Source organism: Mauremys mutica, chromosome 2, assembly GCF_020497125.1.
Source record: "Mauremys mutica isolate MM-2020 ecotype Southern chromosome 2, ASM2049712v1, whole genome shotgun sequence".
Classification (NCBI taxonomy): domain Eukaryota; kingdom Metazoa; phylum Chordata; order Testudines; family Geoemydidae; genus Mauremys; species Mauremys mutica.
The window spans coordinates 147,274,887-147,343,953 of NC_059073.1; the positions used below are offsets into that span (position 1 = coordinate 147,274,887).

Below are 69,067 nucleotides of genomic sequence, written 5' to 3' on the forward strand. Positions count from 1 at the left end.
GGGACAGCAGCCGAAGTGCCTCTCCAGATCCCAGGGGGAAGGAAGAGCTGCTGACGTGTGTGACAAACTGGGAATGTTCTTAATGTTTTCTCTGAATACTGTCTTGGTGCCTCAGTGTCCCCTATGCAGTTCTTAAGTATCTAGGTGGTGGGAGACGGGTGTGTGATTGCTGCAGAGGAAGGGGTCAGTGCACCTAAATGCCTGACACTCTGTCTCCTAGCAACTGATGGCCTGGGCCCCTCCTCTGCAAAGGTGCCAACTGAAGGTGTTGGAGACAAAGAGGTCAGGTGACCTCCTGGCCCCAGAAAGGAGCTGAGCAGAGAGGAGGGGCTGGAGGGGGTTGTTAGTCTGGAGCTGGCTGGGGATGGGGAGTGAGGGCAGATGTGGGGGTCTGGCTCATTGCCCCCCAGAACGGACCCGGCCGAGGGGTCCGGTTCGCTGTATCTACAAGCTCTGTTTTAGACCCTGTTCCTGTCATCGAATAAACCTCTGTTTTACTGGCTGGCTGAGAGTCACGTCTGACTGCAAAGTGGGGGTGCAGGACCCTGTGGCTTCCCCAGGACCCCGCTGGGGCGGACTCACTGTGGGAAGCGCACAGAGGGGCAGAGGATGCTGAATGCTCCAAGGAGAGACCCAGGAGGTGAAGCCGAGTGAGCTTCTTGCCCTGAAGACAGTCTGCTCCAAGGGAGAGGAGGCTCCCCAAAGGCCTGACTGGCTTGGTGGGGAGCAGTTCCAGAGCATCGCTCGGTGACTCCGTGACAGCGTGTGCAGCGCTCACCGGGCCCATGGCAGCAGTCGGATGAAATCACATGCCAGGGGTCAGCATTGCATAGCGGCAAGGGCACCAGGCTGGCGCTTAGGGGAGCGGGGCCCATTCCTAGCTCTGCTGGGTGAGTTGGGCCAGGCTGATAAGACTCATCCATTTCAGGCTAGAACACCCCCAGGGCGCGGCCCCAGTGATCCCCATCCAGGCAGGGGTCGCACAGGAATGCTCGTTACTACACACCCCAGTTCTGTTTTGTCAGGATGTTTATTGGTGCCGCGAGCACAGGGCCCTGCGGTCCTGGTGCCGAGAGCTCCCTGGGGCAGGCCTGGCTGGCCATGGCACTGGAGCACGGGGCTCATTCATTTCTCCAGCGCCCCGGGGCCAACGGGCACTAGAGCTGAGACGCCTGACGCAGCCCGGCGCCGAGGGGGCAGTTTCACCATGCGTGTAGGGCAGACCCAATGGGGTTCGGCCGGTTCCCCCACTCAGGACACAGGGCGTCCCCTAAAGGGCTCAGTGGCACATTCCTGCCTGGGTGGGGGCATGGAGCTCATGGGAACCTCTCAGGGACCAGCCCAATCCCAGTGCCCTCTGGCCACCGCCCCAGTTGCCAGGTCCCATGCTGTGTGCTGGCCAACAGCCTGGCACCTTCAACCAGCCACAGAGCTCCCTTAAACAAAACAGTCTGCCTGGGTGTGAGCCCCCCGCAGGAACTAAGCCAGAACAGGGAGCAGCTCAGCCACCCATAGAATGGGGAATAGGGGACCCCAGGAGGTGGGAGTTGGGGGAATGGGGATGGGGGACCCTGGGGGCATGGAAGTCAGGGGGCAGGTTGACAGGGGAGCCAGGAGGAATGGGGACAGGGGGACTCTAGGGGGATGGGAGGCTGGGGGTGGGTGGACCTTGAGGGGAGCGGGGCGGGGGGATCCTGGGGGAGGGGAGGCTGGAGGACCATAGGGGCAGAGTGGCTTCATGGGGCCTGTCAGCACCGGTGCACTCTCCAGGCATTACCAGGCTGGGCAAGACTCCTCCCCCACAGGCTGTGCCCAGGGCTTCATCTGCCCCAGTTCCCAGGACCCCCAGGCCGCCCCGCTCAGGATCTCAACCTAGCAGCCAGCTCCTCCTGGGGGCACCAGCGCTGGGCCCTGGCTGCTGGGGGTGGCTGGGAGCGGCAGAGAACAAACCTGCTCAGCAAGTCTGTGGGAGCTTGGGGCAGCTGGGTTCTCGCTCCCCGGGGTCACAGCTTCCAACCCCCCCAGCCAGGGTGCCGCAGCTCCCCCTCTGCGCCCAGCTCCCCACCCAGCACAGCCACCACGGGCCTCAGCGCTTCGCCCGCCGCTTCCGCAGCTCCTCCTGCACCCGCTGCCTCAGGGCCTCACGTAGGGGCGGCTCCAGCGGGCTCCGGGCACAGACCTTCTCCGTCACCTCCTCAGGGCTGTCGTCCTGCAGCGAGAGGGGCAGGGCCCGTAATCAGCTCCGGAAACTCCTGCCACCCAGCTCCTGCATGCGCGAGCTCCCTGCACCAACCCCGGCAGCATTTGCCAGGGCCCCAGCATGCCCCAGCCCCCGCAGCTGGACAATCCCGTCACTCTGCGCCAGCTGCAGCCTCTGCTATGGGGTCTGCGGGCCCTGGCTCCTGTCTGTGGGAGGGGAGGGCCGCTGGGCCGGCAGCTGGCATGTGGAGGTGCCCTCTGCCCCTGGAGAGACGGGGGAGCAAGGTGAGAGGGCGAGAGATGGGGAGACACGAACGGGATAGAGGGACCGCACAGAACGCTAGGAGTGACAGCACCCCCTGCTGAGCCCCCTACCCTGCTCTCCACATCACAGGGCCCCACGTCAAGCAATTGCCCCACTCCCCAAACCACGCCCCCACGCCGAGGCCCCCCCCCACACACCATGCGCCCCCTGCTCCACTCCCCACAGCACAGGGCCCCCTGCCAAGTCCCCCGGCCCACTCCCCACACCATGGCACCCCCTGCTCCACTGCCCACACCACGGCGCCTCCTGCTGAGCCCCCCACCCTGCTACCCACAACACGGCGCCCCCTGCCAAGCCCCACATCTCCTCCTCACAGTACAGCCCACCCCACTCCACCCCCCTGCTGAGCCCCCCACCGATCTCCCCATAGCACAGCACCCTCTGCTCCAGTTCCCACAACACAGAGCCCCCTGTTGAGCCCTCACCCTGCTCCCCGCAGCACAGTGCCCCCTGCTCCACCCCCTACAGCACGGCGCCCCCTGCCAAACCCCGTAACCCTCTTCCCTGAGCTGAGCCCCTGCCCTGCTCCCTGCAGCCCAGGCCCCTAACACCTCGCTCAGTCATTGGGGTCAGCACTGATCCGGGGGAGAGCGCTCCCTATTAGCTTCCACCCTCTCCTGCCAGGAGATCCCCTCCCTGCTGCCCTGTTCTCCTGCCACCCCCTGCCTGGTGTGCCAGGCACATACCTGGTGTACAATGACCGAGGTGACCTCGCCGCTGTCGGCCTCATACTCAAGGCAGAAGAGCTCTGTGCCGCGGGGGTCTGGCTCGGTGCTGGAGCTGCTCTCGCTAGACCCCTCGTACTCTAGGCCACAGGCTGGGTCAGCTCGACCTGGGGAGCATAAAGGAGCTGATGAGGGGAGTGTGGCCAGGTGGTGCCTGCACCCACCCTGAAAACACAGGGCATGGGCGCAGCAGTCTGGAAATGGAGTCCTTGAACCTGGGACCGGGAATCTGTCAGATTTAAGGGGTGTTGATCTAATGCCCCTCAGTCCCGACCTGCAGTCCCCAGCTAGCTCAGCCCTGGGCTCCCCACCCCACAGCCCTGCTGCTGCCCCTCAATCCCAACCTGCAGCCCCCTGCTAGCTCAGCCCTGGGCTCCCCACCCCACAGCCCTGCTGCTGCCCCTCAATCCCAACCTGCAGCCCCCTGCTAGCTCAGCCCTGGGCTCCCCACCAGCTTTGCCAGTGCCCCTGAATCCCGCCCCGCAGCCCCTCAGAATCCTGCTAAGCAGAAGTAGCCAGTTGTGATCATCTTTGGACTGGGATGGGCACCAGTTAGGAGGCCCAGAGCCAGGTCCCGCGGGCGACCGTCACTTAGATTTGGACCCAGGGCTCCAGGCAAAGGGACCGCGTGGTTAAACCCCTGCTCTGCGGTGCTGCCAGTGACCAAGGAAAGGGCTGGGCATGCCAGGCCTGTCCCCATCTGATCCCTCAGCCTGGCCACGGCCCAAACTTGGCTGGTCGGTCAGCTGCCCCTTGGAACTGCCGCCCGTCGCACCAAAGGTGCAGACACGGTGCTGGGGGGATCCTGGACTCGCCCCCACCAAACTCAATGACTTGGATCAGCACAGCAGCTAATAACGACTAGGCAGCCCCCACAACAAGGGCAGAGGGGGAGGCGTCCCCACTCAGCTGTACACATGCCCCATCCGCTCCCCAGTGGGAGCACAGAGAGCAGGGTGCCGGCTGTGCTCACTTCTCCGGCAGGGGTGGTACACCTGCTGGTCGGGTTTCCTGGGCCGGGGTGGGGTCGGCGTGTGCCTCTTCTTCACCTTCTCCTTGGCCTGCTTCATCTCCCGGTCGTAGTCGTCCCTGATGGGGAGGAGAGTGAGGCCTGGGGCTGCAGCTGGGTATGGGGCTGGCGGGGCTGGGAGCCAGGATAGGCCTGCCTGGAGATGCCATTGATTCGCCACGCTTAGGGGGGTGCACCTGGGGTGGGTTTGCATAGGCCTTGTGGCAGGGTGAGGGGCTGGTGCTGTGGGGGGGTTATCTGCCCAATCTTACCCTGTTCTCCGGTGCCCTCCCCTTACAGGATATCTGCGGAGGGGGGTGGGGGATAGGCACCTACCCTTTTTGCCCGACTGGAGAGAGGCGTCCTGCTTGCTGTTTGCATTAGGAATTGGGGTCCCGTTTCCCCCCAGCCCCCACGGCTGAACAGAGAACTGGCAGGGCTGGTACATAGATGCCATGCCCGTGACCTGAAATGTGCCCAGGGTGGGGGCAGGCGTGACCTGGGAGGGGGTTGAATACCAGCCCCCCCAGCCGGGGTCTCCGAGCCCTGCATTCAGTGAGGGTCCAGCTCCCCCAACCCTTGCTGTCCGGGGGTGGGGGATTTCTGCAGAGCTGGGAGCTCTCATGCGGGCGGGGGTTCCCTGGGGGCCAGGATCAGGAGTCCCAGCCAAGTTGGGGGTCCCGGGACGGGGTCAGGTACTTGGGGGGCTGCCCGCGCCCAGGATCCGGGACTTGGAGATCCGGAGATCCGGGGTCCGGTCCCAGGGAGTTGGGGGGGCAGGGTCCAGTCCCGGGACGGAGATCCGAGGTCCGGTCCCGGGGAGTTGGGGGGGCAGGGTCCGGTCCCGGGACGGAGATCCGAGGTCCGGTCCCGGGGAGTTGGGGGGGCAGGGTCCGGTCCCGGGAGCCCGGGCCGGTACCTGGCGATCTGGTTCCGCCGGATGTGCCGCACGAAGCCGTGGCTCATGTCGAGCCGCCCCCCCGGCCGGCAGCCGCCCCAGGCCGGGCCCCGCTCCGCCTCCGGCCCCGCGTCCATCGGCCCCCGCCTCGCCCAGCGCCGGAGAGCAGCGGCGCCGGGGCCCTGAGACCCGCCCCCGGCCCCGCCCGGCCGAGCGCGGGGAGCCGCGAGAGACGGACTCAGACCCCGGCTCCCCCGCACCTGGTCAGGCCCCCCCGGCCCCGGGGCCAGCCCCTCCAGACCGGGATCAGCCTCCCAGCCCCCGGTCCGGAGCCTCCCACCCCGGGACCAGCCCCCCGCGTCTCCCCAGGGCCGGCCCCTACCCGGGGTACGCACCTGCACCCCCCTGGAGCAGAGACCATTCACCCTCATCCCCATCCCTGTGTCTCCCCCATGCCCCCTACAACCCAACGCCACCCTGTACCTGTGCATTCACCCCCCCGCCCCGTGCCTCGCACCCCCACACCGAGCTCTGCACAGTGCCCCCCACTTCTGAGTTCCCTTTGCACTGCCCCCGTCACTGGCGACAAATGAGGTGGGAGCGTTTGACACCCTGGGGTGAGACGCCACAGTGCAGAGCCGTGTGCCAGGCGGTCCACGTTGGATATTGTATCTGCACAGAGGGAGGTTATGTCAGGGCAGGGCTGCCTTAACCCTGGGGGCTTATAGGTTCAGTTGCACCCCCAGAAATCAAGAGCGCCAACCCTCAGTGGTGCTCTAACCCAATCCCTCAGAGTTGGCCTGGCTGCCCCTCCATTGGTGACCAGGGCCGCCCGGGGGGGGGGCAAGAGGGGCAATTTGCCCCAGGCCCCGGGCCCAGCAGGGGTCCCCACGAGAGTTTTTCGGGGCCCCTGGAGCAGGGTCCTTCACTCGCTCCGGGGGGCCTGGAAAACTCTTGCGGGGCCGGGCCCAGGAGCTTCTTCCGCTCCCGGTCTTCGCCGGCAGGGGGTCCTTCCGCCCCAGACCCCCCCGCCGCCAAATTACCGCTGAAGCGGGACCTGCCGCCGAAGTTCAGCTCGGTCTTCGGCGGTAATTCGGTGGCGGGGGGGGGGGTCCTTCCGTTCCGGGACCCACCGCCGAAGTGCCCCGAAGACCTGCGGTGGGGGCCCCCCACCGCCGAATTACCGCCGAAGACCGGGCTGTGCTTCGGCGGTGGGTCCCGCTTCGGCGGTAATTCAGCCGCGGGAGGGCCCCCGTCGTGGGTCTTCGGGGCACTTCGGTGGCGGGTCCTGGAACGGGAGGGCCCCCCGCTGCCGAAGAACCCAGGCCCCCGGAATCCTCAGGGCAGCCCTGTTGGTGGCACTGCCACCCTGTGCGCCAGATTGCAAAGCGGGGGGCCAGGCCCAGCCCAGCACCACAGAGCTGCTGCGCCAGGGTGCGTGTGCGGCGGACATAGCGCACCCGCGGAATTGGGAAGCTATGGCCACCCCTGCATAAAGGCAACTTCCTCTCAGAGCTTGTTTACACTCAACTGTAGCACTTCAGTGTAGACACTATCCACTCCACGGCAGGGGTTCTTCCATTAGTCACCTCCCTGCGGGGCAGCAGCTAGGTCCCCAGAAGAATTATTCCATCCACCTAGTGCTGTCTACACTGGGGGTTAGGTTGGCTTAAGTATGCCACTCGGGGCGGGGGAGGGAAATGTGTGAATTTTTCACACCCTTGAGCGAAGTAGTTAAACCTAGTGTAGACCAGGCCTAAGTCAAAGCCTCTGGGTGTGAATGTAATGCCAATGCTAAACAAACCAGCTTCCGCTGGTGAGAGATACAAGCTTTTGAGCCACATCGAGCTCTTCTTCAGGTCTGGGAAACCAACTCAGAGCATCACAAGGTGTTAACTGCTTATGCTAAAGAATCGGTTCCACCTTTTTTTTTAGCTGTAATGCAGGAAGTGCCTTCTTGAAAGCTTGTCTCTGTCACAGAAGTTGGTCCAATAAAAGATATTGCCTCCCCCACCTCATCTCTCTAATTTCCTGGGGCTGACATGGCTGCAATGCCTATTGCTGTGTTGGCAATTTCAGGCCTTCATAAATCATGAGCTTGGCTTAACAATCATGAAATTTTAAAATCAGTAACTGCTGCGGTTGGTCTCCTTGGCCTTGTGGCTTGTTAGGCCTTGGGATTCACATTTTCCGGCTTTCTCCCCACACACAAGGTCTAGAAACCAACGTGCTTCCCACGAGAGCCCAGATCCTCACCCCATCACTGGACTCCAGGAGCTGGGGCTTTAGGAGACATGCCAGGGTCAGGGCAAGGGGCGGTAGCAGCACAGACACGAGACACCAGCCCCCTGGGGGGCAGAGCGAGGCCGCACAGCCCCAAGCTGCCATTGCCAATGATAGCTGCATAAAGGGGAGACTGTCTCTTTAAATAGGAACTCCGAGAAGAGCAGCGGTCGGCCCATCCCACAAACAGTGGCCGGACAGCAACCAATGCGCATGCGCGAAGGGACGGGTGGCCTCGCGCCGTAAGAGTGCGCAAGCGCCAAACTGATCCTCGCGCCTCCCTTTGGACGGGTGTGCGCATGCGTCTGCTACTGCACATGCGTGTGGGGAAGGGCAAAGGCGCCGCTGGCCTGTCTACGCGCCTGCGGCTGCGTCTGTCGCCCCGCGCGTGCGCAGTAGCGGCTGGACGCGGCCCGGGATGTCCGGCCGGGTGAAGCGGGAGCGGGAGCCCCGGGCGTCCCCGCGGAGCTCGGCCTCGGGCCGGGTGAAGCGGGAGCCGGCGGGGTCGCGCGGCTCCTCCCGAGGGAAGCGCGAGGCGGAGCCCGAGCGGGTCCGGGTGAAGCGCGAGCCCGAGGACGGGCCGCCCCGGGCCAAGCGGGAGCGCGAGGCCGAGGAGGAGCCGGAGCCGGAGCCGGAGCCGACAGGTGGCGGCGGGGCGCGGGGGCGGGTCAGTGCTGGGCACCCCGCGGCCCCCGGCCGGGCACGGGGCAGCGAGCAGCCGACGTCGCCTTGGTGACGGGTGTCCGAGCTGGGTTCTGCGCCAGCCCTCGCCAGCTCCCGTCCCCGCGCTGGTGCTGCTGTGTCCCCGGGGTTGAGCTGGGGCTGGTGATTCTCGCCTCCCTTGGCCGCCCCAGGTGCGAGGTCCTGGGTAGGAGGTTTGATGTTAGGCGAAGATACTGTAACCGCGTGAGGAACAAGGGGGGGGAGGTCGTTACTCAAGCTAGTTCTCCCCCCCCAGTTCAGGTTCTCTAGCCAGTGTAACTAGTGCTGTCACGTGGGCAGCCCTTACAGAGTACGAAGCGCTGGTGTCATGCTCCCAGCAGCCTGCCTGGGTTATTTTCTCCTGAGGAAATGCCATGTGGTTCTGGGGTTTTGGTTTCTGAAGTGTTGCTTTTCAGTGGCAGGTACTACTCAGGAAAACTGTTAATTCCTTAGCCCCTGGGAGTGATGCTTGAGTTGTTTCTAATCCATTTGTGTGGGTCTTTGTTCCAGTGAGATATGGCCGATTTGACCCCGAGGACCGGCGCAGCAGACACTGCCCATACCTGGACACTATTAACAGGTCAGCATAGAGACAAAGCAAACACTTGTAACACAGGGCATGGCAGAGCAGTAGTGGCCTAGTACAGTGGTTCTCCTTGACCAGCAGTCTGATTGGTCTTGCATGCTCTAGGTTTCACCTCAGTTAAAAACTATTTGCTTACAAAATCAGACATAAAAATACAGAAGTGTCACAGCACACTAGTACTGAAAAATTGCTGACTTTCTCATGATTAAATCAGTCATAATTTAAATATTTAACTTTACTTTTCAGTGTGTAGTATATAGAGCAGTACAAACAAGTCATTGTCTGTTTGAAATTTTAGTTTGTACTGACTTTGGTAGTGCTTTTTAGGTAGCCCATTGTAAAACTAGGAAAATATCTAGATGAGTTGATATACCCCCTGGAAGACCTCTGCGTACCCATTGGCCTAGGTCTTTGTGGGTACTAGATACACTAACAGATATTTATAGATTAGGGCCTAATACATAAATGTCTGTTAGTGTATCTAGTGCCCACAAAGAACCGCAACTGTTTTCTGGAATAACAGTCTCTGCTCAGGACTGGAATAATAGCTGTTGCTACAGGGCAGGGGTGAGCTGCATCCACAAAGGGTGAGCAATGCCAGCAGGAGGAGCAGGACTGGAATGACAAGGGATGGTACATGTCAGGATTGAGATGCAGCTCTGATTTTTATAATGATGTGAGATCTTAGTTCCTGTGAGAGCCCAGAACCAGGAAGAAGGGGCTCTCTCATATTTGAGGTACTGTCAGGTGCAGTGTGGTACCAAGCAGCCTTCCAGTACTGTAGTGTGGGTCACACATGATAATTTTTCTGTTGACCTTGGTTCTCTTGAGCTCTGTCAGATTCATGAGAACGTAGGACTGCAGGGGACCCAATGGTAGGCAATATTTGCCTGACTGTTTAAGGGTAGCTCTGCTAACTTGCTATTAACCTGCCATTTCAGGAGTGTTCTGGATTTTGACTTTGAGAAGCTGTGCTCCATCTCACTCTCGCATATAAACGTCTATGCTTGCCTGGTGTGTGGGAAGTACTTCCAGGGTGAGTTCACTGCTGTGCTGCATACCTGCCTCTGCAGCAAACAGAAGCACTGAATGGAGGTGTTACCCTGGCTAGTTGAACACTTCGGGGGTTCACTTAAAGAGAAGGATATTCCATTTGTCTTAAGTGACAATTGTCTTTCACCTTTTCCTGCGGGCCCTGAATTTCTAAAGCTATTTTACCTTCAAATTACTGTCAGAACGTGGCAGGCCCTTTTCTTAACCATTGCTGTGGCTTGTGCAGAGGACATAGCAAATGTGGGTGGCTGGAGGTCAGTTCTGCATGGATATATTGCTCTGTTCTATGGTTCCCCTTGAAATCAACATGGCCAGTGGCTTATTTCATTTTAGTGAAGGCATGTGCAGTTTAAAAGAAAATAGTGTGGTAAGTAACTGAATGTGGGGAACTAATTGTCAGTGTTGGGCAACAAGGCTCCCATTTTAACATTAGCAGGAATCTGAGACTGGATCCCAGGGTTCTCGTAGCTAAATCCCACCCTGTCTTTATGGAAATCTATCTCCTGAGCATGTGAAGCTGTTTTAACATTTATTTTTCTTCAAAATACCCCCCAAAAATCCCAGTTCCCCCTGAGGTCTCTTCCCAGGTGTGCTAGATGCTCAGCAAAAGTGCCTAAAACTAGAGGATTCTAGCGCAGGGGAAGGCAACCTATGGCACCCGTGCCGAAGGTGGCATGTGAGCTGATTTTCAGTGGCACTCACGCTGCCCGGGTCCTGGCCACCGGTCCAGGGGGCTCTGCATTTTAATTTAATTTTAAATGAAGCTTCCTAAACATTTTAAAAACCTTATTTACTTTACATACAACAATAGTTTAGTTATATATTATAGACTTATAGAAAGAGACCTTCTAAAAATGTTAAAATGTATTACTGGCACGCGAAACCTTAAATTAGAGTGAATAAATGAAGACTTGGCACATCACTTCTGAAAGGTTGCCAACCCCTGTTCTAGTATATTCCTCCAGAATAAAATTAACAATGAGGGTGGGGTGTGGAGGTCTCTGGGATTCTCCTTTGGATTGTAAGCTTGTCTTGATCTGTAAAGCACCATGATGCGATATAGCAATTTTCCCACCATCCCGTGGCACCTCTCTGCCTGAGGAAGGCTACATGTTGCTTTCCTAGAGTTCACTGTTGCCTTTGCTAGTCTGCGAGACTCGTCCACTTGTTCCTGTCTCCAAAGCGCTGAGCAATCTTCCTCTAGAGCAGTGTTTCCTAAAGTGTGGTATGCGTACCCCTGGTGGTACGTGAAAGGGTTTCACGGGGTACGTGGCAGAATTTTTTATTTTACTTTATCATAGTTTTTTTTAGCAGCAGAAAACAATTCACTAAAATGTAATATATAAGAATGGTGTACACTTGTACAGTAGAAATACACAGGTTTACGTTGAAACTAATATGATAACGCATTCAGTAACATCTAATAGCACAGCAGAGCCGACGCAAACCACGCGTGCATGTTACCATGGCTCGGGCAATAACTATTTGTAGTAATCTAAAGATCGGAGCAAGTACATACTTGGTGTGTATCAATATACAAAATTTCTCTTTTTGTTTTTGTTAAACCCATTTACAATGGATCGCTGGCTAAAAACGGGAAGTTTGAAATGTACAAAAGAAAATTATGAAGGAAATACGAATGTTAGTGATAATTATGATGAAAAATGCAGTGATATTGCTACATCAGACAATTGTGACGACAAAATTAGTTAACCATATGAACCATCTTAAGTTTATTGAACATATCAGCTGCAAAGAAAATGAAAAAAGCCCGCAAATATGTTGAAAAATATCTTAAACTGGGATTTTTGTGGACTGGTGATGAGGTGGAGCCTGTTCCACTATGTGTGATTTGTTACGAGACTCTCACAAATGAAAGTATGAAACCATCCAACCTAAAACGCCATTTCGATAGCAAACAAAGAATATGAGGGAAAACCTGTAGAATTCTTCAAAAATAGGCGCAAAGATCTCCAAAAGTCCCAGAAAACAATTCATAATGTAACGGGAGGTGAAAATATGAAAGCTTTGGAAGCTTCATATAGTGTGGCGTACTTAATTGCAAAGTCTGGAGCTGCTGAAGTGATTGATGAGACGTTAGTAAAACCTGAAGCCAAAGTAATGGTGCAAGTGATGATTGGAGACGAGGCTAGCAAAGCTATAGATTGAAGCTATCTGTTCATCGTAGAATCACAGACATGTCCGAAAATGTAAATCAGCAATTATTGTCAAGAGTACAAAAGAGTTGCTACTATGCACTGCAAGCTGTGGCAAATTGCTGGCACTATTACGCGCTTTCTCTTCTTTGGGGGGGGGTTCAGGGCGCCATTTCTTGCCCCGAATTGGAATATTAACTGCCCCACTAGTGTCCTAGAGGAGGGGAGTGGAGAGAGAGGGACCTGGGCCCGCCCTCTACTCCAGGTCCCAGCCCAGGGGCCCTGAGCATATTGGTAAACCACTTGAACTGACGGTTCCTTCCCCTGGGCTACTTCCCTCTCCTGCCCTTCAGCTTGTGGGGGCTTCCTGCCCTCCCTCTGTACAAGCCAGGTGCCCCTTTACCTAGGGTCTTGGACTTCTTAGCCCACTGCAGCACTTCTCCAAACTGGTATTGGAGCAGAGAACAATCCTTTCTGCTCCAACTCCCACACTGTCTGATTGAAGCAGGGGGTTTTTATTATGTGACTGACTTCAGGTGCTCTAATTGGCTTCAGGTGCTCTAGTTAAACTATAGCAAACTTTCTTCCCCTTACAGGGAATAAGGCTCCCTTCTAACCCTATCCTGCTGCCCTCTGGCTATGCTGTATCACAAAGCTGATATTGTGAATTTGTTTGTCAAATACAAGCTGAATAATGAAGTCCACGATGATATTTTGTTCTGCCAACCTATGCCAACATATACAACTGGAGAAGCTGTTTTTAAAGTTATTGATGACTTTATCAAAAACAGTGACTTGGATTGGAGTCATTGTGTTGGAATAAGCACGGATGGCGCCAGAGCCGTGATTGGTTCGAATAAAGGAGTTGTTGCATGCATTCAAGCTGTTGTGCCAGAAGCAAAATCGCCTCATTGTTGCATTCACAGGGAAACACTCGCCACCCAGAACATGCAGGCAGATCTAAAGCAAGTACTGGATGAAGCTGTGAAAATAATCAATTTTGTGAAAGGCTGCCCTCTGAATGCTCGGCTGTTTTCTCAGCTATGTGATGAGACGGGCAGTGATTACACACAACTCCTATTTCACACTGAAGTGCGTTGGTTTTCGCGTGGAAAAGTTCTGAATCGCCTGTTGGAGCTGTGAGAAGAGCTGCAAGTTTCTTTAGATGAAACCTTTAACCCCTGCGAGACTGTATACATGACTGGAAATGGCTATGCAAACAAGCATATATTGCAGATATCTTTGCTCATTTAAACAACCTCAGTCTATCCTTGCAAGGGAAACTCATATCCATATTCCATGTTCAAGACAAAGTGAGCGCCATGGTCGCAAAATTGAAACTGTGGCATAAACGTCTTAGTTGTCATGAACTTGATTCCTTTCCATCTCTTCATGACTTAGTAATAAATTTGACTAACAAACTTGATAGTGATGTGTTGCAAACCATGAAGCAGCATTTGGAAAGCTTTCAGAAAGATCTTCGTTAAGTATTTCCCTGAACCGGATGGCACTTTTGAATGAATAAGGAACCCTTTTATCATCAGTGTTCAAACATTGCCAAATAACCTCTCTGCTTCAGAAGAACAACAGATCTTGGAGCTGGCTTCAGATAGCTTCCTGAAAACAAAATTTTGAGCAAAATACACTGACGTCATTTTGGTTGGGGGTTATCTCTGAATATCCAGCTCTATCGGACAAAGCTGTCAAGTATCTTCTGCCTTTTCCCACCTCGTATTTGTGCAAGATCAGATTCTCTGTGTTGGTTGGCATCAAAACAAACAACTGAAATCGTCTTATTGACATGGAACCCCATCTTTGTCTTAAGATCACAAACATTGAGCCAGATATCCCCATGATAGTGTCTGGTCAAAAGCAGTTCCATCCTTCATACTGAATAGTTTGGTTTGTACTTAAAATTTTTCAATACTGAAATAGTAAGTATTAAAACTAGTGCTTTCTTCACTAACCTAACCAAACCAGCGTATTTTAATTTCAGAATGATATGAGTATCGGAGGGGTAGCTGTGTTAGTTTGGATCTGTAAGAGCAGCAGAGAGTCCTGTGGCACCTTATAGACTAACTGACGTATTGGAGCATAAGCTTTCGTGGGTGAATACCCACTTCGTTGGATGCAGGATGCATGAATGATACGAATTCACCATATATTATATTGATATAATATAATATAATTAATTACACGCTGTTCTGCCAGACTGTTGATTCGCTTCTATTATTTTAATTATTTCTAGTACTATTTCTATATGTAACTATTATTTCTATTAAAAGTTTTGTTTCAGCTGTATGTAATATAATTTTGTATTTATTTCTAATAAACATTTAATCCAGAATGAAACGAATTAGGAGTGTGTTATAAAAATGTGACTACTAAACCCCCCCACCTCCCAATTATCTTTACCGGAGAAGGGGTTCGCCGGTAAGACAAATGTCTCAAAAGGGGTACGCAACTGTTGTAAGTTTGGGAAACACTGCTCTAGAGCACAGCAGCCTCGCTGGGGAGGGAGTGGACTGAGGTGAGGTGTCGCTCGCAATGCACCGTGTTGCACCTCTGGAGTGGAGATATCATTAAAACAATTCCTGCAGTCCATGCTGCTGCTCAGCACTTGCAGAAGGCAACATTTTTCTCTTAACAGTTCATGTAGTTTCCTGAACATACCCAGTGATGGACAAAACCAAATACTGCTCAAGGTATAGAGAGCAGACCCTGGAAATTCTGTTTGTCCAGCTTGTCTGTTGCCTTTGCAGTGAAGTTTAAGCCATTAGACATCTAGTTCATGCTGTCCCTTTGGCTTTTGTTGCTGCGCTCTGTGTTCCTGACCTGCCTTTTTTGTCTCTTCTGCAGGCCGTGGGTTGAAGTCTCATGCTTACATTCACAGCGTACAGTTCAGCCATCACGTCTTTCTGAACCTCCACACCCTCAAGTTCTACTGTCTGCCAGACAACTACGAGATCATTGACTCCTCGCTGGAGGACATCACTGTACGTTGCCTTCTGGAACTTCGCTGTCAGTAGTGCCTGGGCAGTGGGGAGGGGAGAGGAGGGAGGTGGCTCCCTCCTCTCACATTGGAGGGCGTAAGAATGTGCTCTTCCAGGATACAGTACAATTTGTACCTGCATGGGCAAACTGCCTGTTGTGCCATATGGTCCAGATACACACCTGCCCAATGATCTCCATGGGGACAGGATAGACTTGGTCAGACCAGAAGAGCTGGTGGAATTGCTCCTGTAACTCACTGCAGAGAGGCCTGTGTGTTTGGGATAGAAAGGCCTGAATTAGACCGTTATTTGTGATGCCATATGCAGTGTACGGGCTGGATACATGTGTCCGCAGGCCCAGGTGTTTTTGCAGTAGAAAGGAGCAGTCTGCCAAAGGCATTAGCAGAATATTGTGGGAATTAGGGGCAGAGCGGTTACGAATGAAGCATTATCGGGAGAGGAAGGATCGGGTAGTGGCTAGGGCATTATCCAGAGACTCAGGTTCAATTCCTGCCTCAGATTCCCTGTATGACTTGGTCGGTCACTGAATTTCTCTGTGCCTTGGTCCCCATCTGTAGCTTAACCTAGCCCTGGTCCTTCGCTTTCATGTGGCACTGCTGCTGATCCCTGTCAAACCCCTTCACCCCTCTGCAGTTTTTTTGTAGCTGTCCATGTTTCTACGGCTGGTCCAGAGCTGTGCCTGCACAGCCTCTTTTCCCCGTGGGCCCAGGAGATTCAATACCTCCTGCCTGCTCCAGGAAGGAGTGTGTCTAGAGCGTGTAACTGGCATGGTCAGTCAGACAGCTGCACACAACAAGGGGGAGCTGCTAGGTGTGCTCACCAAGCCAAGCAGTCATGGGAAAGCATTTTGAAAATAGGTCGGGTGTTTTAATGGCGGTGTGGCTCCCGGTTTCCGTGACTCCTGGGGAGTGAAGTTCACCATTGTGTCTAGAGCGGTCACTTGTCAGGCATTGCGGGATAGCTGCTGGAGGACTGTAGGCACAGTGTCTACACTTGCACTGTTTCAGCCTCTGTAGGTTGACCATGGTTCAACACCATTTGAGGAGGTGGCTTTACTGCATCTCTGTAACACAGTGCTTACATTGTTGGGAGTCAAATCTGAATGTAGACACTTGCATAAATAGGTCGATGCAAGGTGGCATACATCGGTATAACTTTAGAGGGGAAGTCGGTAGGTATTTAAGTTTTCATGTCTGAAGATGCTGACCATCCTAATTGTCCAGTGTGATCTGCCCCATGAGTCCCTAGGCCATACAGATGTAGCATGGGCTTTTCAGTGTTGGGTACGTGTCTTTTCATGCCAGGGTACTGGTGATGTTCTAGGGGCACTTTGAGCTTACAGATATCTTTACTTCAGTTACTGGGAGGACCTTGCATTCTTCACACTGAATTTTCAAAATACAGATTTTCTCACGCTGTTTATTTCCTTTCTTGCATTTTTCTTGCGTGGCCAGTGCAAATCAATGGAATCTGTTCCACTTCTATTTATCATCAGCTTCCCTTTAGACACTGTTGCCCTAATGTTTGTGCTGTAAATGCTTTTGGGCATCTATATTGTTTAAAAGCTGTTTCCAGTGAAATTTAAAAGACATGAGGAAACTCATGTTGGTCTTACATTTTGTTAAAACCTTATTTTTTTCACAATCTTAATTCTGATCACTTAGAATTGTGTGCCCCTTTCAAGTGATAAATTAGTTGGAATATGCTTCCCACGCAGTAAACCTGCCCTGGAAAAATCACCCAGTGATAAATATGGAACATGGTGCTGGAAGTCAGATCCCAGGAGCTGATGTAAAGAAGCTTTTAATTCTAAAGATGACTGGCTTGCTGCCTTTCTCTTTCAGTACGTATTGAAGCCCACTTTCACCAAGCAGCAAATCACCAATTTGGACAAACAAGCCAAACTTTCGCGGGCATATGATGGCACCACTTACCTGCCTGGCATTGTGGGACTGAACAACATCAAGGCCAATGACTATGCCAATGCAGTACTCCAGGTACAATAGTGGTAGTCATGCAATCTCTGGGGAGAAGCGTAAAGAGTGGGCAAACTGTGTGCATTCTCTCCTGCCCCCAGAGGTTCTGCCTTTCAGACCCACCCTCCCTCGGGATGAGTGGAATGATGTGGCCACGTTTCTTGGCTCAAGATGGACTGCTGATTGCATGCTGGGATTTGTAGTCTCTTTGGCCTGCGCCTCTGTGCTCAAGATGAGTGACTGCAGCTTGCTCCATTGTAAGCCGGTTGAACTCTTTCTCTAGGTTGGGCAAAAACTGGGTCTCTTAGATTTAAAACCGTTGTTTAGTTAATTGCTGGGGAATTCCCACATGCAAAGTTAACTTAAGTCTCAGTGTGTGACTGGAGAGCGTTGTACCCATGTGTCTGCTGGTATGGGGCCATGCTTTTACAATAATTGCAAGGGGCTTTTCTTCCCTTTTTAATTTAACTGTATCATCACAGATACTGAAATTAATAAATTATTCCTGCAACAAAATATGGCAAAAAAGATCAGCAACATCCTATTTATTTGTTCTCCAAAGTTACCATTGATCTAGATCCCTGTATATAGAGCCAGAATATTAACTTATCTTGCATGAGAATTTGAATCTCTGCAGATTTTCTCTGCCCCTTATCCTCGTGTCCTGTGGGGGAGTACAAGGGAATCCTTCACCTGCATCATATTTCCACAGGAAGCACAATCAGTTTATCAGCTTGTACTTAATTAGTCTACATTTGCTTGGAATCAAATCAGGCTGGAGGTTGGGAGAGCTCTGAACCTGCTGCCTGCCAGTGGGAGTATTGGGCTGAGTGATCGCTTTGCCACTGACCTTTGAATGTCTGTGCCCAGGCCCTGTCTAACGTCCCACCTCTGCGGAACTACTTCCTGGAGGAGGAGAACTACAAGAACATCAAGCGCCCACCGGGGGACATCATGTTCCTGCTCGTTCAGAGGTTTGGAGAGCTGATGAGGAAGCTGTGGAACCCCCGAAATTTCAAGGCTCATGTCTCTCCCCATGAAATGCTGCAGGCTGTGGTCCTGTGCAGTAAGAAGACCTTCCAAATTACCAAGCAAGGTGAGACCAAGGGGAGATCTTTAGCAGGCTCTTTTCCTTCACTGTGCAGCAGAGCCCTAAAACATGGTGGCCTGGAGCATCAGTTTGCACACTGGGAGGGTGGGTTGCACTGGGAAGGGGATTTCATGCATTATCTGCAGTGTGACACTGCAGAGGGGAAAGCGGAGATCATGCTCACGCTAGTCTGAGGTCCTGGGTGGTCTGTGTGTGTGTCTGGGTCATGGTGAGAACAATGCTAGATCAACGGGCCTGCGATGGACGAGAGACCCAAGTTCTTGCAAAACTGCAGGGCTGAAAATGAATGCTTTTTACCACTTGCAATCCGCTTTTCCTGCCTTGTATAAAGCATTCGTTCCTAGCCCTCAAGGTCTGTGAAGCAATGGACTTTAAGTCACATTTTGATTTTCAATTTGGATTTCCTCTGCTTGGATTCTAACGTGATTCTCTTCTGAGTGTGAAATTGACATTTTGTGCCATCTGAATGCTGAGAGTAGCCACCTCTGTGACACTCCCAGCCCCAACTGCGCCAGGGTATTTACGTGTACTGCAATAGCACCTAAGTCATGGACCAGTCCTCCTCCATCTGAGGTGCTGTGGAGACATAGAACAAAAAGATGGTCCCTGCCCACAAAGGCCTTACAAATAAGTATGGGACAGGAGACAGCAGGTGGGTACAGGCAGACAGGGAAGCATGAGGAAACTGTGAGATAATACAGACCAGCATGATAGGCCATGGTCAGGGCACACCAGGTTCCTTATGGAGCAGCAGTAGGAGGTTGAACCAGCAGAGAATTAAATGCTTTTCATTGTGATTGCCATCATGAGGTGCCAGATGACAGGCTGGGGGTGAGGGGGAGGAGTTTAACTCACTGGCTCTGTGTAAACTCCTTCAGTGTTGGTTTCCTCTCTTGCTTTATTGCCCTGACTCATTTTCCTCAATGTCTCCCTGTCTTCAGGTGATGGCGTTGACTTCCTCTCCTGGTTTCTAAATGCCTTGCACTCTGCTCTTGGCGGGACAAAGAAGAAGAAAAAGAGTAAGTTGGGGAAATGATGGTGTTTCTGTGGCTGCTGCTTGTTTAACGGATGTTAATTCATGTTTGGCCTAACGTGTACTGATGTGGAGTCTCTGGAGAATTAGGTATCCACCAAGTTAACCATTTTAGTTTGCTTGTTAAAAAGGAAAAAAGAAAAATAAATCTCTCCCTCCCCCACTCCCGTAATTCCATCCTAAGATACTTGGTTTGTTTCAGAGGCAAGTGAGTTTCCTGTGCACTCCCAATGCTTGTTTCAAACAGCAGCCACAATGTAAAAGGAGAGGAGATATTGTCATATATTCACAAGTTAATTGGAATATTTACAATTGTAAAGAGTCCGAAATGAGCCAGGTTTTCAAAAATAAGAAGACAACTTTGAAGTAACTAAATCCAGACAATAAAAATCACATCTGTGGTAACTAAGTGGGGTTTCTAGCACATCCTCTTCCCTCAGGCTTTGTATTCAATACCCCCCCCCCCCCGCACCAGCCCACACAAAACTCCTACCAGAACAAAGACTTCCTCAGCTTGACCCTTTGTCTCATCTCTCCAGGTTAGGATTCCTCCCACTTCAGATGGAGCTGCTGAGCTCTTAACCCTAGTTAAATCACCTTTTCCCCATACAGAGTCCAACTGCAGGTGCTGGTTTCTTTACTTCAGAGTCCTAAAGTAATCTTGGTGATTTCAGCAGTGCAGCCAGTGGATCATCCATGGCACCTGTCTGTTAGCCACACGCTCCCTCAGCATTCTGTTCCCTAAATGTTCAGTACAGTTGTAACAGTCAAGGCAAGAAACCCATGACAAGAAAACCATGTCCAGCAATCCGTTTCCTGTGCAGCTCTTGTACATGTCACATGTTCCTCTGAACATGCTGTTTCTGAATGTGCTGGGCACAGGAGGTTCCTGTCTTGGGAACTTGCACTGCCCCAGCAACTGGGATGCTCCACAAATGGCTTTCACACCAGAGCCTTCTCTTCAGAGCTCTACTTGGTCACTGGTAACAGTTCTTTGCTCTGTCTGTCTGTGTGTGTGTGTGTGTGTGTGTGTGTGTGTTTTCACAGCCATTGTGACCGACGTGTTCCAAGGCTCCATGCGGATCTTTACCAAAAAGCTTCCACACCCTGACCTGGTGAGTTCACTTGGCCCCGACCTCTCTGGGTTTCTGCCCATCCTTCACACTTGGAACGTCCAGGAGCAGCGGATCCCATGGTTGCATTGGGGGATGGGGGGAGTGCCACACGTGCACACCCCAGCGGGCCTGTTGCAGTACAGTTCCTGGGTGTTACTGCTTGTGACTGGGGTCCCAGTGTGGGCCAGCTATGGCCACTCAATTAGGGTGAACTGCAAAGAATGGGGCAGACAATCCCCATAAAGCTGGTGGATATTCCAATACTTAGATTCACAAAGCCAGCATAAAACAGCTTCTTTATTACCTTACTGGTTACTCAGCAGTCCAAACAACATAGTTCCCTTAAAGTGATCCAGCCTCAGGCCTCAATCCAGGTACTCACATCAAATATGATGAAAATTTCTTCAAATCTTATTTCATCCATATAAAAGAAAAGGTTCTACCAATCCCAAAGGATCGGACACATTGCCTCCCAGGTTATTCAGTGTTTCAGATCTTACCCAAATACACGCTACAGCCAATTCTTATTAACTAAACTAAAATTTATTAAAAACCAAAAGAGTATGGTTAAAAGATCAATATGCATACAGACATGAGTTCAGTTCACTGAGGTGCAGATTCATAGCGGAGATGGTGAGCTTTGTAGTTGCAAAGAGTTTTAAGAAATAGTTCATAGGTCATAGTCCAATGTCCAAATATCGTATTCAGGGTGTACCAGCATAACTGGGACCTCAGTCTTGCAACTCAAACTTCCCCTGATGAAGCCTAAGCAGCTCTGAGATGACAGAATCAGGACCCAAGGATCTTTTATACTATTTCATGTCTTTTGACAGGTTGGAGTTCTTCCACCATTCACAGATTATTTGCTATACATCTCAGAGAGAGATGAATACTGAGCTATCCCGTGTTTACAATTTATTTAAATGCTAGGATGTTCTTTTGATCTCTGAATTATCAGAATACAGCATAGACAGGGAATGTTGGTTACATACTCATACATATGTAAATACACAAACATTCTCTCCCCACATGTCTTTAGAGGGTTATTTATTTTGCAGGATGTTTAACCCTTTCTAGACATGCGTCACACTACTATAGGAAATTCTAGTGGAGGCCGCAGATGCACTTAAAGGAGCTACAGTGAAAGCAGATCACCTCCCCCAACCCTGTTATCCTTGTGTCTGCATTGCCCATTGCAGAACCAGTGAAAGAGATGTCAAGCAATGAAGGCTTGCTATCCAAGACTGTCATAATACAGGATCAGGGCAGACCTATCAAGTCTGCGACCCTTTCCTCGTGCCACCACAGGTCTACTGGGATGGGAGCATAGGTGACTGAAGTTGCTTAGAGGCTCTAGAGAGGCAGGGTGGGTGAGGTCATATCTTCCATGGGCCAACTTCTGCTGGTGAAAGAGACGAGCTTTTGAGCTTACACAGAGCTCTTAGGGTACTTAGTGTCACAGCTAAATACAAGGTGGAACTGGTTGTTTAGCATAAGGAGTAACACGTAAGAGACCATTCAAGGTGAAATGGTCAGTCATAGGACAAAAAAGGGGGGTTAGTGGGTGTACAAGGGTTAACCGGGGCTCGATCCTCTCCGGGGCGGCGGGGATCCACACCGGCTCACTACACACAGTCGTTTGGGGGAATTAATCTGTCCGTGGGGGTCTCCCTCGGCAGCCCTTGCGGTAACTGAAATAAACACCATAAGCCCAGGCCCTGCGTCAGGGCGGGGCAGTGCAGAGTCAGAGCTCAGGCCTTCAGGCAGGGCTGAGCAGTGGCAGTACAAGCAATAGGAAGCCCAGGCCTGGGTCTGGGCGGGGCAACAATAAGTCAGGGGCTCAGGCCCAGAGGCAATAACAATAGGCCCACGCCTCCTCAGGCCTGGGAGAGGGGGAGATGGCCACCCCCGAGTTGGGTGGCAGGGGGCCACAGGCCCTCCCACTCCACTGCATCCCAGCCCGGGGCCCTAGCAGCGGCAGAAGACCCGCTGCTGTGTCAGTGGGGATCCTGGCCACAACACACTGATATGGGCTCTGGCAGTGCTGCAGCCAGACTAGGGTTGGCTGCTCCCGGGCTACTTCCAAACTCCCCCTCGGGTAGTACTTGGGTCAGGGTGTTGTCCTCTGGGGGTCCAGCACCATAGGTTCCTCAGCGAGCAGCAGGCCTGGCAACTCCTCCGGGTAGCGGGCACAGGGCAGGCCTGGCAATTCCTCTGGGTAGTGGGCGCAGGGCAGGCCCAGCCAGTCCTGGCGGCCACCTTGGGCTGCGGGGTTTTCCCAGTCGTGGGCTAGGCTGGAGGCGTTTGGCCTCTCCAGCAGCTGGGGCCTTACTGACCTCTGAGGGCCGGCCTTTATACATCTGGGTCGCCGCCTGATCCTCTGAGGTGCGGGCTCAGAGCTCCCTAGCTCCGCCCACTCCAGCCTCCGGATGGGCTCTTCCCTCTCCAGGGTGGCGGTGAGCCACACTGCCTCACTACAGTGGGTTATATAGATTGTTGTAATTAGCCAGAAATCCAGTGTCTTTATGAAGTCCATGATTTTTAGTATCTAGCAAAGTTATGAACGCTCCCCGGCTCGTTGTTTGAAGGTGCTGTGCAGGTTTCCTTTTGAGGATGGGGACTGGGAGGTCAGATAGGGAGTGATTGCTTTGTGAAAAGTGTTTGCTCGTGAGTGATAGTGTTTTTGTCTTTTATCATTTTTCTGTGTGAGTTCACTGGAGAGCACAGTGATTTCACTGTTTTCACTCACACTGTCGGGGCATTTAGTGCACTGGCTGAGGACGCCACATGTTGTGACAGGCATGTGTAGGACTCATGGATCTTGAGTGGTGTGTTGTGGGGAGTATTGATCGTCGTAGCAGTGGAGATATGTCTGCAGGTTTTGCATCTGTTGTTCTAGCAGGGTCTGGTGCTGCTTTGCGTTCGTGGGGCCTGGTCTGTGGGGAGCTTGTTTCTGATGATGACCTTGGCAAGGTTGGGGGGTTGTTTGAAGGCCAGCATGGTGATCTTGTATATATTGTGTGTAAGACTATGTTGTTGAAGTTGATGCTGGGAGCTTTCCAGAGAGAGTTTAATGTACGGGTGGTGGTGGTGGAAATTTGAGGGCCCTTGAAGAGGCTGGCATACTGGAGAGCCGTCCTAGTACCCATGGCTGTTCCCATTGTCTTTGGACAAAGTGTTGCTGATGTAAAGTTGTTATGGGTGAGGGTGAAAGGGATGAGTTGTCCATTGTAGATACTGGAGGCAGGCCGTGATGCTATCATTGGGAGCAATGTTGGTGTATAAGGAGGTGACATCCATGGTGGCAAGGGTGGTATTCTGAGGGCAGTGGTTAGTGTTGCAGAGTTCCTGGAGGAAGTTGGTTGTGTCCAGGAGGAAGCAGGCCCTTTGCGTGTTGAGTGGTTTGAGGATGGTTTCTGTGAGTACTGATATCCCTTCAGTTAGAGTGCTGTGGCCAGATACGATGGGTCTGCCCGGGTCCCTTTGTTTGTGTGTATCTTGGGAAGCAGGTAGAAGGTCCCTCGGGCGGGTTCGAGGGTGATGAGCTTGAAGAGTTTCTCTTGGAGTTGTTTGGGGAAGGATTTGGTAGGATCCTTCAGTTCCTGACTGAACTGTGGTGTGGGGTCTTCTTTGAGTTCTTCTTTGAGCGGGTGGTGGAGAGTTGCTTGTCCTCATTAACATAGTTGTCATGGTGGAGGACTGTGATGGCACTCCCTTTGTCTGCTGGTCTGATCACTATCTGGAGGTTGGGTTTCAGAGACTATAGCGGGTGGAGTGATAGTTGAGCAATAGTGGTGGATGTGATGTTTAAGGATTTCACAGTAAACTTCCTGAAGCAATCAATGTAATGATCAAGTGTGTGGTTTCATCTGTTCTGGGGTGTCCAGTCAGATGATTATTTTGTGTATGACGGTCAGTGGGGGCCTAGTAATTGGGGGTGGGGGTGGAAGAATTCTTTGAGATGGAGTCAGCAAAAGAATTCTTCTAGCTCTCCATGTGTTAGTATGCTGTCAGGTTCCATGGTGGGGACAAGTTCAGTCCCTTGGAGAGTACAGATAATTCAGCTCCAGTTAGGGGTAGTCTTGATAAATTGATGATGTTGGGGGTGTCACGTAGTGTCCACTTAGGTCTTGGTTCTATGGTTTCTCCAAGAGGTGGTGTTCTGTGGGTTGTGGAATTGTGGTTGGTTCCACTTTTAGTTTTGGATGGCTGTCCTTGGGGTTTTTGATAGTTGTTTTGGGTTTCTTGCATAATCTCTAGGTTCCTGATTTTTTTTCTTTCCAGTATGTGGGAGAATGTGGTGAATTCCTGGTTTGAGGTAGCCCCTTCTGGAGTACGTAAGGTGCCAGAGATAGTTCCCCAGTTTTTCTGAAGTCCTTCTGCAGAGTTGGTCAGCATATTTGGAGTTGTACGTAGGGGCCAGAGGGTAATAGATGGTGAGTCCTCTGGGAATGATTTGCTCAGCTATTAAGTTTTGTTTCCTTTTTCTTCATCTTGTGGACTTTCTGTTTCCATTTGGGGGGCACTATACAGTATTGCCACTAGATGGTGCCAAAACTTAATGCATCTGTCCTAAACTAGCCTCACATTCAGTATTGTCCATTTAAGAGTACAGGAGGCATTTTCACTCCTCAATGATGCTGGAAACTTTTACATTACAAATATGGTGAGTTCTATTCATCATGGGGTGACATTATTATTTATTTGTATTGCAGTGGCTTTCAGAGGCCCCCAGCTGAGATCAGGCCCCCATTGTGCTGGGTACCTCACAGACAAATAGTAAGACAGTCCCTGCTCCTTAAAAGCTTGCAGTCTAAATAGATGAGAGATGCAGTTTTTATCTCTGAAGTGCTACAAACCATGAGGTTCCAGTCAGTTCTGACCCATGCATCCCCTTAAAAAGCCACCAGGGAGACTGATTGTACAACAGGCCAACTTCTCAGGGGAAACATTGGGTCACCAAAACTAAAAGCTGCGGTTATAGATCTACACAGCAAGCTGTGTAGCCTGCAGGAGTCACTGCAGGGCTGCTGGAGTGGGAGGGGCATAGGCCCTTCTGAGACACAATGTCACTCGTCAATTCGAAGAGACCATGAGCTCTCTTTGGCAGCTGGCCTTGGCTTGGTGCCTCTGTAGATGAACTCTGTGTTGCGATTTCTGGTGTCTCAGTTTCAGATCATAGGTTTCCTTACGCTGGGAAAGTAGCAACAGCTGCAAACACTGTAGAAAAACAGTTCACAAATGGAGCTGGCTGATGTGAGATGAACACTTGATGCTGTGCAGCAGACCTGGTTTTATGGTGGGGCTGGTGGTGCAAAGATGTCCCAGTCCCTCACCTGCTGCAGAGCTAGGCGTCAAAGCTGGAGTTATTCTAGCGAAATTGGTGCAGTTCCAAAGCTCCCCCTCACCAAGGCCTTCATCCTACCAGGAAAGTCATGCAGGCAAAGCCCTGTGGGTTTCCTTAAGATCAGGGCCAATGTCCTCATACAGTGTAGCAGGGTTAGTCTTTTCTTAGTAGCTGCTGAAGATTGCAATGGAAGGTGATGCAGGTTGGGGCTGGGATGACAGTGGATCCTTAGAGGGAACTTGCACTATGGCTAGCTCTAGGCAGTGCACACTGTATTAACTCTGGGCCCCATCTCCCAAAATGTGTGGGTTAGGTCCGTCCGTCCCGTGGTGCTTTGCTGTGCTAACCCAGATGGTTGTGTCCCCACCTCTCCTCAGCCAGCAGAGGAGAAGGAACAGCTGCTGCAAAATGATGAGTACCAGGAGACAATGGTGGAATCCACCTTCATGTACCTGACCCTCGACCTCCCCACTGCCCCGCTGTACAAGGACGAGAAGGAGCAGCTGATCATCCCCCAGGTGCCGCTCTTCAACATCCTTGCCAAGTTCAATGGCATCACTGAGAAGGTAACTCCGCCCCTTCCCTGACTCTCCTGCCCTGCGGCCCTCCTGCCTCTAGAGGCACACTTCCCTGCCACCTGTCCCTGTTAGACTCTCCTGCTCTGCAGCGCTGCTTGTGTTTGGGGGGCAGTCTCAAGTCTGCTAAGGCAGCGTTGTTGGTGCTGGCAGGGCAGAGCGGGGGCTGGTGTGCTCTCCTATCCGTGTGGGTGCCTCTGCCCTGGCCATGCGTGGGTCTCTGGTTGCTGAGGGTTGTGTGTCTCTGTCCTTGCTCCAGGAGTATAAAACCTACAAGGAGAATTTCCTCAAGCGCTTCCAGCTGACGAAGCTGCCTCCCTACCTCATCTTCTGCATCAAGAGGTTCACCAAGAACAACTTCTTTGTGGAGAAGAACCCCACCATCGTCAACTTCCCCATCACGTGGGTACCGCCTGGACCCGGCTGGGGGGCTGCAGCTCCGGCTGTGCTTTCTAGGGAAAGCCCCTTGCACTCGCTCTGAGAATAGGGTTTGTCTGCAGTGGATGAGACCCAATGCAGCCCGTCTCCAAGTGGCATTAGATGAGCGTAGGTGCCTGAATGGTGCTGCCAGGAGCTGGTGCAGATTGCACCCTTGTGGGATATATTGGTTGGGTGCTCCCTGTTCCTCTAAGGATTCCCTCCAGGCGTTGGTTGGCAGCTAGGCCCGTTTGACTAGAAACACACTACTTACATGCGACAAAGAGTCCTGTGGCACCTTATAGACTAACAGACGTCGTCTGGCGAAGTGGGTATTCACCCATGAAAGCTCATGCTCCAATACGTCTGTTAGTCTATAAGGTGCCACAGGACTGTTGCTTTTTACAGATCCAGACTAATATGGCCACCCCTCTGATACTTGACTACTTACATGGACACTCAACCCCAGTAAACAGCCCAGTTTAGCAGACACTCCCCCTGTACAGACCATGCAGTCCTGTGCTGATACAAAGCACTGGGTTGTGATGGAAGTAGGGGCTTGTGAGTAAACATAAGACTGGGACTCCGGAAACCTGAGATCAGTTCCTGGCTCTGCCACAAACTCCCTGTGTGACTCTGGGCAAATCTCTGCCTCGCTGTGCCTCAGTTTCCTCATCTGTAAAATGGGGGTGATCCTTCTCTGCCTCCTAGGGGTCTGGTGAGGATGACCTCAGCACTCTGTGAGGTGCTCGGGGGGGACTGTAGATACAGACACCAATGGAGCTCAGCCTTGTGAGGTCTCGCTTGGGCCCTCTGTGGCTGCAGTGCCACGTGCAGTCGGCTGCTCTGCACCTGGAGCTTGTAGGCCGGCATGTTGTGTGTCAATGTGGAGATGACCTTATACAGCCCCCAGGGTGGAGCCCCCTGTTTGAATGGGTGCTAGGGCAGGGTGGCACAACACATCTGGTTATGACTAACGGGGAACGTGACATTTAGTCGTCTTTCTCTTTTGCTTTGAGTATTAAAAATGATCTGTGCAGCTTCCAACTGAACTGTGCAGACTGTCTTGGCGAGAGCATGTCCTCCCTCCTTGATCTAGTGCAGTGCCGGGTTGTCTTCTGTGGTGCTTGTGATCCAGCCTTGCATGGCAATAGATGAGACAGCTCAGCCATAATAGCGGGGTGCCTTGTTCTGATTTACATGCGTGTGGGGCTGACGCTTGGTGACTGCAATCGCAGCTAGCTAAGGAGCTGGCCCCCGGGGCATCAACATGCAACGTACAGGGGCACACTGGAACTCCCTGCCTTTTCAGGGCCTAGTGCAGCTTGCCCCTTGTGCTCACAATGCTGCTGTTCCTCCTGCTGCAGGAACGTGGATCTCCGGGAGTACCTGTCCGAGGAGGTGCAGGCCGTGCACAAGAACACCACCTACGACCTCATCGCCAACATCGTGCATGATGGGAAACCCACCGAGGGCTCCTACAGAATTCACGTGCTGCATCATGTGCGTGACCGAAGGGGTGGGGTTCAGTGTCTGCCGGCAGCTTGGGGGCTGGAGCAGCATGCACGGCACCCCTCGTCCCTGCTAGCCCAGTGGCTTGCAGTGTTCCCTTGGGGCGTGACCGCTCTAGTCTCTAGGGATTTAGCCCATGCAGAGGATTGCTGACGCTAGCTCGCTGCCTAAGGCTGATCCCTTGCAGCTGCTCTAGCAGGGAGCTGAGGAGCCCTCCCCAGTTCATTCTCCAGCCTGCACAGCAGCCAAGGGCAGCACTTGGGGCTTGTCCAAGCAGCTCTGCTCCCTGAATAGCCCCACAAGTGAGCTCAGGTAGCAGCTGGCCGTAACCTGCTCCCCCAGTCCAGACGCATCCTGATGAGATGTGCTGGGAAAGCAGTGCGCCCGCTGCTGGGCTTCTGTGCTCATCGCTTTGTGCCCATGTGGATGATTGCTCGGGGAGCTGGGGATGAACTTCCTAGTGCGTGCATGCTTTGCTCTGTTGCATGGCGTGGCCAGACAGTGGCTCAAAGCAACAGGCTGGGCAGAGTGAATGTCTGGAGCCTGGTGTGTCAGAACTAGCGCCACGGTAAGACCTGCTGTCATAACTCTCCTCACCCTTTTGCAATGGCTTTTGGCAGGGCACGGGCAAGTGGTATGAGCTGCAAGACTTACAGGTGACCGATATCCTGCCCCAGATGATAACGCTCTCAGAGGCCTATATCCAGGTGAGTGCACTGCTGTCTATTCCACCGTATGGGGCAACTCGTTCTACCTGCTCAGGTGATCTCTCCTGATGGCGTAGGGCCGTACAAGCTTTGCCTGGCTTTTCGGCTGTCCCAGGTCTCTTCACAACATGGCAGATGTGAGTTGCTGTTGCAGAGCTATTTAAAGAAAACTTGCTTGTGCTGCAGCTGCTCTAGCATCATCTCCTCTAGCACAGGCTGAGCACCTCGGGGAAGGAAGTGGTGGTCCCTGTGCGGGGAAAGAGGGCTGTATGTGTGATGAGTCATTCAGCGCATACGGTAAGTGCTGACCCAGTGGTGCAATGATGGGACATGTGGGAGGCGTTGCTGTCACATCAGTGCTGGTGGCCATGTTCCTGTGGCTCTAGTGCACATACCCATGATACAGACAGTGCTGTTGCACTCTGGGATGCAGCAGCAGCCCACAGGCTCTGGTCAGCAAGTCAGTAATAACTTCATGTGATAAATGATGTTGTAGAACAAACGTGTGGGGGTGATTAACTTCTCAGGCTGGCAGTGTTTTGAGTCCTTGCTCACAGAGGGGCCTACAGCAGCCTTGTGTGTCCTGAGGCACGGAGTGGCAATGGGAAGGGCAGCCTGTATTTAGAAAGTGGAGCTCAAAGTAATACTTAGCGCTTCTCATCTGTACTGCTCAAAGGGTGGATGGATTGCCCAGTGGTCAGGTCACTAGCCTGGGGCCAAGGAGAGCCAGGTTCAATTCCTGGCTCTGTCACAAACTCACAAGAATGGCCAGGCTGGGTCAGACCCATGGTCCATCTAGCCCAGTGTCCTGTCCTCTGACAATGGCCGGTGCCAGGTGCTTCAGAGGGAATGAACAGAACAGGGCAATTATTGAATGATCCATTCCCATCATCCAGTCCCAGCTTCCGGCAGTCAAAGGCTTAGGGACTCCCAGAGCATGGAGTTGTGTCTCTGACCATCTTGGCTAATAGCCGTTGATGGACCTGTTACCCATGAACTTAACTAGTTCTCTTTTGAACCCAGTTATATTTCTTTTGGCCTTCACAACATCTCCTGGTAACAAGTTCCACAGGCTGACTGCGTTGTGTGAGGAAGTACTTCCATTCTTTGTTTTAAATTTGTGCCTTTTAATTTCTTTGAGTGACCCCTGGTTCTGGTGTTATGTGAAGGGGTGAATAACACTTCCCTATTCACACTCTTCACACCATTCATCATTTCATAGACCTCTATCACAGCCCCCCTTAGTCGTTTCTTCTAAACTGAACAGTCCCAGTCTTTCATCTCTGCTCGTATGGAAGCTGTTCCTTACCCCTCATTGTTTTTCATAGATTCATAGATTGTAGGACTGGAAGGGACCTCGAGAGGTCATCGAGTCCAGTCCCCTGCCCTCATGGCAGGACCAAATACTGTCTAGACCATCCCTGATAGACATTTCTCTAACTACTCTTAAATATCTCCAGAGATAGAGATTCCATAACCTCCCTAGGCAGTTTATTCCAGTGTTTAACCACCCTGACAGTTAGGAACTTTTTCCTAATGTCCAACCTCAACCTCCCTTGCTGCAGTTTAAGCCCATTGCTTCTTGTTCTATCCTTAGAGGCTAAGGTGAACAAGTTTTCTCCCTTCTCCTTATGACACCCTTTTAGTTACCTGAAAACTGCTATCACGTCCCCTCTCAGTCTTCTCTTTTCCAAACTAAACAAACCCAATTCTTTCAGCCTTCCTTCATAGGTCATGTTCTCTGGACCTTTAATCATCTTGTTGCTCTTCTCTGGACTCTCTCCAACTTCTCCACATCTTTCTTGAAATGCGGTGCCCAGAACTGGACACAATACTCCAGCTGAGGCCTAACCAGTGCAGAGTAGAGCAGAAGAATGACTTCTCATGTCTTGCTCACAACACGCCTGTTAATGCATCCCAGAATCACGTTTGCTTTTTTTGCAACAGCATCACACTGTTGACTCATATTTAGCTGTTGGTCCACTATAACCCCTAGATCCCTTTCTGCCGTACTCCTTCCTAGACAGCCTCTTCCCATTCTGTATGTGTGAAACTGATCTTTCCTTCCTAAGTGGAGCACTTTGCATTTGTCTTTGTTAAACTTCATCCTGTTTACCTCAGACCATTTCTCCAATTTGTCCAGATCATTTTGAATTATGACCCTATCCTGCAAAGCAGTTGCAATCCCTCCCAGTTTGGTATCATCTGCAAACTTAATAAGTGTACTTTCTATGCCAATATCTAAGTCGTTGATGAAGATATTGAACAGAGCCGGTCCCAAAACAGACCCCTGCGGAATCTCACCTGTTATACCTTTCCAGCAGGATTGGGAACCATTAACAACTACTCTCTGAGTACAGTTATCCAGCCAGTTATGCACCCACCTTATAGTAGCCCCATCTAAGTTGTATTTGCCTAGTTTATCAATAAGAATATTATGCAAGACCGTATCAAATGCCTTACTAAAATCTAGGTATACGACATCCATCGCTTCTCCCTTATCCACAAGACTCATTATCCTATCAAAGAAAGCTATCAGATTAGTTTGACATGATTTGTTCTTTACAAATCCATGCTGGCTATTCCCTATCACCTTACCACCTTCCAAGTGTTTGCAGATTATTTCCTTAATTACTTGCTCCATTATCTTCCCTGGCTCAGAAGTTAAGCTAACTGGTCTGTAGTTTCCTGGGTTGTTTTTATTTCCCTTTTTATAGATGGGCACTATGTTTGCCCTTTTCCAGTCTTCTGGAATCTCTCCTGTCTCCCATGATGTTCCAAAGATAATAGCTAGAGGCTCAGATACTTCCTCTGTTCGCTCCTTGAGTATTCTAGGATGCATTTCATCAGGCCCTGGTGACTTGCAGGTATCTAACTTTTCTAAGTGATTTTTAACTTGTTCTTTTTTTATTTTCTCTTCTAAACCTACCCCCTTCCCATTAGCATTCACTATGTTAGCCATTCCTTCAGACTTCTCGGTGAAGACCGAAACAAAGCAGTCATTGAGCATCTCTGCCATTTCCAAGTTTCCTGTTACTGTATCCCCTCCTCACTGAGCAGTGGGCCTACCCTGTCCTTGGTCTTCCTCTTGCTTCTAATGTATTGATAAAAAGTTGTCTTGTTTTTTTATTTATTTTTTTATTCCCGTAGCCAGTTTGAGCTCATTTTGTGCCTTTGCCTTTCTAATCTTGCCCCTGCATTCCTGTGTTGTTTGCCTATATTCATCCTTAGTAATCTGTCCTCGTTTCCATTTTTTATACAACTCCTTTTTATTTTTTTAGATCATTTTTTGTTGCCCTTCACTGTGTGTTTTCTAATTCCAATATCCCATTTTTGAGGTGAAGCAACCAGAACTGCACGCAGTGTTCAAGGTGTGGACGCACCATGGCTGAATATAGTGACATTATAATGTTTTCTTTCTTATTATCTATCTCTTTCCTAATGGTTCCTAATGTGCTCTTAGGTTTTTTGACTGCTGCTGCACACTGAGCAGATGTTTTCAGAGAACTGCCCATCATGATGCCAAGATCTTTTTTTTTTTTTTTTTTTTTAAGTGGTAACAGCTAATTTAGACCCTGTTATTTTGTTTGTATAGTTGGGTTTATGTTTTCCAATGTGCATTACGTTGCATTTATCAACATTGAATTTCATCTGCCATTTTGTCGCCCGGTCACCCAGTTTTGTGAGATTCTTTTGTAGCTCTTTACAGTCACCTTTGGACTTAACAATCTTGAGCAAATTGCCTGCAAATTTTGCCATCTCACTGTTCACCCCCTTTTCCTGATCACTTATGAATATGTTGAACAGCACAGGTCCCAGTACAGATACCTGGGGAACCCTGCAATTTACCTTGCTTCATTGTGAAAACTGACCGTTATTTCCTGTCTTTTAACCAGTTACTGACCCATGAGAGGACCTTCCTGCTTATCTCATGACTGCTTACTTTGTTTAAGAGCCTTTGGTGAGGGACCTTGTGTGACGAAGTGGGACTGTTCTTAATGTTTCCTCTGAATACTGTGTGGGTGCCTCAGTTTCCCCTATGCATTTCTTAAGTTTCCAGTGTGCATAAATGGCTGACACTCTGTATCCTGGCAACAAATGGCTAGGGCCCTTCCCCCCTGCAAGGGAATAGCTAAAGCTGAACAAAGAGATCAGGTGACCTCCTGGCCCGGGAAAGAGACAAAGGCCAGAAAGGAGGGGCTGGAGGGGGGTTCAGTTTGGGGCTGGCTGGGGACTAGGAGTGAGGGCAGATGAGGTTGCTGGGCCCCAGAATGGACCCTGCTGAGGGGTCCCGTTCTCTGTACCTACAAGCTGTGTTTTAGACCGTGTTCTTGTCATCTAATAAACCTCTGTTTTACTGGCTGGCTGAGAGTCATGTCTGACTGCGAAGTGGGGGGTCCATGCAGGACCCTCTGGCTTCCCCAGGATCCCACCTGGGCAGACTCGCTGTGGGAAGTGCACGGAGGGGCATATGCTGAATGCTCCAAGGTCAGACCCAGGAGGTGAAGCCGTGTGAGCGTCTTGCCCTGGAGACAGTCTGCTTCAAAGGAGAGGAGGCTCCCCAAAGTCCTGACTGGCTTTGTGGGAAGCAGTTCCAGAGCATCGCCCGGGGACTCCGTGACACCTTGTCAAAGGCTTTCTGAAATTCCAGATATACACCCTTGTCCACATGCTTATTGACTCTCTCAAAGAATTTTAAGGAGGAGGGATACCTCGGTGGTTTGAGCATTGGCCTGCTAAACCCAGGGTTGTGAGTTCAGTCCTTGAGGGGGTCACTTAGGGATCTGGGGCAAAAATCAGTACTTGGTCCTGCTAGTGAAGGCAGGGGGCTGGACTTGATGACCTTTCAAGGTCCCTTCCAGTTCTAGGAGATAGGCATATCTCCAATTATTTAAAAAAAAAAAAAATTGGTGAGGCATGATTTCCCTTTACAAAAACCATGTTGCATACTGTGTTTATCTCTTGAGTCTGATAATTCTGTAGTTTACTATAGTTTCAGCCAATTTTCCTGGTACTGAGGTTAGGCTTACTGGGTTGTAACTGCCAGGATCGCCTCTGGAACCTTTTTTAAAAATAGGTGTCACAGGAGCTACCCTCCAGTCCAGAGGCTAATTTAAGCTATAGGTCACAGATCACAGTTAGTAGTTCTGCAATTTCATATTTGAGTTCCTTCAGAACTCTTGGGTGATACCATCTGGTCCTGGTGATTTATTATTGTTTAATTCATCAGTTTGGTCAAAACCTCCTCTACTGACACCTCTTGGACAGTTCCTCAGATTTGTCACTTAAAAAGAATGGCTCGTGTTGGGATCTCCCCGCATATTCTCTGCAGTGAAGACCCATGCAAAGCATTCATTCTGCTTCTCCGCAGTGGCCATGTCTTCCTCGAGTGTTCCTCTAGCACCTCGATTGGCCAGCGGCCCCACTGACTGCTAGGCAGGCTTTCTGCTTTTGATATACTTTAAACATTTCTTGCTGGTAGTTTGTGTCTCCTTAGCTAGTTGCTGTTCAAATTCTTTCTTGGCCTGCCTTCTTATACTTGTACACTTGACTTGCCAGAGTTTATGCTGCTTTTGTATTTTGCTTAGTAGGATTTGACTTTCAATTTTTAAAGTATGCCCTTTTGTCTGCATCTGCCTCTTTTACTCTGCTGTTTAGCCCTGGTGGCGTTATTTTGGTCCTCTTATCGTTTATTTTATTTGAGGGTGTACATTTAGTTTGGCCCTCTATTATGGTGTTTTTAAATAGGCTCCATGCAGCTCGCAGGCATTTCACCCTTGTGACTGTTCCTTTTAATTTCTGTTTAACTAGCTTCCTCGGTTTTGTGTCTTTCCCTTTTTTGAAGTTAAATACTACTGCGATGGGTTTCTTTGGCATTTCCCCCCTACAAGGATGTTAAATTTATGGTCTTTTATTAGCGTGGATTCAGCTACACCTCTGCCCTGATATAACGCTGTCCTCAGGAGTCAAAAAATCTTACTGCGTTATAGGTGAAACTGCATTATATCGAACTTACTTTGATCCGCCGGAGTGCGCAGCGCGCCCCCCCCCCCCCCCCCCCCCCCCCCCCGGAGCGCTGCTTTACTACGTTGTTGTATCCAAATTCATGTTATATCGGGTCGCGTTACATCGGGGTAGATGTGTATATTCACCTCTTGGACTGGATCCTGGGCTCCACTGAGGACTAAATCAGGGTGGGCAAACTTTTTGGCCTGAGGGCCACATCAGGGTTCCAAAACCGTATGGAGGGCCAGTGTAGTGTATTAAATTGCTCCCCATAGGAATGTGCTACTCTATGGCTGCCAGTCGTGGTGCTCTGAGCGGCATGGTAAGGGGCACAGGGCGGCAGTCAGGGGATAGGGAGCGGGGGGTTGGAGGGGGGTGGGGTCCCGGGGGAGCGGTTAGGGGTGGGGGGGGTCCCGGGAGGGGGCAGTCAGGGGACAAGGAGCAGGGGGGATTGGATGGGTCGGGGGTTCTGAGGGGGGAAGTGGGAGGGGGTGGATAGGGGGCCAGGCTGTGTGGGGAGGCATAGCCTTCCTTACCCGGGGTGTATTGTATTAAATTGCTCCCCGTAGGAATGTGCTACTTATGAAGTGCCAGGACTGGCAGCTGTAAGTAGTACACCATAAGTAGCACATTCCTACGGGGAGCAATTTAATACACTACTCCCAGTAGCTCATACAGCTGCGCTGCCTGGCAGGAGCTCACAGCCCTGCTGCCCAGAGCGCTGGAGGCACGGTGAGCTGAGGCTGTAGGGGAGGGGCCAGGGGCCAGCCTCCCAGCCCGGAGCTCAAGGGTCGGGCAGGACGGTCCCGCGGGCCATGTGTGGCCTGCGGGCTGGAGTTTGCCCACCTCTGGACTAAATCAAGAATTAACTCTCCCCTTGTGGGTCCCCGGATTAGCTGCTCCAAAAAGCAGTCATTTATAGTGTTTGGAAATTTTCTCTCTGTATCCTGTCCTGTGGTGACGTGTATCCAGTCAATGCAGGGATGGGGGATTTCAACTATTATTGTGTTTTCTGCCTTTGTAGCCTCTCTAATCTCCCTGAACATTTCCCAGTCATCACCACCATCCTGGCCAGGCGGTCAGTAGTATGTCCCAGCCGTTAAACGCTCAGTGGTTAAGCATGGAATGTCCATAGAGATTGTATGGCACAGTTTGATTAATTTCAGATGTTCGCTTTATTTGCCTCTATGCAGAGCAATTCCCCCACTAGCGCGACCTACTCTGTCGTTCCTGGATATTTGTACCCTGCTTTTACCACTTCCCATTGATTATTCTCATTCCATCAGTTTTCCATGATGCCTATTATAGCGATATCCTCATTCAGGTCAGGCACTTGAGTTCACCCATCTTAGAATTTAGACTTCTAGCATTTGTATAGAAGCACTTGTTCATTTTGTCAATACTCAGCTGCTTGCCTTCATGTATTGTGTTTAAATGGGACTCTTTAATGTGTGACTGTTCCTCACTAGCTCCTGCCTATGCTCTACCAACTCCCTTCCTATCCTCTCTACTAGGATATAGAGCTCTCCCTTCCCAAAGGGGATGAATGTATTGAAGGGGGAAATCCCTGGGCAAGTCATTTGATTTTCTCAGTTCCCCATCTGCAGAGGGGCACTGCCTGGCTTCGTGGCGGTGAGAGGATATGTACCCTCTAGATTGTGAAGAGCTTGGTTACTGTGGTGGTGGGGGCCAGATAAGACTCACAGAGGGGTAAGTGGGGGAGTATCCCCATTTTGCAGAAGGGGAAACGGCGGCACAGAAGTGCCTTGCCCAAGGTCGCTCAGGGTCCGTGTTGATTAGAAGCAGAGCCTAGCTCTCCTGACGGCCAGCCCTGTGCCTTCTCCACTAGGCCACGCTGCCTTCCTGAGCTCTGCTGAGGGCAGGAAAGAAACCCCAAAGTGATGGGTTTCCTTTCTCTTTGCAGATCTGGAAGAGGCGGGATGAGGACGAGACCAACCAGCAGGGGGCGTGAGAGAAGAGCAGAGTGCTACAGATGTTTACCACCATCCTCTCCAGGGAACCGGAGGAGAGACTGGGACGCTGCCCCCCACAGCTGGATGGCGCTTCTCATCCCCGGCCTAGCACAATGCACAGTATGTGCCAGCAGGACTCAGCCCGATCAGCTTCTCCACCAGCCTCCGAGGGGACAGTGGGATGGAGTCTCGAATCACCCAGTGCCCTTCTGCTGGTCTCTGGCTGCACACAGGCCCCAGCAAACCTTGGCCTGTGCCTGTGGCAGAGGAAGCCGGTCCCGCCTGGAAAACTCTTCAGGGAACCCAGGCTGTTCCCCTCATCTCATGTCCCACCGACGTCCCCATTCCAGCTGTACTGCCGTTGGCTGGTTGCTGGAGCAGACCCTGCCCTGGGCACAGTGGCTAGCGAGGCTTGGAGCAGGAACGGCCTCTCTTCTACTTGCCAGCCCTTATGTATATTAAAGGAGTTCAGGCCTGTTTTTTATTTCCCTTGCCTGGCCTCATTGCTTCTGAAATCCCATCTGTTCAGTGCGCCTGCTTCTGTCTCCTCTCAGGCGGGGCCAGGCGGGGTGTGGGATCTCACACCCTGTCAGAGCTGTGGGAAGCCTGCCATTGGCTGTTGGAGTTTGGCAGGACTGTCCCACCTAGCCCAGCTTCTGTTCGAGTGCCCTCCCCCTCAGCTGGGACAGACTCCAGGCACAACTCCTTTCCCCGCTCCAGAGTCTCCCTTTGAGGATGGTGGGAGCTCCCCCAGCTCCCATTTTCCTAAGGAGCCAGCAGGGGCCAGACCCTCCAAGGTATCTGGGTACCAAACTCCTATTGAAATGGATGGGACTTAGGCACCCCAATACCCTTGGGGGGGCTGGGCCTAGCTCCTCTAACTGCTCTCGGCCTCCTCCTGTTGTGCCCCTGCCTCCCCTGGAGAAGGTGCTGGTCAGGGTGTGGGGGCACCCTTCAGAAGGGGAGGAGCGCTCGCCCACCACATCAGAGGAGGTCAGAGTGGAACCACACCACTGGGGTCTCTTTGAGGCGGTCCCACGAGCCTGTTGATGGAAAAGTCAGTCAGCCACTGATGGTGGGAGATAGTAGGTGGAAGCTGGTCACTGTGGCTTCAGCAAGTCAGGGACGTGACAGCGTTGTTTGTGTCAGTGTGAAAACAAGGGCACGTAACCCTTTTGCTGCTGCATGTCGATGACTTTGCAGACAGCAGGCAGGCCGTGGAGGAGCCCTGCGGAGGGTAGTGCACGGATGGAGCGTATTCGCTCAGGAGGCTCCTTCTGACCCCTGCTGCTTTCCCCCTGCCTCTGCTTTGGGTGTGTGGCTCCGGGTTCACAAGGCATGGGAAGAAGGGCAGGCCGAGAGGATGATGGGACGTGTTCCATCCGACCAGGGGCTTGGTGGCAGTAAGTGTTAGAACTGCCCTTCCTTTGTTTAAGCCAGCAATTCCCTCACCCTCTTGGTTACACCTGTTGTGCTATAATCCTCCTCTTGTCCTTGCACTGGTCTAATCGGAGGCGTGGTTTGACACCGGTTTGAAATGGCACTGTGAGGCAGTGTAGCCTAGTGGATGGAGCATTGAGCTGGAACTCGAGACCTGCTGGCCTGCAAGGTGACCTTGGGCAAGTCACTGCCTGTGCCTCAGTTTCCCCATCCTTAAAATGCATTGATGGCACTGACCTCTCTAAAGTGCTCTGATGAAAAGCACTCGATAAGAGCCAGGATTTGACTCTAAGCTACAGGCTGTCCACATGGGCTGGCACAAATGGAACTAAGCTGATGCAAGGCTGTGTCTAGAGAGGCTTTTCAGTCACTATTTACACTGCTAGAGTTAAACGGGTGCAAACCCCTGAGTGTTCCCGCATCACAGCGGCTTATTTCCCGTCACCCTGTGCGCTCCCAGGCGCCTGGAACTAAATCCCAATGAGCCTCTGAAACTGAAGTAAGAGCAGCACTGGTTTAAATTCACACCTTGGCACATCTTCCCCCAGCAAGGAGCTCCTAGGACCCTGGGTCAAACGGTCAGAAACTAGGTGATTTAGGAGCCTACATCCTGCTTTTACAAGGGATTTAGGCTCTTAGGGGGTGGATTTTTAACTGTGTGTGAGTAGCTAAAGATGTAGATAGATGCCTGGTAATTTTCAAACGTGCCATATCTGCCTCTTGAAATGTCCAGGTAACTGAAATCTGTCCTGCCCCAGTACCATCCCCCCTGGCTTGGAGCACCTGCTTTTTGTCATCACTGGTTCTCGGGGGGGGGGCGGGGGTTATATTCTGCTGCTATGGCCGTGTGCATCAGAGCTGCTGTAACAGCACCAGTGAAAACCAGCAGGACTGGCTGGGAAATTCTACATGGGAGAGGGTATGTGAAAAACGGGACACTCTTCATGAACCTGCTTCCTGCTCTGTTATTTACAGTCGCTGAGAACTGGGCCCATGAACCTACAGCCAGTGCAGGGTGCCTCTAAAAGAGGTGTATTAAACTCCCAGGGTTTGAGGGGGTCGAATTGAAATTGTTGTAAGCTTGGTGCTAATGAACAGCCACAAGAGCTGGAGAGCTACTAAAACGGTTGCCAGAAAGCTAGACACCTTTTGAGTGTCTAGGCCAGATTCTAGGCATTGGTTCTTCTTCGAGTGATTGCTCCTATGCATTCCAGTCAGGTGTGCGCGCCGTGCGTGCACGGCATCTCGGAACTTTTTTACCCTAGCAACTCCGGCGGGCCGAGTGGCGCCGCTATGGCGTCTGTTATATACCTCAGCCGGCCCGTCCGCTCCTCAGTTCCTTCTTACCGCCCGTGACGGCCAGTTGGAACTGTGGAGTGCTCTCTGTCCTCCACTACCCTAGCTCTCGCTACTGTTCTTTGTATATAGTTCGTTAGTACTTCGTGTAGATAGTTTTCATAGTTAGTTAGTTAGGTTTTAGGATAGGGTTAAGGGGTGTATCCCCTCCCTTTCCTCCCCCGGTGCGGGCTCATGCCCAAGGCACCGGGCTTTAAGCCCTGCGCAGCGTGCCAGAGGCCTATGCCAGTCGGGGACCCACACGACACCTGCCTCCGTTGCCTGGGTGAAGGACACCGAACAGATAAGTGTTCTTTCTGTTCCGCCTTCAAGCCGCGAACTCGAAAGGAGCGGGACATTCGATTGAAACAACTCCTAATGGAGGCGTCGCTCCAGCCCCCGGCACCGGCCGCGCCGGCACCGAGAGCTTCTTCGGTGCAGAGCGCACCGGCGGCACCAAGCCGCTCCGGCACCGCGGCCCCACTGCCTCAGCCAGCGGCTCCGAAGACCCGGCACCGCTCGCTCTCGCCCTCGAGAAAACACAAGCTGGCGAAGGCACTTGCTAAGGCCCGCGCTGAGGACTCAGCGAAGACAATTGCGCCACCTGCGACCCCTGCGGTGACTGTGCACAAGATGTGCACCGGGCCATTGACTCCGGCACCGCAAGGGCCGTCGAGTCCGGCATCGCCACGCTCCCCGGCACCGACCGTGGTCGAGCCCAGGCTGCCATCTACGCCGGAGACATTCTCCTCGGCGCGCGAGCTAATACAGCTCATAGAGGCACCGAGCCTCCGGCCCCTGGCACCACCGGCGTGGGCTGTAGTGTCGGCAGGAAAACCGGCCATGATGCTCTGGCCGCCCTCTCCGGACAGACGGCACGGACGACCCTCCCGCTCTCGGTCACGTTCCTGGTCCCGGCGTAGATCACCGTCCCGTCGATCGCGATCTCGGCACTGCTCGCCATCGCGGTACCGATCGCCGTCTCGACGTCGGTCGAAGTCCCGGTACCGCTCGTCATCACGGTACCGGTCGCACTCCCGGCATCGCACCAGGTCCCGATCGCCATCGCGTCGGCACCGACAAAGGTCTCCGTCCCGGCACCGTTCCCGGCGCAGCCGCTCCCGGCACCGCAGGTCCGATTCCCGGTCGAGCTCCCGGCACCGCGGCACGCGTTGGTCTCGGTCACCATCCCGGTACCGTGACGACCGGCACCGATCCTCGGCACCGTCCAGGGCCGGACTGCCTCGATCGACGGCGCAATCGATCAGCGCCTCGGCACCGCCATGGCCATCCCGCTCTGCATCGGTCGCCTCCGCGGTGGACAGCACTGCCCGCCTTCCGCCTACCCCGCACGGCCAACCTCAAGGGGCACAGCAGTGGGGATTCTGGGTGCCATGGGCCCAGTGCGAGGCTCAGGGGGTGCCATTGCCCCCGAAAGCCCCTGCTTCCGAGCACAGGGTTCCAGAGGTGACGGTTAGCCGGCCGCCCCCTTCTACACGTGAGCCTGACCGCGAGGGGACCATGCAGCCCGACCCAGCCGATGAACAGTCCGCAGGTCCTTCGACGGAGGTCGCTGTCCAAGGCTTGTCCTCGTCCTCCTCACTGGACGAGGCGGTGGCCGGAGCGTCTACCAAGGAGCCACCGCCTATAGACCTGAAGGCCCATCAAGACCTGCTTCGCCGCGTAGCGACGGCTATGGCTCTTCCAGTGGCGGAGGTTCAGGAGGGCGAGCACCCTATCACCATCGTCGTTGGTGCAGAGGCTCCCGTGCGAGTGGCGTTGCCGTTTGTGCGAACAATACAGAAAAACGCCACCACACTTTGGCAGACGCCTGCGTCCGTCCCCCCTACGGCTCGTGGGGTCGAGCGGAAATATTCAGTCCCCCCCACGGGCTATGAGTATCTCTATACTCACCCAACTCCAGACTCGTTGGTCGTCCAGTCGGTCAACGACAGGGAGAGGGACGGTCAACCTGCCCCTGCGCCCAAGTCGAAGGACGCGTGGTGCATGGACCTGTTAGGCCGCAAAATCTACTCGGCGGGCGGCCTACAGATGCGCATCGCCAACCAGATGGTCCTCCTCGCCAGGTACGTCTTTGACATCATGACGTCCCTGGCGAAGTTTACAGAGCTCCTGCCAACAGCCTCCCGCCAGGAGTTCTCGGCGATGTTGGACGAGGGAAAGAAATCGTCCAGGTCCTCCATCACGGCCGCCCTCGATGCTGCGGACTCGGGAGCTCGGACCTTAGCCTCCGGCGTGACGATGCGGCGCATCGCCTGGCTGCAGTCCTCCACCCTGCCGCCGGAGGTGCAATATACACTACAGGACCTGCCGTTTGACACTCAGGGTCTCTTCTCCGAGAAGACTGATTCCCGGATCCAGACCCTGAAAGACGGTCGCATTGCCATCCGCACCCTAGGGATGCACACGCCGGCAACACAGCGCAGGTCCTTCCGGCAGCAACCCCCACGGTCCTTCCACCAACAACGCTACCGCCTGTACAATAGCCGGTGACCGCCTCCAAATCGCCGTCGTCCTTCCGGCAATAGGCGTAGCCAGGGCCAGGCCTCTTCCAAGGCCCCTCAGGGGTCCAAGCAGGCCTTTTGATGGGACGCACGAGGACGGCCCATCACTCTCCCTACTGGATCCTACCCCTTTATTTTACAACCGCCTTTCCCATTTCTTTTCGGCGTGGTCCCAATTAACAACGGACAACTGGGTGCTTCAAACAGTCCAGTCGGGATACCGCCTTCAATTTGTTTCGCCCCCACCTTCCCACCCACCCTCCCTGTCCCTCTTCAGGGACCCCTCTCACGAGCAAGTCCTCTTACAAGAGGTCCAGACTCTGTTGAGCGTGGGTGCCATAGAAGCAGTGCCTCAAGACAGGCAGGGCAGGGGATTCTACTCCCGTTATTTTCTCATCCCCAAAGCGAAAGGGGGGCTACGTCCTATCCTGGACCTTCGCGAGCTGAACAAGTACCTGCTCAAGCCCAAGTTTCGCATGGTCACCTTGGGGACCATCATTCCCTCTCTGGATCCGGGAGACTGGTTTGCCGCCCTCGACATGAAGGACGCCTACTTCCATGTCGCGATCTATCCTCCCCATCGACGTTACCTCCGGTTTGTGGTCAACAACGCCCACTACCAGTTCGCCGTGTTGCCGTTCGGGCTCTCCACCGCACCGAGGGTATTTACCAAATGCATGGCGGTGGTTGCCGCAGCCCTCCGCCGTCGTCGAATACATGTCTACCCGTATCTCGACGACTAGTTCGCGGACAGTCTCGACAGCTGGTGATGGGCCAGTTGACAGATATACTGTCCCTCTTCCGACGTCTCGGTCTTCTCATCAACACCGAGAAGTCCACCTTGATCCCGTCGCAGCGGGTGGAGTTCATTGGAGCGGTCCTCGACTCCTCGTTGGCCCGGGCTTGCCTACCGCGATCTCAACATCAGACGATGGTCTCCCTCATCCGGGACCTCGTCTCCTTCCCGACCACGACGGTGCGCTCCTGCCTCCGCCTCCTGGGCCACATGGCATCATGCACGTACGTCACCGCCTACGCGCGGCTTCACCTCCGCCCATTCCAGTCTTGGCTCGCGTCGGTGTACCGGCCGCATCGAGATCCCATCGATATGGTGGTCACAGTCTCCAGGCGAACACTCGAGTCCCTCAACTGGTGGCTAGACCCGGAGATTGTCTGTGTGGGAGTCCCGTTCCATCCTCCTCGCCCGTCCGCCTCTCTGACCACGGATGCCTCAGCGCTCGGTTGGGGAGCTCACCTGGGCGATCTTCACACCCAAGGTCTGTGGTCGCCCCAGGAGCTCGCTCTGCACATCAATGTCCGCGAGTTGCGAGCGATCCATCTGGCCTGTCGCACCTTCCGCACCCACCTGCAAGGCCGCTGTGTGACAGTGTTCACGGACAATACGTCAGCTATGTTCTACGTGAACAAACAAGGCGGAGCCCGCTCCTCCCTCCTCTGCAAGGAAGCGATGCTCCTGTGGGACTTCTGTGTGACCCACTCCATTCACCTGGAAGCGTCCTTTCTTCCGGGAGTGCAGAACACGCTGGCCGACCGTCTCAGCAGGTCGTTCCTCTCCCACGAGTGGTCCCTCCGTCCCGATGTAGTACACACAATCTTCCAGAGGTGGGGGTTTCCCCAAGTAGACCTATTCGCGTCCAAGGAGAACAGGAAGTGCCACCTGTTTTGCTCGTTCCGGGGTCACTCGCCGGGCTCCCTGTCGGACGCCTTCCTGTATTCCTGGAAGGATCGCCTGCTCTACGCCTTCCCTCCGTTCCCGCTCGTACACCGAGTGCTGCAGAAGCTTCGGAGGGACAAAGCCAGCATCATTCTCGTGGCTCCGGCCTGGCCGAGGCAGCACTGGTACACCCTGCTGCTCGAGCTCTCCGCTCGGGATCCCATCCCCCTTCCGTTGTGGCCGGACCTCATCACCCAGGACTTCGGCAGACTCCGCCACCCGAACCTGCAGTCCCTCCATCTTACAGCTTGGTACCTGCGTGGTTGACCCACGCAGAGAGGGACTGTTCAGCGGCAGTACAACAAGTCCTGCTAGAGAGCAGAAAGCCTTCCACTCGCTCCACCTATCTGGCGAAATGGAAGTGGTTCGCGCTCTGGTGTGACCAGCGAGGCCTCAGTCCCTTCGTAGTCCCTGTCCCTACCATCCTGGACTACCTCTGGTACCTTAAGGAGCAAGGGCTTGCGGTCTCCTCCTTGAGAGTTCACCTGGCAGCAGTGTCCGCCTTTCGTCCATCTGTGGAAGGTCGGTCCATCTTCTCCAACCAGATGGTTTCCCGCTTCCTTAAAGGCCTGGACCGCTTGTCCCCGCCGGTGCGGCGTCCTGCCCCGGCCTGGGATTTGAACCTCGTGCTGGCCAAGCTGATGGGTCCCCCCTTCGAGCCCTTGGCCACGTGCTCCCTGCTCTACCTCTCCTGGAAGACAGCCTTCCTCGTCGCCATTACATCAGCGAGGCGAGTCTCTGAGCTCCGTGCTCTAACGGTTAGTCCACCATACACCGTCTTCCATGGGGACAAGGTGCAGCTTCGACCACATCCGGCTTTCCTCCCAAAAGTGGTGTCAGCCTTCCACCTCAATCAGGAGATCTTCCTCCCGGTCTTCTTCCCGAAGCCGCATGCCTCGCCTCGGGAGCAACAGCTTCACACCCTCGACGTCCGCAGGGCGCTCGCTTTTTACATCGAGCGGACGAAGCCCTTCCGGCGTTCGACCCAGCTATTCGTAGCGGTGGCTGACCGTATGAAAGGCGAGCCGATCTCCTCACAGCGGATTTCCTCATGGGTTACAGCATGCATTTGGACATGCTACGAGCTTGCTCGCGTGCCACCATGCCGCCTCACTGCTCACTCGACGAGAGCGCAGGCCTCGTCTGCCGCCTTCCTGGCCCATGTTCCCATCCAGGACATCTGTCGAGCGGCCACCTGGTCCTCGGTCCACACCTTTGCCTCCCACTACGCGTTGGTGCAGCAGTCTCGAGACGACGCAGCCTTCGGCTCCGCGGTATTACATTCCGCCACGTCTCACTCCGACCCCACCGCCTAGGTAAGGCTTGGGAATCACCTGACTGGAATGCATAGGAGCAATCACTCGAAGAAGAAGAGACGGTTACTCACCGTAGTAACTGTTGTTCTTCGAGATGTGTTGCTCCTATCCATTCCAGACCCACCCTCCTTCCCCACTGTCGGAGTAGCCGGCAAGAAGGAACTGAGGAGCGGACGGGCCGGCTGAGGTGTATATAACAGGCGCCATAGCGGCGCCACTCCAGGGGGTGCCAGTCGGCCCGCCGGAGTTGCTAGGGTAAAAAAGTTCCGAGATGCCATGCACGCGCGGCGCGCACACCTGACTGGAATGGATAGGAGCAACACATCTCGAAGAACAACAGTTACTACGGTGAGTAACCGTCTTTTATGACGGCGTCTTCCCCAGCCAGGAGATCGGAGGAACTGCTCCCCGGCGGCTTGGCTGTGCCATGAGCAGAGCGCAGCATTGAGGCCTGTTCTCACTCCCCCAGGAAGCCGTCATGTGGTAGCCAAGTCGTGTGAAGAAAGAGGGTGCCAGAGAGAAACCTTTTGAACCCTTTGCGGGAGGGCAGACTGGGGACGCGCAGTCCCACAGAGCGACTGGAAGCAGCAGCCAACGCCAGAGAGGGATGGAGGTGCCTGGAGTGGCCCCGGCTACCACCATTGCCCCGGGAAGGATGTTAAAAACCCCAGTCAATGTGGGGTAGTAAAGAGAGTGAAGATGGAACTGGAAAGGGGCTGGAGGGGATGTGAAGGGCTGTAATCTCACCCTGGCCAGTCACAGTGTGAATCCAAAGCTTTATTTGTCAGGTACATTTCTTCATACAGCAAGCCGGAGCCTTCACCCGCTACACCAAGCGAGGGGGAGCAGGGGGGCTGACCCTCGGGAGGAGGGGGTGTTTCCTGAAGCAGCTGAACGTTGTAGGCAGGGGGGATTTCAGATGTGCTGTCAGTGTGCAGAGGCTGCTGTGGCTTTATCGCTGCGGCGAAGCTCGCAACTGGGGGGGGAGAAGCACGTCTTCTGATGTGGGAGCCAAGCCAGCGTGTGGTTCTCACTGTGACTCAGCTGCCGTGAGACCCTTCTCTTGTACACTAGACAGCACCGTCAGCCCCACAGCTCCCCTCTGCCCCAACGCCCCGCGGCCAGCAGACTCTAAGTGTCACTGGGGCAGGGAATAGTGTGTGTTGTCTTAACTCCACCTCCCCCCCGCCTCAGCCCATGGATGTGATGTTCAAAATCTTGGAGCCAAATTTTTGCAGAGGCTACATCCCTCGAAGGCTGCTCCCTTTGCGAGGGGAGGGGAGGAGGTGGCCGCATCGCATGCGGGCGCCTTGCTGGCCCAGGGGTGCAGGAGCAAAGCAGTTAGAATTTGCTTCCTCCAGGTGTGTGAAATACTGTGTCATGCTCCCAGCACAGGATGGGATCTGCCTAGCCCCTCGCAGGGGGGCCTGTGAAGAGCACAGTCGGGTTGGCGTTGCTGGCAGTGGGAGTTGTAAACGGGCAGTGGGCGTGTAAGCTCTCCCTTTCTGAGGAGCATGCAGCAGCTGGCCCAGGAGGAACAGGAGCTTGGCCAGTTCTCCTCTCTCACCTCCTGTCTACGGTGCAGTTCACCTCGCAAACGGGGTCCCACCATGGAGCTGGGTTTCGGGCCACGGCTGCCTGGGAGATGCAGCACGTGCCAAATGCTGCCTTGGACCCTCTTTATAGGCATGTGGGGGAGCTGCCCGTTGGGGTTGGCCTGGCCTGGCAGTTCTAGCTGTAGCATAGCCAGGGGCCTTGGATGTGTGACGACAGCTGCGGTTCGGCACAGGAATCTCGGCCCAGCAGTTCGCACTGGCCCCAGCTGACCAGTTCCAAAGGCAGGCATCTCCCCAGCGAGGAGGCCACATGCGATCTCTGTAAGCCACTATGGTCCTGCCCAAGGACTATCCCAGCAGTGCTGGAGCCGCAGGCATTACCCCTGGTGCCACATGCCCTGGGGCAGAGCACAGGCACAGGCCAGCAGCACTGAGTGGGTAGCCAAGGCTGGGGGGGCAGAGGCAGAGGGGAGGAAATCACTCTCGAGGGGGTGAGATTGAAAGTGGAGGCTGCCTGGGTGGAGGAGAGGGAGGGGCTGGGCTGGCTGCAGGCAGGGGAGAGTTGGCTCAGCAGCCTGGTGTGTCTCCAGCTATGCCCAGCCGTGGGCCTGGCAGTGCTGCACGGCCTGGAAGGGAACAGGGAGAGGAGACGTTAGAGCCAGACAGGGTCCCCTCCAGCTTCTGCCCCCACGTGGCCCCAGCCTGGCTCCAGCTGGGGTGACCTGCACAGGCAGGAGGAATTTGGGCCCCAGTGATGCTGGGAAAGGGGCCCCCATGGACCTGGAGCAGGTCTTGTGTCCCCCCTCCTACCTGGAATGGGGGAGGTGGGGTGGAAAGGGGCCTCCCAGGGGAGTGAGGGGAGGCAAAGCTGTGTGCGCATTGGCTGGTCCCTTGCCTGTGTGCCTCTTCCCCTCCCCCCCGGCACAGTACTCACCTGGCACTGCTTGGCAGTCTCCAGGCTGGAGCACCAGTAGGCTGGTCCCAGCATGCAGCCCTCGGGTCCAGGAGCAGGGCCCGTCCCAGCCTCACACGCGCCCAGTTCCTGTGTGCGGGTGGCAGAGAAAGCACAAGGCCCGTCAGCCTCAGGGGCAGGTCAGGCCAGCTCCCCTCTGAGCGGTGATGGAGGGAGCCCGGCTGGGAGCCACAGTAGCTGAGAGAGTCTATCAGGATTTTCCTTTCAGGTCCTGGTGCCACCTGGCTGGGGCAAGTGGCCTGGATCCCTGGCTGGGGAAGGGGTGTTTGCGGCTCCTCTTACCTGGCACGTGCTCTGGGGGTCCCAGGCCTTTGGCAGCAAGGTCAGCAGCTGGGGCCAGTGCTGCTCCATGAAGCTCTTGCACTGGGGAGGAAGGAGGCAGGTTAGTGTCTCCCCCGGGTCGTCTGTCTGTCTGTGGAGCCCCAACCCCCTCCCCACTGATGCCCTCCTGCCCCCTGAGTAGTGCTTGCAGATTTCAGGGGCATGGCTGGCTTCACCTGTGAGGGTCCCTCTCTTGCAGAGAGACCCCATGGGGCATGGCTCCAAGGGCCGGGAGCTCAGACACTAGCACAGCAGGGACCCCACCTTCACAGAGAGCCCCTCGTGTAGATCCTCCAGCCCCGTTCTGCCTGCCAGGAACCCCACCCATCACGTCACATCCCCCGGCACCGACAGCCACATCCATGGGAATGGGACGCTGGGGAGGAGCTGGGAACTAGGAGCCATCTGGGGAGGCCCTTTGCCCTCATCGCTCCTCTGTCACTGCCAGCGGCCTGGGCACCCACCTCCTGCCAGCCCTGGTGGGCACCACTGCAGGCCCTGACCAGAGCCACCTCCACGTCTGCCACAGTGCTGTTCGCCTGCACGGCCGACTTCGCCAGGCCCAGGACAGCAACGCAGGCCTGGCACTCGGCGCTCTGGGCAAGGAGCGGCACCAAGGGTGGGTCTGCAGGGGGGACAAGGAGTAACATGAGAGGCACAAAGACTGGGGGCAGCATAGCAGCAGCTGGGGGCTGGCATGAAATACACATGAGCCCCAGGGAACATCTCCACCCAGTGCCCTGGTCCTACCCCCGGGGGTCATCAAAGCCCAGGACCAAGGCAGCCTGGCCAGGACAGCATTAAAATGCAGCTTATTTAAGCCTTGCCCCATCCCAGCATGCATTGGTGCCCCAGGCTCCACCTCCCAGCATTGCAGATGATACTAAACTGCTCAAGATAGTTAAGACCAAAGCAGATTGTGAAGAACTTCAAAAAGATCTCACAAAACTAAGTGATTGGGCAACAAAATGGCAAATGAAATTTAATGTTGATAAATGTAAAGTAATGCACACTGGAAAAAATAACCCCAACTATACATACAACATGATGGGGGCTAATTTAGCTACAACGAGTCAGGAAAAAGATCTTTAGTATCAGAGGGATAGCCATGTTAGTCTGGATCTGTAAAAGCAGCAAACAATCCTGTGGCACCTTATAGACTAATAGACGTTTTGCAGCATGAGCTTTAGTGGGTGAATATCACTTGCATCTGAAGAAGTGGGTATTCACCCACGAAAGCTCATGCTGCAAAACGTCTGTTAGTCTATAAGGTGCCACAGGAAAAAGATACGGAGTTATCGTGGATAGTTCTCTGAAGATGTCCACGCAGTGTGCAGAGGCGGTCAAAAAAGCAAACAGGATGTTAGGAATCATTAAAAAGGGGATAGAGAATAAGACTGAGAATATATTATTGCCCTTATATAAATCCATGGTACGCCCACATCTCGAATACTGTGTACAGATGTGGTCTCCTCCCCTCAAAAAAGATATTCTAGCACTAGAAAAGGTTCAGAAAAGAGCAACTAAAATGATTAGGGGTTTAGAGAGGGTCCCATATGAGGAAAGATTAAAGAGGCTAGGACTCTTCAGTTTGGAAAAGAGAAGACTAAGGGGGGACATGATAGAGGTATATAAAATCATGAGTGATGTTGAGAAAGTGGATAAGGAAAAGTTATTTACTTATTCCCATAATACAAGAACTAGGGGTCACCAAATGAAATTAATAGGCAGCAGGTTTAAAACAAATAAAAGGAAGTTCTTCTTCACGCAGCGCACAGTCAACTTGTGGAACTCCTTACCTGAGGAGGTTGTGAAGGCTAGGACTATAACAATGTTTAAAAGGGGACTGGATAAATTCATGGTGGCTAAGTCCATAAATGGCTATTAGCCAGGATGGGTAAGAATGGTGTCCCTAGCCTCTGTTCGTCAGAGGATGGAGATGGATGGCAGGAGAGAGATCACTTGATCATTGCCTGTTAGGTTCACTCCCTCAGGGGCACCTGGCATTGGCCACTGTCGGTAGACAGATATTGGGCTAGATGGACCTTTGGTCTGACCCGGTACGGCCTTTCTTATGTTCTTATGTTCTCCAGACTACAAGCCCTAGAATGCCTCAGTTCTGGGCTGCAGCCATGACAGCCTAGTACTGGGCCAGAGAATTGCCGTTGAAGGGCCAACACCCTGCTCTCTAGTGTGTCTACGCTGCACTGTAAGCCCCTGGCTTGAATTTGGGCTCAAGCTTAACACCCCTTGCATCTACACTGCAGTTGTGCTAACCCAGGGCCAGACCCCAGGTCCCTGCAGGGCTGGCAGATCCGAGCTCGAGTTAAGCTGGTGGGTCTGCACACTGCAGTGTGGACGCCAGAGCCTCAGGTTCAAGCACAGGTCAGAAAATCCTTAACCTAGGGTTAAAATGCAATGTAGACGCTCCAGCCCCCAAGCCCAGGAGCAGCAGAGCAGGACCAGGACCAGGACTCACCCGGGCCACCGTTCTCCCCCGTGGCGCACATGAGGAGCATCCCGCAGATCAGCCGTGGGCCCAGCTTGTCTAGGATCAGGTCCAGCACAGTGGTGGTGTATTTCTCCATCACGTGCTGGCACATGCCACCGATGGTGCCCGGCAAGAGACGGCAGAGCTGTGACATGGACTTGGCGATGGCCCCCTTGGGGAAAGGCAGACAGCCTGAGTCAGTGCCCCACCCGGACTCTCTCACCTCTGGCCCCCCTAGCGGGTGGGCAGGTCCTCCCCTTCCCCCCGGCCAGCTCCCGTTGCAGGAGTGGCTGCAGCAAGGCCCTAAGAAAACTCATTATTTTTTGCTGGACATTTTGGAAAATTCCAGGTTTTTCCTGCCATTTTTTTCAAAATGTGGATGGAAAAACTCCCTGATTTAAAGAAAAAAAAAGTTAAAATGATTCTGAGATCAGATTTCAAGGGCTAGATCAAATGCCTCCGTTTTTAAAAGCCAAAGAACTTTGACCAAAACCCAAAGATTTTTACCCATTTTTTTAAACTGAAAATGGTGGTTTTTCAGAAAAAAAAATCTGGAAAATTCCATTTATTTTTGGATGGAAAAGGCATTATTTGAATACTCATGTCACCCTCGGGGTGGGTCTGCCCCACTCCCCTGCTCTGTGCCCACTGGGCACAGATGCCAGCTGCAGCTGCCACTTCAGGAGGCAATTTAGGCTGCACAGGCGTTTCTCTGCAATGTGGTGCCAGAGGCCCCGAGCAAAGATGCCTGGCACCATGTAAACAGCTGAGATGAACCGTAACCTGGGCACTAGGGCTGATAGCTCAGAGTTACCCTGGGCATTGCAGTTCTGGGAGGAGCAGAACCTCTCTGCCGCAGAGGAATTGCCACAGGGGCCTTGGCAGTTCCAGGCTCACAGTCTGGGGGCCTAAAGTCTCCTTCGAGCTGACTGAGAATTCTCCACTGAAATTAGTTTCTAACCAAAAATGCAGTTTCTACAAACCATTGAAATTTTCCACCCGAAAAACCAAACAAGGGTTTGGTTTTGAGTCAGCTTTCGAGGGGGTGAGACTTAAAGCGGAGGCTGCCCCGGGTGGAGGAGAGGGATCGGCTGGGCTAGGAGCTGAAGCCAGCCTGGGGGAGCAGGCAGGGGAAAGTTGGCTTAGCAGCCCGGTGTGTCTCCAGCTATGCCTGTGCATCTGCCTGTGGTGCCTCATGAGCGTTGGTGTTCTCCCGTACTTGGATTACATCTCCCATGATGCACCATGGTGTGCCCTCTAACCAAGCCATGTGGTGCATCATGGGAGATGTAGTTTGGCTAGTGAGTCCGGCCCCTAGGGGAGAGCGCGGGCAGGGGACATGAGGCACCGTGGCACCCTGGGAAGACGCAGTTTGGTGTCAATGTTGAACCGACTCCAATGAAACATGTTTGGAGCTTTTTGTCCCATAAAAACACTTTGATTTTTTTGTCCCAACTTGGGAGCAAAACAAAGGCTGAACTATGAGCATTTCCCACAGGTCCTGATTCCTGCTCCCTCCTCTCCAATTCAAGGGCACCTGGGGTTATTGTCCCCGGGGCATTGCCCATTGCCAGCCCCTGCTGCTCCTCCTCGGCTCGGCCAGCCAAGCCAGGCTTCGAATTCCAGTCGCTCTCGGTTCTGCCAGCCCCATCCTGCCCTAGGGCCCAGGTGTGCAGCCCCACCCCTGAAGGTGACCAATGTGGCACCTCATGCCCAGCACGGGGAGGGTTCAGCTCTCCCAGAGCTGCGCCGGAGTGGCGGGGGGACCCATGGGAGCCATGGAGCGAGCAGGGCTGCTCCCCGCGTCATTTGTTCAGAGCTAAAATGCACTTTAGTTTCCTCAGGCATTTCCCACGTGTCAGAGCGAGCGTCCCCCATGCCCTGCCCTGGGAGCTGCGGGCTGCCAGTACCTGTACCAGCCAGCGCTGGCCGAGCTGAGACCTGCCTAGTTCATTTCATAGCCTCCCATTTGCTGCCAGCCTGGGCGGGGCTGGAGCCGGTGGCCAGCTATGGGGCCTCTCCCGCGATGCCCCGGGGGCAGGGGGGAAGGTGGGCGCAGCACCTTGGGGATGGTGGATTCTATCCGGCCGACGAAGGAGCGGCACATCCAGCACAGCGGGAGCGGGAACGGCAGGTCCTTGCTGTGGCCTCCCTTGGGAAAAGAGAACGGGGTCAGCTCCGGCAGCTGGGGGCCGGCCTGGCAGTGCCAGGCAACCAGCCAGAGAGTGGGGCTAGCGTCTGGCCCATGGCACCTGAGCCCCACCTGCGCCCTTGAGCGTCACTCCCACAGCCAAGCCAGGGAGCCCTTCAAGCCAGCCTGTCTCCAGCCACACGTGGCCTGAGGGGATGGGACCTTGGCTGCCTTACACATAACACGATGCTCCCTGTTCTGGATCTGGGCAACCCCGGTTTGATCCCCACCATCACTGCGGACCTGCTTGGGGTGTGGCAGCCCAAGGGGTAGCTCCTGTGGGGATGTGGGCTGGGTGGATCTTGTAGCAAGCTCCATGGGTGGGGCAGAGTCCCCCACCTGGACACTGGGTGGCGCTGTCCTCTCTGGTGGCTGGATGCCAGAGATGTTTAGGAGGTTGCTATGGCTGCCTGGATCTGCAGAGAGCCTGACACAATTGCTGGGAGAATAGCAGTGTGTCTGCTACAAAATAATGTGTCTCTAGTTCTTTGTCTGTGGAGCAGATGGAAGAAGCCTGTCAGCCTATGATGAGTGAAAATATATCAGTTGTCTCCGAATTGATTCTGGACACAACTAATGCCCAGGAAGGAAACGTTCCTAAGTCTGTGTCTGCTGGGGAGAACAACATTGTAACTAGGTCACATCCGGTTAATGTCAGAGCTAGTTCCCAGGGGCCAGGCGATCCTGGTGTGTTGCTGAGTACAGATATGACAACCTTGTCTGATCAGGGTGATATAGCCAGGGCACAAGGAAAGCACGGAGGTGATTTGACTGTTACCCACTGACAGTGTGGAAACTCGTGACAAGGCGGGAATGGCCCCCAAGCTTGTGTGTGTTGTCAGCCAGGAGACCTGCAAAGGGGAAGAGAATGTCTCTAACCTTTCGAATACGGAGTCTAGCACCTTGCCTGAGAGGAAGTTGTGTGAAAATTTCCCTGATGTCGCAGAGGTAGTTCTGGATTTGAGTGACGCTTAGAAGGAGTTTGTTAAATTGTCCATTGTGCCCAAGTCGATTCTGAACATAACTAAAGGAAGCTGTTGCAGAGTATGGTATTGCAGAAGGGAAGGGATTTCTGGGTGAAGTCTTTGAAGTCTGTGAGAAGTCAGTAGCTGTCCTAGTGGGGGTGAAAAAGAATTGCTCCCTTTGACTCTTAATGAACCATTGTCTCTTAATGGGCCAGTGTTGGTAGTAAACAGTTTCTCTACTAAGGGCTTGGCTACACTTACAAGTTGCAGCGCTGGTGGAGGCTTTCCAGCGCTGCAACAACACCCCGTCCACACTTGCAGGGCACAACCAGCGCTGCAACTCCCTGGTTGCAGCGCTGGCTGAAAACCCATCCCGGCAGGGGTATAAGGAGTGCAGCGCTGGTGATCCAGCGCTGCTCAGCAGGTGTGGACACTCACCAGCGCTTTACCTGTCCTCCAGGGAATAAGGAGTTATCCCAGAATTCCTGTTCAGCCACTCTGCACATCAGTTTGCACTCTACTGCTCTTGCCTCAGGTGACCCGCCCTTTAAATGCCCCGGGAAATTTAAAAATCTCCTTCCTGTTTGCTGCAGCCAGGTGTGGAGTGCAATCAGTTTTAATCAGTTACAGGTGACCATGCCTCCACGCGGCAAACGAGCCCCAGCATGGAGCACTGGTGAATTGCAGGACCTCATCAGTGTTTGGGATGAGGCATCTGTTCAGGCACAGCTGCACTCCGGCCGTAGGAATTACGATATCTTTGAGCAGATATCAAGGGCCATGCTGGATCGGGGCCATGATCGGGACGCAGTACAATGCAGGGTGAAAATTAAAGAGCTGCGGAGTGCCTATTACAAAGCCCGAGAGGGGAATCGACGATCCGGAGCTGCTCCCACGACCTGCCGTTTTTACAGGGAGATGGATGAGATACTTGGGGGTGACCCCACTGCCAATCCCAGGATAACGATGGACACTTCTGAGCAGGCTGGGGGACAGGAGGAGGAGGCGGAGGAGGCGGCGGGGGGGGAGAGAAAACCGCGAGTGAAGCTCCTGGCATGGGGGAAGAAACCGCAGATTCCCTGGAGGCATGCAGCCAGGAGCTCTTCTCAAGCCAGGAGGAAAGTACCCAATCGCAGCAGCCAGCAGTTGCAGAAGGACAAGCAGAGGAGCGTGTTACCGGTAAGCGGCTTTTATTTTCTGGGTGAAATGTTTCTGGAGAGGAGCGGGGGTTATGGATGCATGCATGCCAGCCTCTAGATGTGGAATAGCCCGTTGATGTGGTCTATCACGTCGCGGTAATCTGCTTCAGTTATCTCAGCAAAAGCTTCATCCAGAGCGTGGGCAATATGCCTGCGCAGGTTTATAGGCAGAGCCACTGTGTCCCTTGTCCCAGTGACGGTGACGCGTCCGTGCCACTCTTCTGCCAGTGGTGGGGGGACCATTTCTGAACACAGGCAAGCCGCATAGGGTCCCGGGCGGAATCCACATTGCTCTAAAAGAGCCCCCCGCTGTTCCCTAGTGACTCGCAGTAGGGAAACATCTTCCAGGATTAAGTCCTGTGAAAAATGTTGGGAGACTCTTTAGTGAAGAGATAGGGAGATAAGATCACCCCTGCATCTGCATCTTCACTCAACCCCTCTAGCACTCCAGATTACCCGAAGCAACCAGCTCCCCTCTTTCACCCAAGCCCCACTTCTCCCCATATAAGCACTGCTCACTCACCATTTCGTGGCTTCTGTCGTGTTATGCGTGTGGGTAAAAGAATGCTTAAATAAGAACTCACTCCCTCAGTGTAACAATTCATGTCTGGAGATAGTGGATACAATGCTGCCCGTGTTAAATGTTGTCATTTCTGTTTCTACAGTGACCTTGACTACTGGACTGCCCAGATGTTCAACATCACAGAGGCTTCAAAATTTGAGAAAAAATCCCCGAAAGAGCAAAGAAGACATGCTGAAAACTGTTCTTAATCAGTCTGCTCGAGAGAGTAAGGACTTGAAGGATTGGCGAGAGAAAGAAAGCAGGACACGCAAGAGAAATACAGTGGCCAAGAGGAAAACCACGGAGCGGCTGCTAAGCATCCTGGAGCGCCAAGCGGAGTCTATAGAGTCACTCGTTGCCATGCAAGCAGAGCACTACCGTGCTACTCCCCCACCCGCCCCGTCCTTTGTGCCTTGTGCCCCAATGTCAGCGCAAACCACCTTTCCCCAGCATCCAGGTTCTTACCACCACCAGCTGCCTCCAACACCTGTACGTTCCCCAACCAGCCCTGATACCTACCACCACCCTTACCCTCTGCATTCAACCCCCATCACCATGCAGTATATGAACCCTGAAGTGCAGGATTCATTAAACAGCAATCCAGACAGGGCATATGCAAACTTGTGACTGTACAGTTCACCAACCCACACCCCTGCCCTCTTGTGTTCATGAAATGTTGTGTGTCTGTCTGTCTGTCTGTCAAGGAAGTTTTTTTCTTTTCAATAAAACAATTCTTGGCTTTGATAACAGTCTTTATTATAGCAGATAGTGAAAGATACCTTAGCCCAGTAAAGAAAGAGGCACTGCAAATCATATTATTATTATGGATAATAGAATAACAGTGTAAGCAGTGCAATTCACTCCCATGCAAGGCAGCAAACATTACTGTTGGCTTTCAGCCTCAAATTCTTCCCTCAAGGCATCCCTAATCCTTGTAGCCCTGTGCTGGGCCTCTCTATTAGCCCTGCTCTCTGGCTGTGCATATTCAGCCTCCAGGACTTGAACCTCGGTGGTCCATGCCTCACTGAATGTTTCACCCTTCCCTTCACAAATATTATGGAGGGTACAGCAAGCGGATATAACCGCGGGGATGCTGCTTTCCCCCAAGTCTAGCTTCCCATACAAGCAACGCCAGCGGGCTTTTAAACGCCCAAAAGCACACTCCACAGTCATTCTGCACCGGCTCAGCCTGTAGTTGAACCGGTCCTTGCTCCTGTCAAGCTTCCCTGTATAGGGTTTCATGAGCCAAGGCAGTAACGGGTACGCGGGGTCTCCAAGGATCACAGTGGGCATTTCGACATCCCCTACTGTGATCTTCCTGTCTGGGAAAAAAGTCCCTGCCTGCATCTTCCTGAACAGGCCACTGTTCCGAAAGATGCGTGCATCATGCACCTTTCCAGGCCAGCCTGTGTAAATGTCAATGAAACGCCCGCGGTGATCCACAAGCGCCTGGAGAACCATAGAGAAATACCCCTTACGATTAACGTACTCTGATGCCAGGTGGGGGGGGGCCAGAATAGGAATATGCGTCCCATCTATCGCCCCTCCACAGTTAGGGAAACCCATGTGTGCAAAGCCATCCACAATGTCCTGCACGCTCCCCAGAGTCACGGTCTTTCTTAGCAGGATGCGATTAATTGCCTTGCAAACTTGCATCAAAACGATTCCCACGGTCGACTTTCCCACACCAAAGTGGTTCCCGACCGACCGGTAGCTGTCTGGAGTTGCCAGCTTCCAGATTGCAATAGCCACCCGCTTTTCCACCGTCAGGGCAGCTCTCAATCTTGTGTCCTTGCGCCGCAGAGTGGGGGCGAGCTCAGCACACAGTCCCATGAAAGTGGCTTTTCTCATACGAAAGTTCTGCAGCCACTGCTCGTCATCCCAGACTTCCATGACGATGTGATCCCACCACTCAGTGCTTGTTTCCCGAGCCCAAAAGCGGCGTTCAACGGTGCTGAGCATTTCCGTGAATGCCACAAGCACTTTAGTGTCACACGCGGCAGGCAAATCCATATTGATATCATCGTCGGACTCCTCACTGTCACTTTGGAGCTGAAGGAATAGCTGGACTGCCAAACGTGTTGTGCTGGTGACACTCATCAGCAGAGTCCTCAGCAGATCGGGCTCCATTTGCCACAGAAATCGCGATTCACACAGAAAGACACTCACAATGGCGCCAAACGCTGCTGGAAAGAGTGAATGCTGGGATGTGAAGCGATGCACCACGGGGCGCTGGCAAACAGGAAGCGGAATGACCCGCACACTTCCTTCCCCTTCCCACAATACTCAGCGCCAAAACGGGACGAGGTGCTCTGTGGGATAGCTGCCCACAATGCACCTCTCAATACAGCGCTGGAAAGTGCTGCAAGTGTGGCCACACTGCAGCGCTGGTAGCTGTCAGTGTGGCCACACTCCAGCGCTGGCCCTTCCACAGCTGCATGACCAGCGCTGTAACTCCCAGCGCTGCAACTTGTAAGTGTAGCCAAGCCCTAAGAAAAGTGTGTTGGTGCCTAAGGCCAGAGTCTTTCAAATAAAAATGAATCCACTGACTTTGCTTTGGAAAAATCCAGTGGAGCTAGCTTAAAGGAGGCTTCATGAATTGAAATTGGAAGTGAACAGTTTGTGTCTCAGGTTCAAAAGGGAGGCTGGATTCCTGGCATTACACAGCAGAGCAGCCTCGTAAATAGTCCTATAGACACTTTGGATATGTCAGGTGATTGCTTAGTAAGCTCTGATGCATCTGATGCCTTGTGGATGCAGAAATCGGTAGCTGAAAACAGGGCCGTCCTTAGGATTTATGGTGCCCTAGGCGAGATTATTAAACTGGTGCCCCTGTGCCTGATCTGCTCTTAGCAACACAAATATAAGCATACAGTATTGGAAAACTTGCCACATTCACGTTATTAAAACCAGTTTAACTTAATTAAGCACACTGTAATGCTGATGCACTAGCACTAAAGAAGTAGCCCTATAGAAAAAATTCTGATTTGACAGAATGATACAAATAATATAATTTTTGTAATTTGTCAAAATTTTATTGGAAATGTATATGAAGAGGTATTGAAACAAAGATTTATTTTTAATTAAAAGCAATCTTTCTGGCTTTTTTGGCTGCAAAATCGGTTTAATAAGCTGGTTTTCCAAACAGTGGGAAAATATAACCCTAGTTTTACTGCTAGGTAAAGCACAAAGTGACCAAAATGAAGTCAGCACAGAATCATCTCATCTAGATTAAGGTAGCACAAAAATGTTACAGAAGTCCTATTGTGCCTTATTTTTGTTTGGAAAGACATTGGCAATAGCAGCACATTCACATGATAAAATACATGATAAATCACTGTCTCTAAAGTTCCATCAAAAACTGACATTTTCACAGCTCTAGCATGATCTGCTGTACAGATTCTTCACAAGGAAGTGTCCCTGGCCTTTTTAACTCATATTAACTATGTATTTACTTTATGAAAGTTGGAGAAAACACTGTGAAAATGTAAAACATTGGCTGCCCAACTTCTGGGCTGGCAAAAGCTATACTGACACACAGGAAAAAAAAAAAAGCAGGAGAATCTTAGTACAACATATGGTCAGTCTATACCAGGGGTCGGCAACCTTTCAGAAGTGGTGTGCCAAGTTCACTGTAATTTAAGGTTTCTCTTGCCAGTAATACATTTTAATGTTTGTAGAAGGTCTCTCTCTATGTCTATATTATATAAATAAACTATTGTTATTATCTGAGGTCCTGCTCAGGCCACTGCCAACTGAATAAATGAAACCCCAGACCGGCAGCGGGCTGAGTGGGACTGGTGACTGGAACCCTAGACAAGGATCCCAGGCCCTGCTCAGCCCGCTGCTGGTCTGGGGTTCTGACCACCAACTCCTGCCACCCAGGATCCCGGCTGCCAACCCCCCTCAACCTGCTACCAGCCTGGGATTCTGCTCACCCAGGCTGGCAGGAGGCAGAGTGGGGCCAGCGGCTGGGCTCCTGACTGGCAAGGGGCCGGCAGCCAGAACCCCGGAGTAGCAGTAGGCTGAGTGCTGCCGGCACCCCAGACTGGCAGCAGACTGAACCACTCAACCCCCCAGCCCGCTGCCGGCTGAGTGAATGGAACCCCAGGCTGACAGCAGGTTGAGTGGTTCAGCTGGCCTGCTCAGCCCTCTGCCAGTCTGGGGTTCCTTGGGGGTCCCCAGGCCAGCAGCAGGTGCTGAGTGGGGCCGGCGGCTGGTATCCCAGCTGGCAATAGGGCAGCAGCTGGAACCCCAGAGCAGTGATGGGCTGAGCCGCTCAGCCTGCCGCTGCGTGCCATCAAAAATCAGCTCACCTGCCACCTTTGGCATGTGTGCTGTAGGTTGCCGACCCCTGCTTTATACACTAGTAAGGAGATGAGCATATTACAGTTGTTGGAGGGCTCTTATCAGGAGTAACAGGCTGTAGGAAAGTCAGTCAACATTTTTTGTTTCTATGATGAAAACTGGCCCACTCCCTGCCGCAAACCAAACCTGTCACTAATAATTGTCAACAACTTAATTTTCTGTTTTTGGCTAAGATATTAATTTAAAAAAAATATTGAAATTGGATTCAGGATTGTTAGCAAGAATTTTTGGCAAACAAAGTTGTTAAATGACAATCTAAATGGCAACACAGTACTGCTTTCATGCTTGGCTCACCCCCCAGCCTGCTGCTCCAACAGCTGCAGTAGACCCCAAAATCCACCTCTTGGGGTGCAGAGTGGCAACAGCAGCAGCAAACCCTCAGGTCCAATCACACGCCAATAGGCACCACCACCAGCCTTACGGACCATGGTGAAGTTAGCACAGCATCTGATCTCAGGGACAGGTCACCCATGGAGCCACAGCAGCTCATCCTGCCCTGTGCAGCTCCCCCGGGATGAGATGGATCACTGGCAGCTGCCAGCCCGGGGGAGAGGCACTCCCCAGCTAGGGTGACCAGATCCAGATGTCCTGATTTTATAGGGCCAGTCCCGATATTTGGGGCTTTGTCTTATATAGGCACCAATTACCCCCACCTAGAGTGACCAGACAGCAAGTGTGAAAAATCAGGACGGGGTGGGGGGTAAAAGGAGCCTATATAAAAAAAAGACCCCAAAATTGGGACTGGCCCTATAAAATAGGGATATCTGCTCACCCTACCCCAACCCCCGTCCTGATTTTTCACACATCTGGCTAACCCCAGCCCAGCCCTGTGAGACATTCCAATCCTGGCAGAGGAAGTGAGTTACTTTCACTTTCATTCCTCAGCAGGCAGCCAGCCTCCCCCCCACCTACCCCCCAGCACCTCACCCAACCCAGCCCTGACGGAGGGGAGGGAGGAGAGAGAGAGGGATGCTCCTGGGGAGGAGGGAGAAAGGAGGAGGTGCTCCATGGGGCAGGGGGGAGAAGAATGGATGTTATGGGGGACAAGGATACTGGTTCCAGACCCGCAGAGCCTGCCTCACCTCACCTCAGCCAGGGAGAAAGAGTCACACTCACAGGTGAGCTCCTTCCCAGAGACCCCAGCAGCCAATCCCCTCCCTCAGACTGTGCTGCATTCGGCTCTCTCTAGGACCCAGCAGCCTGCTCTTACATGCTCCACTGCTTCCCGTCTGTCTCGGCTCCGGGCAGAGTGGTGCCCCCAGACCTAGTGGTGCCCTAGGCGGCTGCCTATTCTGCCTATGCCTAAGGACGGCCCTGGCTGAAAAGCAGGAGAACTGTAGTTCGGACATGATGCTAGAAAATGGTTGTGTCTCTTTAAGGCATGTTGTCCATGCAAATGCCCTAGCTCACAAGAGGGGAACAAAGCTGCCCACAGTGGCTGGCAATAAGCACATAGCTGGGGATCCCACAGATTACGGTGTACCAGAAAGCTCAAATTTCAACCCTCTACAAAGGGAAAAGAAGGAAGGCAAATTGCCCCTTGAAAGGCAAACGCCCTAACAGACTTGCCTCACTCATCTCTAAAATACCGAAGCCCCGAGGATGTGGTTAAACTAAAAGTCTATGTTAAGAAAACCCTGAGGTAAAGGGAACTCTACAAAGGTAGCTAACCAAAAGATTTGGCATGACAAAAACTATTGTGATTGTGTGTGACGTTATGAGTATATTATAATATCTCATTGAAAGATGACAGGGCCAGAAAGAGTTAATTAACTCACCGACTGACCTGACCCATGGGTGAACCTTGAGAACTGGTTAGGAAGATCTGTAAATGAACAGAGCTCTGAAATGCAAGTCTGCATTGTTAGAGATCAAGGGTAGATGTTTGTTCAGGGCTTGTGATATGAGCAAACAAGTTTTGTCTATTGCTATAACTTTAATTCAAAGATCAAAAAAGGAATATTAACATGTAGGAAGACACTTAAGGAAAATAGTATTATTGTCTATGTGTCTCTTTGAAGGTTGTGGTAACCTGTATCTGAACTGTTTAATGGATAAATTACCCTGTACTAATTGCCAGGCTGTTTGGGAGAAGGAGTTAAGCCTATTGTTTTCTCAGGCCGAAAGGCTGCTGGAAATGTATAAGAAGCCTGGGACATGATCCTACTTGATCTCAGATCTGCTTTGGGTTTCAAGAGGGGGAAACCTTAAGCCATAAGGATTGAGATCCTCAGTCATTGACTGGAGCCACCCTGAATATGGACATTGGACTATAACCTCTGGACTATTTCTAAAAGGACTTTTGGCAACTACAAGCTCACCTCTACCATGCATCTGAACATCAAGAATTGAATTCAAGTCTGTCTGTATATTGATCTTTTAACCAACACGTCTCTCTTTTATTTTTTAATAAATTTTAGCTTGGTTAATAAGAATTGGCTAATAGTGTGTATTTTGGGTAAGATCTAAGTTGTAATTGGACCTGGGTATGTGGCTGATCCTTTGGGATTGGAAGAACCTTTTCTTTTATATGATGAGATAAGATTTTCAGGAATCACCATCATATCTGACAGGTGTGTCTGGATTGAGGCCTGAGGCTGGGCACTTTAAGGGAACTGCGTGGTTTGGACTTCTGAGTAACCAGTGAGGTACTATAGAAGCTGTTTTGTGCTGGTTGGTAAATCTAAGTATTGGAATAACCACCAGCGTTTGGGGTTTGTCTGCCCCATTTGGTTTGCAGTTCACCCTGATTGAGTAACCACAGCTGGCTCCTACAGGCAGCACCGTCACATTGTGATTGTGCACTTGTGACAGATTTGATGTTAATATTAATGCTAATGTTAATTCTTGTAACTAGTTCTCACGGCTGATGCCAAAACCTGTAAAAATGTCTAATGTGTATGACTTATGGGGAAAATCCTCAAACATGTTAAGAGTGGTACATGAAAACATACTGTGTAATAGAAATCCTTATGATTATGCTGTTTGGGTCAATAAGAACACACTTTGTATTAGAAAGCCTAATAATGTTGAGGTTTCACAGCTAATGCCTATACACAATTCTAAAACTTTCCACAGCAGAAAAACCATTACAAGCTTGCACTGCTGTGCAAAAAGGGAAACTGAGGTACAACACCTCACCACCTTCATGGCTAAATGTCAAAGTACGTGCTCTCTGAAAAACATTGATGTCTATGTTAAGTTAACACATAGGCTCAATCCTGAAATCACTAGAGTGTTTGACAGAATATGGACTAAGTTGTCAACTTGGGCCAAAGGATGCATCACTAATTTGGCCTTAGAAAGGATTCAATATAAACACAGCTCATATCAATATTGGGAGGTCCTTTAGGTGTATCCAGGAGCTTCAAATACTCCTGTCTACACCAATCTCACATTGGGGGTGTAACGCATAGCCAGAAAGGGTTAAGCCTCCTGCAGGATAAATGACCCAAATTTAACCTTTAGAGACATGTTTGAAAAGTATGCGAATGGTAATTAGGGCCATTCCATGTTAGATAGGCCAGAACTTTGAAATGCAACCCTGTATTGTTAGCGAATTAGAGGTAATACTAACTGTATGTGTGTACTCATATCTTGTTAAATGTTAGCCATGTAAACAGACAGTTCCTGTCTGTCATTAGAGCTATTGATTCAGAGATCAAAAGGGAATATTAACGTTTAGATGAATCTTGGGTGAAATAATGTCATTGTCTAGATGTCTCTTTAAAGTTTGTGATAAACTGCCTAATGGATACATTGCCTTATGTTAATCAGTGTAGCTAATTACCGGTGCTGCTTAGGAAATAGGTCTACTTCCAAGTCTCCATGATTGTCTATTGTTTACCTAAGGACTCCGAGCTGTCAAGAGAAGGCCTGGAATGGAACTGTATAAAACTCCTTTGGGTCTGGATCCTTTTGATCTCAGATCTGCTGGATGCTTCATGCCGGGGAAGCTTAAGTCATAAGACTGCGCTCTCCAGTCCCGCCTGGATCACCCTGAATATGGACATTGGACTGTAACCTCTGGACTAATTCAGAGAACTCCAAAGCTCCCCATCTCTGCTATGAATCTGATCTCAGAACCGTTCTCATCTCTGTATGTATATTGATCTTTTAACCTATCATCTCTTTTCTTTTTAAATAAAGTTTAGTTTAGTTGATAAGAATTGGCTGCAGCATGTATTTGGGTAAGATCTGGAATATTCATTAACCTGGGAGGTAATGTGTCCGATCCTTTGGGATTGGTAGAACTTTCTTATATGATGAATAAGCTTTTCAGTAATGCTCATCATATTTGACTTGGGTGTCTGGGCGGAGGCCTGAGGCTGGGTTGCTTTAAGGGAACTGTGTTGCTGGCTGCTGGGTAATCAGTGAGGTATTACAGAAGCTGTTTTGGGCTGGCTGGTAAATCTAAGTATTGGAATATCCCTCAGCTTTGGGGATCGTCTGCCCCATTCTTTGCACTTCACCCTAATTGAATAACTTCAGTGTGGCTCCCCAGGACCCCCGTCACATGCCCCAGGGCAGGCATTGAACTCGAGCCTCTGCTTGAGCTAAAGAACCCAGCTCTATGAGCTCCAGGCTAGGTAGCTTCCCTGCTGCCCCTCAGAGTGATGGGCTCAGGCTCTCAGCAGACTCAGGCAGCCAGACTGCTCCAGGGGGGTTTCCTTGTTAGTCATCAGGGTTGTCAGTGAAGGTGGGATCCAGGACCCTGATTCCATGGTGCAGGGATGGACTCATTATCAGGCTGTGTGGTGTCATGGGGCACCCAGGGCACAGGGGGACATATGGGCACCTAGGCCTGGTGCTGGCCCTCTGTATGGGGGAGCCGCCCCCAGAATTCAGCACATCAGCCCTGCTGAAGTAGGTAGAGGGATCCCACATGGCATAAGGATCGGGCCCAGAGGGGTGAAGGTGCCTGTACCTGGGTCTGACCATCGGGAAGATACAGGTGGAGACCTTGCAGCAGCTGGAGAATACACTTGTCCTGGCTCTGGTCCTGCAATGGGTCCGTGGGGCACAGGCCCAGGCTGCCGCAGATGGAGGCGGGTTTCTGAGGAGCAGAGCACTGGTCAGTGACACGGGGGGAGTGGAGGGGGGATGTGGGTTTGTGCCCTGGGATCCGTGAGTGACACAATGGGGAGCAATGCCCAGGGGCCCCAGGGCGGGAGCAGAGCCCCCTGAGTTCTGACACTGGCCCGACCCCTGGGGTTGGGAATTCCTCTGGAGGGGCGGATCCCAGTGGTGCAGGGGGCTGGGGACCCCTTGGCTGTGGGGTGTCACTGCCTGCGCCCCCTGCTGGAACCGCCCAGTTCAGCTGTGGGCCGGTTCTGATCCGATCTGCCCCAGTTCTGCTCTCCTGTGTGCCAGGCCGGACTAGCCGGAGGAGAGACCCCTGCACGACAGAGTGACCCCAGCCCATCGTGACGTGGGGTGACCAGCCAGCACTGCCCAGCCCTTGTGCCCACGGCTCAGTGGGTTGGGTCACCGTCCCGTTGGCACAGCGTCTGCCAGCGAGCCCAGGGCAGGCTCGGGTGCCTGGTGGGTCCAGCAAAGGACAGGGCAGCAGGTCTGGCCTAGGCTGTGGAGTAGGGTCTAGTGGGGTAGAGCAGACAGGGCTGGGACTCCTGGGTTCTAGTCCCAGCCTGTGTCCCTGACTCACTGGGACCCCGGGTAAGTCCCCCTCCCTCTGTGCCTCAATTTCCCCACCAGCCCATGTCCCAGCTGTGTGGCTGGTGCTCCTTTGGGCTGCTAGCCCGTGGGGGTGGCTTTATTTCCTGGCGTGGTGCCATCGTGCGAGGGCAGCAGTGCCCCCCTGTTATCTGATTGGCTGGGCGCTGAAAGTCAGGCAGTGATAGGGATCCCAACCCCCGGGGAAGGGGCCAGGCGGGTCCCACTTACAATCTGCCCCTCCAGGCAGGCGATGAAGAGGGTGAAGTACGTGTCCACCACCTTCTGGCAGTGTGGCACCAGGGTGTGCAGGGGCAGCAGGGTGCACTCGTGGGTCAGGTACTTCTGGATGCCTTCCTGTGGGGGGAAGGGGTGTGAGTGGGGCAGAGCCAGCGCCCGCTCCCCCAGGCCTAGCAGAAAGGAGCCCTGGCCCTCCACAGTACCTTGAAGGCTGAATCCTTGGCCATGCGGGTCAGGATGGTGATGATTTGCCCGCAGTCCGCGCACATGTCCTCCTGTGGGGGAGAGACCACGTCAGGGGCTGAGTGGGGTCAGGGCCCCTCTATGGGGCCCCAGCTGCTCCTCCTTCTCCCCCCACACCCGTCAGCAGGGCATGGCCTGGGGCCAGCGCACCCAGGGCACCCCTCAGCCCCCCACCTCATGGCTGAGCCACCAGCCCCCCCAGATCCTGCCTCACGGCTCCCACACACCACCAGCCATGGCTCCTGCAGGGGCCCTAGGGCTGCTCAGCTGCAGCCCCTCCAGGCCAAGGGCCAGCTGTGGCCACCCCCCTTCCTGGGACCCCGGTTCTGGCCCCACCCAACTCTCTCCCTGCCGGCCTCCCAAGGGCTCCCTGGACAGGGCTGGGGCCAAGCCCCCGGGGCTCAGGGACACGCTGGCTGTCCCTAGCCAGGCTCCTCGCTGGCCCTGAACCTGGGATCTGCGGCTCTGACAGCACATGCCTCTGCCTGGCCGCAGCCCCCGGCTGGCAGGGAATGGCCTCCACACATCTCACCCAGCCTGACCGCAGCAGGTTGCGGGGCACGGACGAGACCTGCCTTAGCAGCCTGGTTCCACCCGGCCTGGGCACAGATCTGCACCGCGCCGCACCGCACAGCCGTCGCCAGGCTCCGGCACCAGAACGTTGGACCCTCGGCACAGCCCTGCTGGGTCAGCGGGCTCCCGGCCAGGGCTAGGGACGAAAGAGGCCAAGGCCCGGTTAGTGACACGCAGCTGGGGCCTGGCCGGCACCAGGGACAGACAGCCTCCGTGCTGGGGCAGCCGTGCTTCGTCCAACGCTCCCTCCGTCCCCCTGTCTCTCCCTCTCTGCATCCCTCTGTCTGTCCCTCCCTCCGCGCTCTATGGCTCCATGTCTTCCACCAGCCTCTGCTGAATTCACGGGACAGCATCAAAGGCAGGACGTGTTTCCAAAGGGGATGCTCCATTTTGGGACAGCAAAGAGCCTGTGGCTGAGCTGGCCAGTCAACACCTGCAAAGCCGACACCAGCCACAGAACGGCAACTGGGCTGCGGGACGTCAGTGAAAGGCGCCTTCAAAACCAGGGGACCAGGTCTGGCAGCCAGAGGTTTCTCTCCCCACAGCCGGAGCTGCCCTTCTAGAGGTCTCTGCATCTCAAAGCGCTTACCCAAGGTGGGCCAGCAGCATTAGCCCCTTTTACAGATGGTGAAACTGAGGTACAGCGCAGGAAAGGGAAGCTATCCAGAGTGAGCAGCAGAGCTGAGATAGAACCCAGGCGTCCTGTCTCCCAGCCCCTGTCCCCCCTGCTCTAACCACTAGACCCCACTCTCCTCCCAGGGCTGAGGAGAGAACCCAGGAGTCCTAGTCCTGTCCCCTGGACTCTTACACGCTGAGCCCTCCCATATCTGGGCTACAGCTGCCCCTCCGGGCTCTGGGTTAGTCCCACAGCGACCTTATGGCACCCTGGTGCTGCACATGGGGTGGAGATGCAGGGGTCTGCCCCGGGTCCAAGGAGCAGCTCTGGCTCATTGTGGGGAGCGAAGGACTTGGTGGAAGGGCCCCTCCTGCCTCCACCCCATGCACCCATCGCTGGGGAGGAGATCCAGGCCTGGAGGGCAGAGCTGGGAGAACCAGCCGTGTCCCATCTCCCCCAGCCTGGGGCAGGAAGGTGCATGAGGTCTCGTCTCATCGCTCTCCCAGGGGCCTGGCTCGGTCCCTACAGCCCACTCCCCATGGCTCAGACATCTCTGCCCCCAGCCCTTGCCATGTGAGGGGTCCCCCTGCCTCGCAGACGCCCCCATCAGGGGCTCTCCTCGTGTGCCCATCACTCCCCTCCCAGCCCGGGGCCATGCACCCTACTGGCTGGATCCGTGGAGCTGATTCCCAGCCCCAGGCAGCGTAGGGGTGGAGGGCGGCAGCCCAGTCCCTGTGGCTGTTCCTACCTGAGCCTCCGCAGAGCAGGGTGAGCAAAAGGAGCCGGGACCCGGCCATGCTGAGCTCAATCATACGAGCACCCGCATCCCGTGCCCCTTTTATAGCCATGCTGGGCGAGGGGGGCCCGGCCCGGCCAATGGGACTGTGCCCAGGATCCCCCTGGAGGAGCAGGGGTGGGGCTTGGATTAAATTTAGCAAAGTGAGTGGCTAAGAGGCAAAAGTACTTGGCTGAGGTCCAGCCCCAGTGCCCCTCACTCCCAATCTGCAGCCCCCACTAGCCCAGCCCTGGGCTCCCCAGCTCTGCCGGTGCCCCTCACCCCCCGATCTGCAGCCCTCGCTAACCCAGCCCTGGGCTCCCCCGACAGCTCAGCCCTGTAAGGTGCCGGTTGGAGTCTCACTCAGGTTTCTGTCTGTGGTGATGGATGGGGGCCTGATGCCCATGTGACCCAGCCAGTGTGCTCAGGGCTCAGTCTGTGGCTGAGCCCAGGCCTGGGATCCCCCCAAATGTGGGACGTGTGACCAGGCCCCCGTGCCTTGTGTCTGTGCCACTTGGCGTAGGGCTCCCTGTGTCAGAGCCCCGGGCTGCACAAGGCCCCAGGGAGGCTGGGGGGCTCTGGACTGGGAGTGGGGGTTGGACCGAGCAGGGCCAGATGCCTGGTCCTAGTTCATGATCCAGCCCCGCCCGCTCGGAGGCTGGCGCAGCTGAGCAAACAGCCCTGAGTGGCCCATTCACTGCCAGGCTGGGCCGGGGGGAGTTGCCGGTTTGTCCTTCGCTGAGAGCTGGGGGCTGTTTGCTGCGGGGGGAGTGAAATGAGGTCACTTGTTTGGCAAGTGCGAATCCCCCCCCATCTCCGCATTCAGCCTGCCCCTCCCACGCTGGGCCCCTCGAGTGGCCCGACGCGCCCCCGGGCAGTCGGTGCCTGGCCCAGGGCACCTGCCCCCAGGCCTGCGGGAAGGGCAGGCTGGCGCCACAGAGTCCTGGGCTCCTGCTGCTGTCACCCGCCCCCCCGACGGGGGCCCAGGCCCTTACCTGCCCCGCTCGGGGCGTGTTGACATTGCCCCCGAGGGGTATGGCGCTGTGTGCTCAGGTGCTCGGGCTGTTGGCTTTGGCCTCTCCTGGCGGCACAAGGGCCCTCGGGGGCCAGTTCTTGGCAGCCAACGGCCCCAGGCCACGCCGAGGGTGGGGGCATTGCTCCCGATCCTGAGGGGGCCCCTGACGGGTGACAGCGGGCAGCACAGATTGTGCCCAGCCCGCAATACAGAATCGCCTTGAGGCCCAGCTC

General features: G+C 53.4%; 3 protein-coding genes across 4 annotated transcripts; 1 reads left to right on the forward strand and 2 right to left on the reverse strand.

Moving 5' to 3' along the window:
* Positions 1-1,011: 1,011 nt before the first annotated feature.
* Positions 1,012-5,342, reverse strand: C2H2orf68 (chromosome 2 C2orf68 homolog). Of its 2 annotated transcripts, XM_045002759.1 has the most exons (4): positions 5,178-5,342; positions 4,223-4,338; positions 3,211-3,356; positions 1,012-2,209 (listed from the first exon to the last, which is right to left on the reverse strand). In XM_045002759.1, exons 1-4 carry the CDS (start codon positions 5,291-5,293, stop codon positions 2,087-2,089), a joined length of 501 nt encoding a protein of 166 aa, XP_044858694.1. In that variant the 5' UTR covers positions 5,294-5,342; the 3' UTR covers positions 1,012-2,086. The 2 variants fall into 2 exon arrangements, with proteins under 2 accessions (XP_044858694.1, XP_044858693.1); XM_045002758.1 differs by lacking the exon at positions 5,178-5,342 and having other exon boundaries at positions 4,223-5,137.
* A 2,365-nt stretch (positions 5,343-7,707) lies between these two features.
* Positions 7,708-37,206, forward strand: USP39 (ubiquitin specific peptidase 39; the record flags this gene model as incomplete). Its single annotated transcript, XM_045004098.1, has 13 exons — positions 7,708-8,083; positions 8,652-8,721; positions 9,669-9,763; positions 14,796-14,932; positions 16,795-16,947; positions 17,797-18,022; positions 18,979-19,056; positions 20,118-20,185; positions 25,910-26,098; positions 26,367-26,509; positions 27,892-28,027; positions 28,657-28,743; positions 36,674-37,206. Coding segments are annotated over 13 exons (1,806 nt in total), but the record flags the coding sequence as incomplete, so codon positions are not given.
* A 9,914-nt stretch (positions 37,207-47,120) lies between these two features.
* On the reverse strand, positions 47,121-66,817 carry LOC123363219 (pulmonary surfactant-associated protein B-like). Its single transcript, XM_045004099.1, has 10 exons — positions 66,431-66,817; positions 65,816-65,887; positions 65,604-65,729; positions 64,627-64,755; positions 52,477-52,566; positions 50,403-50,586; positions 48,388-48,548; positions 47,885-47,965; positions 47,564-47,671; positions 47,121-47,255 (listed from the first exon to the last, which is right to left on the reverse strand). Exons 1-10 carry the CDS (start codon positions 66,815-66,817, stop codon positions 47,220-47,222), a joined length of 1,374 nt encoding a protein of 457 aa, XP_044860034.1. The 3' UTR covers positions 47,121-47,219.
* Positions 66,818-69,067: the final 2,250 nt, after the last annotated feature.

Coding starts and splice junctions, on each gene's coding strand:
- C2H2orf68 (XM_045002758.1), bottom strand. CDS start 4,472: ATGCAAACCCACCCCAGGTGCACCCCCCTAAGCGTGGCGAATCAATGG. Junction 3,357..4,222: donor GTACCACCCCTGCCGGAGAA/GTGAGCACAGCC, acceptor TATGCTCCCCAG/GTCGAGCTGACCCAGCCTGT. Junction 2,210..3,210: donor CCTCGGTCATTGTACACCAG/GTATGTGCCTGG, acceptor CTCTCGCTGCAG/GACGACAGCCCTGAGGAGGT.
- LOC123363219 (XM_045004099.1), bottom strand. CDS start 66,817: ATGGAGCATCCCCTTTGGAAACACGTCCTGCCTTTGATGCTGTCCCGT. Junction 64,756..65,603: donor CCTGCCTGGAGGGGCAGATT/GTAAGTGGGACC, acceptor TCTGCTCCTCAG/AAACCCGCCTCCATCTGCGG. Junction 50,587..52,476: donor TAGAATCCACCATCCCCAAG/GTGCTGCGCCCA, acceptor CCTTTCCCCAAG/GGGGCCATCGCCAAGTCCAT.